This window comes from Ammospiza caudacuta, chromosome 28 (assembly GCF_027887145.1).
Source record: "Ammospiza caudacuta isolate bAmmCau1 chromosome 28, bAmmCau1.pri, whole genome shotgun sequence".
NCBI lineage: Eukaryota > Metazoa > Chordata > Aves > Passeriformes > Passerellidae > Ammospiza > Ammospiza caudacuta.
Window position 1 is genome coordinate 572,335 of NC_080620.1, and position 64,332 is coordinate 636,666.

Below are 64,332 nucleotides of genomic sequence, written 5' to 3' on the forward strand. Positions count from 1 at the left end.
GCACAGCTTATCATTAGCCCTTTTCAATTTCCACAAAAGCAATCACAGATGTTCCTTCAACTGGCTATCAGGAAAAGGGAAAGCACCGTCTGCCCCAACAGCATCAGTCTTCAGTGATGATTAACAACAGAACACAGGGGAAAACTTGTTCTTGACTGCCAGTGAAAAGTGTGTTTCATTAAAATAGAAGCAATATGGACTGTTTTACTATTTGAATACTAAATTTCAAAGTTGATTTTGTGCTATAGCCTGGGTTTCTGTTTTCAATTCATGCTACGTCAAATGCTTCTTCCCCTTTCATTTTCTTTTAGGTGATGCCATTTTAGATTGTTAACCTACAAAAGAGCAAGTATGCAAGTCAGAAATTATCTATCAGCAAACTATTTATAAAGGAAACAGAACAATTTGGGGAATTTAAAGTGAAAGTGACCTGGTGACTACCAAATTCCAACCTTGCTGAACAAGAATATACCATATGTTTCAATAAGAAAATAAAACTCAACTTTCACATAAAAGGCTCAAATGATTAAAAAACATCCAAAGCAAAAAAAAAAAAAAACCAAAAAAAAAACAAACAAAAAAAACCACCCAAAAAAAAAAAAACCCCAAAACAAAAACAAACCACCAAAAAAAAGAGTTATGGTTACAGTAGGAGTACTTCAGAATTGCACACAGAAAACCACATTTTTGCTTTTATTTGTGGTGGAACAGAATACAATAACCTTCAGCCCAAACTACTCAAGGCTGGGAGTATTACCTTTTTCTTCATGCTGCAAGACTTCAGGAAATGGAGCAGGGACAGGAAGGGTTTTGAAGTTAAATTTTCTATTTAAGGCCATTAATTCAGCAAGATTTTTAAAAAATGTCCTCAACTTTAAGCATGAAGAGTTGCATTGACTTCAGTAAGATTATTCACATACAGTTAAGTCACGCAAGTGCTTAAATGGCTTGTTGAATCAAGCCATTAAATGAGAGCTGCTTTATTATACAGATTTATTTTAATGGCTGGCAGAACTCATTACATGAGCCTATTTTATTCTTCCAAGGGCTAACAGCTGTTTTGTCATTAACTTTTCTGAAGGTGTAACCTGTATGCCTCCTGCACTTTACTGTAGCCACAGAAACAAAAATTTTTAAGAAAAATTGTATGCAACATCTATTATATATAGTGGCTTAGCTCTCCCTTAAATAGTAACAGAAAAGAACAGTACAAAACAATAGTTTCACTTTTTTTAACACACAAGAGCATCTTATTGAAAAACTAAAATAAAAAAGTCTCACCACAATATAAATCCCCAAAAAATAATAATGAAATGGGAAGAAAAAAGGAGTTAGCAAAACATCCTGCAGACTTTAAAGTCTCTTATCGCATTAAAAAAGCTTTTCTGGTGAACCACAATGTTTTGTTTCTTTCTGTTTACAAACCCACTAGACAGCAAACAATGGTGTCCACATCCACAACCTATGCTGGGATTAAATGGTAAAAACATAACCTGCCCCATCTAAAGTCCAAAAAGAACAAAGGGCAGCCAGTGAGCACAGGAGCTAGTGAGGACCGGGTTTTCCTGTGTAAAGGGGAGTAGGGGTTATAAAAGCAGAATTCAAGTTGGAACCATGTCAAAAAGTTCTATCTTGGAGACCTGCAAGACATGAACTATTGAAGAAACAGCCAAAAGGTCCCAATGAAAAGCTGTGACAAGCTGTAATGTGCCATTTTAATTACAAGGAAGAGGGGAAATGGTTGGGGGTGGTTGCATTTTGTGTTTATGTTGTTTTGGGGTTGGATTTTTTTTTTTTTTTTGCTCATCAATATGATGAGCTTTCAACGTCCCAAACCACATTCAGGTAGTTTCCAAGTCTGCTATTTTTTGTGTGGAATCTACTGATCCAGACCAAAAACCCAAACAAACAGAACAGAGATGCACAGTTCTTAAGTCCTGGAGCTTTCTAAACCGCCTGAAAGAATTGCTGGCCTGGGGTATCCAGAGATGCCTGCAAGATGGTGTTCATAGCAGCCTTGCAAGCAGATTGGCTCACATCTGCTATGTGCTGCCAACGTTCTGCCCATCACCTTCATCATTAGGACCTGAAACAATAAAAGTAGTTCTTGGTCATAAGAAATATCTTTTGTTTCTTGCCTTGCAGTAAGAGACTCATCCCAAGTAGCCTACGTAAGTCTCAGATTCAGGTGTTCAATGAGAGATGAAAACTGTAGAATTCCTCCTCTCCCACCTTGCATATGGCCTTCTCCAGACTAAGATCTGTCTACTGTAGAATTTTATGTTCTTGACTAATCTAGTTCAGGAATCCCAGCCGCACCCAAAAACCTAAAAGCTCAGTTTCCAAGCTCTTCAATCTTCCCACTGCTTTTGTTCATATTCATTCCTCCCTTTTCCCCCTTCTTTGAATCAGGATGGAGGACTGTCAAAGGCTCTATGTTCTCAGCCACAAGAAAGCAAAGTACAGATGACTTCAAGTTGAGAGTACCAAAGGAAGCCTTCCTCAAACTGAGGACTAGTATTTTTCTTAAATTATGATCTCCTCATGCACAATAAAAAGCATTACACTCCTTCCATGCCCCTTTGTAAACCTTCTGCTTTCCAAACAGCTCCCTACTGAAAGGTCATTCTGGATGCTGTCTACTGATTCTGACTCAACTCAGGTTTCATGTGCAACTCCTGGCCATGAGTAAGGTAAAAATGAAACTCAGAACTACACTTAGAAAATGTAAATGATAAAAAGCACAGAAAACCTCTGCTAAACTGTGGCATATAACTCACAGGCAGCACAGGGGCCTTTTACCAGTTTGGAGAAGAAACAAGGAGTAGTTGTGCTCAAAAAGGAAAGCCATGCAATAGTCCTACTCCATAGACATGCACAAAGAGCACAGACTGCCTTAAGAAATGACACAGAAGAATGCATGGTAAACAGGAAACACCATTGTCTTTTCTACTTACCACTTCCAACTGATCCTGAAGGTGCAATAACATCATCATCATCACTGTCTTCCTCATTTGACTGCGTTACCTCTGGCTCAGGGGCTACATTCTTGACTTCTTGCTCTTGTTCCACTCTACTGCGCAAGGCCAAGATCCGATGGTGCAATGCAGCATACAACTGCCCTGTATCTTTAGAGCTTGCCTGCATTTTTTAATATTCAGAAATAAGAAAAAGGTGCATGGAATTATAACACAATAAAACACTGCTGACATAATACTCAGCAGTCATGCCAAATTTCACAATATACTTTTTAGTTCTCTCATAAAGTATTTTTCAAACCAGTCAGAATGGGCTGTGCTACATGCAGCAGGACATTAGATATACAGAACTCTGGTGGTGAGAGTATATTCCTCAGCTTAGTTCCAACTTTCTTTGGCTAACATACCCAGTATTTGCTGATCTCATATAGCCTTCTTCACACAGAAATCACATAGCTTTCCTGACAGCTCCCAAAAGCTCATATTAAGAAGACCTTCAATTAAAATCTCGCAGATTTTTGCTGGCCTGTCAATAATTCAACTTCACACATTAGTTAATCATAATTAAGCCAACTGTTTCATAAGGAACTGGCATAAAATATCAATATGAGATATAATGAGAAAACTCAATGAACAGACAGGCAATTACTCAAAAATTTTTGAACAGTCTGTTTCAGAGGGAAGCATTTTTGACAACCTGTCAAATTCTTTCATAAGAAATAGTTTCCCCAAATTCTTTAATAAAAAATAGTTTCCATCCACCCCACGTGACACTTGAATGTGTCAACTCTGTATCTGCAAAATTCCCCTGCAATAAACTGAAATGAAAAAGTAATTCCAAACAAGATACTTTCTATCAATACTAAAATCAAGAGTGAGTAACCTGATGACAGAAACTCAAAACTTTCAAAACTAGAAAAATATGGAGAAAAACTTATCCAATAATTTCATTTATTTTTCTTCATCAATGCATATTTGGTATCATTAAGTTCAATTCTGGGATTACAGATCCCAGGCCTACAAACCTAATGTCACAGGGAAAGCTGACCATTTGCTGATGCCCTCAGTTTCTGATCCCTAGGAACACTAATTCTTTTGCAAGACACTTGCTTTCTTACATCTTGTGTAAAATCAGTCTAAATCAAAAGAATGTTCTCAGACCTCCAAATAGGTTAGTGCTTCAGCAGGCATTAGGGAATGACCTTTCTCCCGTGCTGACTGTACGACCAGAGCTCAAGTGTTTTAGTAATTCTGATTGCGACTGCTGTTCCCCATTAAGTAAGCACAGAAACTACTTTCACTGTCCTGCTACTGCTTTAATACACTGCATCAAAGGAAAATCAAAGTTTAAATGTGTAAACCTTAAGTACTAATATATTGTTCTTTAGTGTTTCCTTTTCAGTGGGCACCTATTAATCCTCCCACAATGCAGACAATGACAGTTTTCCTATGCTGAAAGTTCCACTAGATCTAATTTTAGTTAAACTACTGCATAAAATCTATTAAATAATGCCAATTTTTTTTTTTTTAAATCAGAAAAGAATCTGCATGAAACACTAGAGTCTCAGTATGTGCGAAGCAGATCCCCATGACTCCATGGGCAATGCTTTGAACAACATGGCTTCCTAGGGCAGCCTTTGATGTGGCATTTGTTCACAGCCTGCAAGACTTTCTAGACAAGCAAATCTGCCAAGTGTCTTGCCTTTGGGGCAAGGGTGATGTTAAGACAGTGTAGGGTGCAAACAAAAATGGAATGCTACCTCAGCTACAGTTTAAGTGAGCACCAACTTTAGTATGATGGTTAAGACATAAACAGTACTCACTGATATAAGAAAAACTTTAACTCCTTGGTCCTCTGTATCCATGGCGGTGATCCGGATGCTCTTCTCACTGGCTTTATCGATCTGCATCTGAGCCCAGAGCTTGGTATTTAAGATTAACCTGAGACTCCCCTGAGTCCTCATCACTAAAGCCAAGTTAGAAGATCAGTTAGGTGGAAAAAGTCACATCAGGAAGTTCAAAACAGCCAAGACACTTATTACTGTACAAAGGTTTCAGTCTTTTTACAAATAAGCCCTCTTAGGCTTTTGTCACAACTGTAAATGAGAAGAATGTAGGCTTTGTGTGGGTTTTGGATGGGGTAGAGTTAACTTTCTTTCCAGTCACTGGTATGGAGCTTTATTTTGGGTTTGTGCTGAACATACAGTTGATATTATAGAGGTATTTTTGTTATTGCTGAGCAGTGCTTGCACAGAGCTAAGGTCTTTTCTGCTTTTCATACTACTACACTGATGAGGAGGATGGGAGTATGTAACACATTATGCTCACAGGTTGGAGACAGGTACAACAGAAATTACCGATGATCATGTGACAAATAGCTCGGTTTATTGTTCGGCGTCCCCTCTCACAGGGGGCTCCCACGCTTGGACAACGGACTGGTCGGGATCTCTGCACTGCCACTGCCTAGCTCCCTGACCAATTACATGTCTGCACTCAGGATTGAATGGCACTGGCTGGGATTTTTTGTTTGAGTTCAAATCTATCCTATCACTGCTCACCTAGGGATTTCTTTTCTCTAACCAACCAGTCAAGCTGAATTGAATCTCTGTTTATGGCCAGATTTATCAGTCCAGCTACATATCAGCTGTGACAGGTAGGTGGGAGGTTATGAGCAGGCACAGCTGGGACAGGTGACCCAAACTAACTAAAGGGATATTCCAGACCACAAAACACCATGCTCAGGATATAAAGCAGGGGGAAGAGGAGGAAGGGAGGATGTTTGGAGTGATGGTGTTTATCCTCCCAAGTCACCATTACACATGATGGGGTCCTGCTGCCCTGGAGATGGATGAACACCTGCTTGCCCACAGGAAGCAGTGAATTAATTTGTTTTGTTTGCAAATTGCATGCACCGCTTTTGCTTTCTTTTTTGAACTGCCTTTATCTCAACCCAGGAGTTTTCTAACTTCTATACACTTCCAGTTCTCTCCCTGATCCTGTTGGAAAGAGTGAGCAAGCAGCTGCAAGAGGCTTGGCTGCTGGCTGGGCTTAAACTGCAACAAGGCTATTGAAGATTATGAGTCATATCTAAAGCGATTTAGTCTGAAGCCTTATATGTTAATACATTAAAGTTCAGCAGTGGTATCTGAGCAGATAATCTCAGGCTAATGCACATTCCTGCCAGCCTGAACAATTGTGCACTATTCAAACAGACTTCCCTCATCACAAGCAACCCATCCAAAACAGCCAGATCTGAATGATGTTACCATAAATTTCCAGGAAAATATTCTAGTTACTAAATATGGCTTGCTTTTACTGGGGAAAAAGTAACTGGAACATCTGCTGCAATAGAAGGGTATGAAGATACTCTCTTTGGAGGCAGTATTCACTAACTGAAGCAAAAGAAAAGGTCCAAACTGCTTCTGAGTTTCTGGAGCTAATAGAAACTTAAATGAATGTTGCTGTGTGTCAAGGAAGAACCTTATGAAAATAGGATGACTGTCATCCAGTATCTCATTTCCCCTGGTTCCTCTTACCCAGCCGAGACTGTAATGTTCCATCATCTGTTGAGGCCATATCATTGAGTCTCAGGAGTCCTCGACCTCTTTCCACCCAAGACTGAGAGCTTTTATCAAATACAAACAGCTTGCACTGAATCTGTAACAGAAAATATGTCTATGGCATAGTGGTTGATTGAAGTAATAATATATTTCTTAGTCACCTACAGTTGAGTAAAAGATATTCAGATTTCATACTGGAATTTTTAATTGTTTATAGCTGTGGAAATCAAAAAAGTCATCCTCTCTTTTGCAATAAATTTCTCAAAATATGCTGTCTGTTTTCATCAAGTTTTACTAAAAGAAGTTATGTATTCTTAAAGAATAAGAGGGTTCAAGATCAAAACAACAAGTAATTTTCAGGTAATATATAAATTTTCACAGAGGAAACTTAATGTCATAGGAGACTGCCTTATATCAGTTAATTCTTTTAAAAGCCTTAGGTACACACTGCACCACTGAATATGTTATTTGTTGCTGGGAAGACTCAGTAAATATAATGAAAGCAAAGCAAAATTCTTCCTGTAAGGAAGCAAAGGATGGACAAACATGCTAGCTCATTATCGATTCATTATCAAAGCCTGAACAACACAAAGTCATTAATAACTGAGATTATTAACTGAGGGTTCAGACGTTATAAAATTCAAAAGGTCTATGTATTTTTTCCAACAGTAGGAATACTGAAGGATCTTGACATACAAGCTCCCTTTTTCTTCCATGCCAAACATCTCTATATCGCCCTCTCTAATCCAATTTTACTGTTACTGCTGAGGCTTTGTACCTCAAACCATCACTCCTCAAGCTCCCCACAGATGAGCATGCACTAAGTGGAAAAGATACTTCCATTTTCATTCCTTTCATTTCTCATCTTCTTCATGCCAAAACATCTAGCTCTTTATGTTTCTGCAACATTAACATAGTTCTGTCTGTACAAGTCCCATTTGGAATTTTAATGCATTACAATTCACAAGAAAAAAAGAATTAAAGTTAAGCAAGAGATCTGTTAAATTACAACATATTCAGGCAAGTCAGTCCTCTATTAAGTATGCAGCTGCCAGAAGTTGTAGTTTTTCTAAGTGAAACAGGATTCTTATCTCTTCAGTGTCTTGTTCAATTACGTGAAGCACCCAGACATTTCTGAATTAAATAGAAACAGAGATGTACCAGAAGAACATTTAAAGACCATTTTATGTCTGGTAAAAAGAAGTCCAAGAAGGTAAACATTATAGAGTACCATTTTTAAGGTAATACAAGATAGGCATTAGATACTGATAGTGCAACTGTTTGGTCTCAGAAGAATAGGGCATTGTGTCTGTAAGAATAAAAAAGTTATCCTTGAAAATAACACAATTCAAATGCTGAGAAACACACTATCTCAAGGAAAAAACTAAACTATAATTGGAGGACAAAGAGAGATGGGAAAAAATACATACACCACTTCATTTTATATGAAAACCCTGCATGTTTTTCTTAAGGATACACTAGAGTTAGTAAGTATAAAGTTAATTAATAACCACAATGTTAAATATATCTCTATTAAAATCAGCAGTCTAAGTCATGACCAAATATCCTTCTACAACATCACTAATTCAATTAACTATCTCAAATCAAATTCCTGAGTGTTTGTGATACAGTTTCTATTTCGCAAGAAACTAGACTGCTGGCATAAATAGTCCATTCCAAATTTTAGAAAATCTTCAGTAGTACAACAATTAAAGAACTTAAAATATTTAATTAATTTAAATTTTCTTCAAATAATTGTCTCACAGAAAATAGAAGCTTCTATGTGATGGATTCAGGAAAGTATGCTTAAGATACACCTGGATGGCCTATATGCTAAAATTTATTCATAAAGAAGAAATTAAAAAACAATGGATAACAAGTTAATAAATAAGGATCTGATATAAATATCTAAAGTTTGCATTTTAACACAAGAAAATACATTAGAGATATAGAGGAAGGCTGAATTGTAGGGAATCAGATGGTGTGCATTCACTGGACATCTGTTACGTGGGGTCAGAGACAGGGATGACACAAACTCTCAGAGATCCAGGAAACAACAGCAATGGTTTATTATGGAGGCCTGCTGATATAGGGGGTTTGAAACTTTCTGGTTTAAACAGCTGACTGGTTGGTATCTCTCTCTGCCCAGATCTCTGGCCAGCAGTGTGCTTGCATCTAAGCTTGGACAGGGTTGGCTGAGGATCCCCTGTGTAGATTTACATCCAACCTATCTGTGGACTTGTTACTGTGACAGACATCCATATGAATCCCCACAAACTCAAAGCTCCTCTATCCGTTTCTTACCTGTAACACGTTACTTTCAGCTTCCTCCCCAGTAATCACTTCTACCTTCGCTAATAAACACTTCCTTGCTGTTGCTTTAGTATAGGCTGCTGCAGACTCTGCCAGTGATTCTGAAATATTATTAGCTGAACAACATTTTGAGAGTCTGAGAATGATTATCATAAAATTTTGTAAGATATATAAAAGTCTACACAAGTACACGAGAATTGAGACCCTTTGAAACGTACAGAAAACAGACTTTAATAGAACACATTAAAAATTACTGAAATTTAAAGCATAAGTTAAAGCTTGTCTTTTAATACTTGTTTTACAAGCATAAGGAACAAAACAGATACATTCTCAAGAAGTTTTGTCCATACATGCAATAGTTCAAAACCTTTGCATGGACACTTCCTTATCTGTACTGATACTCTTGCTAGCCATACAGCTGGGCCTACACATGGACAGTGCATTTAATTTTCTACTTCCATTTGGGCTTGCAAGCAGTTTACTGAAGAAAATCCATGGTTCCCAGAATTTCTGTAATATCTTGACAATTTGAAGTCATAGAATCCAGCAACCAGTTCTGAGTTCAAGCAACATGTGGGGCACCCACCCAATGCAACATACATTTGAATCTGGAATTCAGTCACTTGAAATGAAATAGAATTGTTTAAAAAAGTTTGCCACATTTCTCCCACGTTCTCTACCAAGTCCTACTACCAGTTCTGTTAATTCCCTCTAATTTTATTCCATTGAAGATACTCCCACAACCACAGACTGAGAATGAAAAAGAAAGTGCAGCCTGCACATGTTTACTATTAGAGGATCTACAGCATCCAGCAACTTCCACACCCAGCCTGTATCTTTGGTAACAGGAGACAGTAAAGGCAACATAAAAATCTTATGTTTTTGAAAAGTAACAGGACATTGAAAAATACAGTAATTTAAAAACGGATTAACTACCATTCCTAATATAGTATTTTGTTTTTCACCTTTTTCTGGCGTGGCCTCCTGAGAAGACGATTCAGACCCAGACTCTGTAGCAGCATTCTCCTTATTACTCTCTGTACTACCTTCATTTGATTTTGGTGGGCTCTATCACAGAAATAAAGAGGAGGTGAACAGAAGGGAGAAAACATACACTAATCCTGCTAAACAGGACTAGTGGTCAAGTACTGAGGGTAGCTCCAGTATTTATAAACCATATGGCAAAAAAAAGAATCTCATGGACAACACGCTTTCACAGTCAAAACTATCCTACTATCTTAGCCAAGGAACTGAATGGAGTGTGACCTAAAAACCAGATTGAATTATTTTCCCTGGAACTGATACCAAATTTCAACCTTTATTCTGAAGCTTTTTGACTTGCTTTGTTCAACATAGCAAATCAATTTCAGCTACAGCTACTCATGTCATAATTGACCGAACTCCTGCTTTGTAGTTAGACAGGTCTGAACATTCAGCACGGAATGTTTCCATTTTGTTGCAGCACAGGAATACAAACAACAGCAAAAAACAATGAGGTACTAGAAGTTATTCCTTAGGTTGGTACATCATGAACAGCATCTCCAGAATCGTACCTCAGTCCTGAGGCAGCTGCTTTACTGCTGAGCTTGAAATCCCATCTGGGGGGAGTCACATTACTGAACTGCTCTGAATTTTGAGGACAAACATAAAATACCCTCTAATACTTATACTCCAATAGCCATTTTAAAGCAACGAGCTGTGTCATAAAATGCTTGGGCACAAGAACCATGTGCACTACAGAGAGGACACTGAATCTCCTTACACTGAGAGCTTGAAAGGGAAACCCTGGAAAGTATTGCTGGGCAGACAATAGCTTATAATGAACTTCCTGTGCTGCACTCAAAGTAAGTTACCTTCAAAGGAAATGACTGAAAACACCCCATCATTAAGTGAGAAGTATAATTAAAGACTCTCAAAATTCCTGAGTGAGAATCCGTAACAAACTGCTGGCAAAATTACAACATATACATGGTGGATACTCACTAGGACTCGCTCACTCATGTTCTGTCCAAAAACAAACTTGTTGCTAGATGCATCTGCACTGTTCGTAGAGTTCTCTACACTGAAAAAAACCCAAGAAACAAGCCAGGTTTTACAAGATAGAAAATAATACCTTTTTTATTTTCTACTAATAAAATTTCTCAGAAAGTGAGTAATTGTCACTGTCTTCAAGAAAGTAAGCACACAAACCTAGGTAAAAATTAATCCAACTTAACATGAGAGCACATTCTAGTTTTACAGAATGAGAATTCTCTCAGAATGACAACAAATTATTTTTTCTCTGTCAAAATCTTCCCCTTCAGATAACTACTAACATACAAAGCAATGCTGAATGCTAAGTGAGGGCTTATTGTCTAAACATGTAACATACTTTTTTTTAAACTGTATTCTACATGTACAGACTTGAACTATCACACATCTTTAGGTCAATTTTTTCAGAAACTGAACAAACAGAAACAAAAGCATTTGCAAGATCATAACTGAAGCAAAGGCAGCAGGGATAAGTAATGCCTTTTATCAGACTAGCTGCAACACCACAGACTCTCCAAGAAGTTTCACAATCAAATATCAGCCTTTACTTCTTCCTTGCAGAATCAACATCTTCCTCCCATTAGTATTTATATTAACAGATTTTAAATCTTATTTAAGAAGGACAGGAGTTTTATTCTTTTACAGACAAAAGACTTTAAAAGTCATTGTTCCTGTTCCTTCCCATCAGGCATACCTTATTAAGACACCAGCTTGCTCACAGAGTGAACATACAGACCATTCCAAATCAAGCCTACGTGCATTTCACCAAGTTTAGAAAATGGGGACTCGCATCTACATGATTCAAGTGAAACCAAACAAACCCTTAAATTGTACATGTAGAGTTGCTACTTCTGATTAAAGAGATTCCTAGAACGAAGGAGATCCTCAGTAGAAGATAATTTTACCTCCTAAGGGAATTAAATACCACAGTTCTGAACTCCAAATGTTGACGGGGAACTCAATGTGGCCTACCAATATCTGCCATGCCACCTAGCATATTTACAGTTTTTAAAGAATTTACAGTGTTACACAAAGGGAGGAGTTTCCTTTTACAAGTTGATTACCATAATGCTTTGCCATCTCATCAGAAAACCAGACCCAACTCCCCTTAGAGACAATATTGTTTTTAAGACAAGTTCAAACCTAGGTTTCTCGCAATTGACTCACCAAGCATAAATCTTCCCAAAGTAAAGACTCAAATAAAATGACAGTAGGTGTCACATGAGTTGAAAAATGCGAGAAAATATTCTGGTATTTGAAGGCCACATATTAGTAGTTATTGTCTGCCAAATCTGATTGAATAACTCTGACTGCGTCTATTGGAAAGACACTGATCTGGCATCAAGAGGGGAAAAGTGTTCTCCACCTCTCCAGTACAACATCTGAAAAGTTCAGCATCAAAAGTTCATTGACTGCAAAACAGCCTACTGCCTCCTTCATGGTGAACAACAGGATCTTAAAAATGCCAAATATAAAGACAAAGAAAGCATGTATTGGTGCTTTTCCTACAATTAATTCCTTGCCTCAATCTGAATTTCAGCTTATGCCAGGAGCAGAGATGTTGCTCTGCTTCATCACTCTTGGTGGGATTTCCCCTCACATTTTTCCATGAATTCACAGCTCTGCATCTTCTGTTTTCTTATTCTTTACACTACTTAAAATTTTTGACCACTACTAAGCCAGCACCTTCACAGAGATATGGATTTCATGTATCACTACCTTAGCCTCAAGTGAAGGCTGTCAGCTCAGAGGTCATTACTACATAAGACAGGATTAGCAGTTTTCTCCTGGCTGCTTCACTTTACCTATACATCACGTTTCTTCTGATGTTACTGATGTTACTGTTATTCTTTAGAAGTTCTCTCAAAAACCTCCCACAGTCAGGCTCCTACTTATTCATACAGGCCACTCTGAAAAGGTTACTATAATGGAAAAATTTTAACTATTCTTCCTTTTATCTGTATCTTATATGAAACCTACTGAACAACACGAATACAGTGCAGATCTCTGTTTCTGATCATTCATGAGAAGAATGTCACGCTTTTTGGTTTCATGCCTCTCATGTCATGCTTTTTGGTTTTCTGAAGAGGTGTTGGTGAGGATGTGGTCAAATAAATAATATCAAATGCATCTCCCTTGAAGAGATGATTGAGGATTCTCCCAGATCTGAAGATTGCCATCTCATTCTTCAGAAGTCTAGATTCTCACTGACCCAGTCTAAGCCCTGCATCCAGTAAAGAGCAGAATCATACCGAATTTTCAATAAGGAAAATAAAGAGGGAGAACTGTTATATTGGTTTCCCTGTAGTCTCACCTGGAACTGATGTACTGTAGAAAATAGTTTGTTGCAGAAGGTATATCTGATGTCAGAAGGCCAGCAATCTGCACATCGGCAGTTTCATTGCTTTCATCTCCTAGCTAGAAAAAGAACAAGTATATATCAATAATTTTAATTACGAAATTTTCAACTCACTCTACCTACAGACAAAGTTCATCCACAAATGCTTTCTACAATAAAACAAGATATGTCTCAATATTACACTTTCTTTCAGCATGCAAGGAAACCTGAGCTAACCCATCTTCAAGAGGAGGTACAATCCAAGTCAGTTATTCTACGCACAAGTTTAAGCCCAGGCTCAGCCTATTTTTCCATCTTTTCTTTGAAGTCTTGGTAGCACGGGAACAGCTTAGGACCACATTTCAACTTCATTCTAACCCAAGAAGTAAGAGAAAACACCACATTCTACTGAGCTTTAGCTGTTACTCATGATTGCAGTAGATGCATTTTTTTCAAAAAAGCTTCTTATGTTACTTAACAGAATTCATTTATTAAATGTCCAAAGACTAGTTTTATTAAACAGACAACTCTGCTGTGTTCATGGTTCTTAATTTTACATATATTCATAAACTCTTAGTCAAGAGAACAAACATGTGTTTACCTTAACTCTATCTCGTAAATTTTGCCCAAAAACGAATGCTTGCTGTGCATTTAGCTCAACCTTCTCAGAGCAGTCATCATCTGAAGTATTGTTGGACTCCTTTTTCTGACATTCTGCTGTCTAAAGAAATGGAGAAAGGTAGCCAAAGAAGTTGAGTTTCTTTAAATAAAAACACCTTATGACAAGTGAGTCACACATTCATTTACAATGACAAGCCAATAACACTTTCAGATCCACAAGGGATGTTTTGCATTTAAATGTCTCTGTTGTTAAGTGTTCTTCTTAGCAAATCACAGAATAGTTAAGCTTCAAAGGAGTTTCTAACGAGCACCTGGTCCAAACTCTGTTCAAAGCAGCACCAACTTCAAAATTCTATTAAGCTACCCAAGATCTCATATCAAGTTTCAAAAACAATCCACGTGACAGTTTTACAGTTTGGTAGTCTGGCTCTGAATCACGATTTTAAAGGTTTAAGATTTTAGCTAAGGGTTAGAGCCAATTCATATTGAAGTTAGATACACCAACAATAGGTTAATAATTACTAGATGCTTAAGCTAAAGCTAATTGTTATATTACAAATAAGCTCACTTGTAGAAGGAAGTGGAGCAAGTGAACGATTATAGGAACATACTGAAACCAGCAGAACAATGCCCAGTGCCTGGACTCTATGTCAATCCATCATGAAGCAGGGGGCCGTGGATCGTGCCAGAGGGTCACAGAGACCTGACAAAGACCTTCCTGACTTCATTCCTGGGACCACTGACCCAGTTCAAGACCACCAACCCAATTCAAGAGAAGAACTGAAGGACTAATAATCTCATTTTAATACAAAGCAGGAATGGGAGGTGCTGGGGTTATGCATATATATTATTTTGGGAAATAAATAGAAGGCAAAAATCCTTGTGTGATGTGGTCGTGCATTTCAGGGACAACCCCCCCACCCCGTGCCACCCGCCGGCGTAATAAACATACTACTTTCAAACTTTAATTAGAGAGCCTTTGTCTGCGATTTTTGGTTTGAACAATTCAGTTCAATGTTCAACTACACTAAGTATGACAATTATGTCCTAAAACCCACCTGGAATCCCCTTCACACCACATCTGCCGCTTCTCACCTGTTTGACAGACACTTCCTTATTTTATTCGCATCTTGCACCACCTATCACTTGAGAGCTGAGAGCTCTCTCCAATTCGCCTGTCATAGTCCAAGCAGAACATACTCAGCTTTTTCATTCTCTCATCACTCCTCTTGTGCTCCAGTCACTAGTCACTTGAGTGATTTTTAAGTGTTTTTCATGTAGTGTCAAGCCCCAAACTACATATGGTATTCCTGATGCCATCTGCCAGTGGCACTAAAAGAGAAAGATCACTTCCTAAGCCTAATGGTCAGTATGTTGGAAGGCAGGGGCTCTTCAGCAGGATCTCAGCAGGTTGGAAAAACAAGCTGAGAAAAACTAGCTGATGGTTAGCAAATGCAAAGTTCTGTATCTGAGGTGAAAGAACCCATGTGTCACAAGGACTGAAGAGAGACTGTCTAGAAAGGAGCTGTGCAGACAAGTCTTGGAGATCCTGATACTGCATGAAAAATGTTGAGACAAGTTCTTACATACAGAATTTATTAGCAGATCTATAGCTGATAGTATTGCTTCTAAGGGTGACAGTCATTTTATTTTGGAAGAAGGGAGATCAAAAAGGGAAGGAAAAAGAAAAACTTCACGTTGGCCAGCCATAAAAACTAGTAATGAGTTCCCTAGACAGGCATCTTCCCCCTGAGTGTCCTCTCCAGTGGAGCAGGTGGTACTCCCTAATAACCAAGTTCCCATAGTAACTATATAGTTTTCTTCGTAATATGCTCAGACTTCCTGTGGTTTTGGGTTTTTTTCTACTTATGGTGCTGTTGATGCTGATGGAAGTGTGCCTTGCTGAGAGGCAACTGCTGTATGCAGGTCACTTCTGAGGCTTTGTGTGTGCATAGCGTTGGGTCTTCCCATCAGTGTTAAAAGCTATGGAGTAGGAAGTTAGGACAGAAGCAGGAAGGAGTGATTCCCATGCAGGTTGCAATTGTTTTCCAACACTACTTTAGAGTTTTGTAAGTGAAAGACTCTGAGTATAGTGGAACAAGAACTATGGTATGGGAATAATCAGGAAATGTGCCACCACGGCGTGTGCAGGGAGAAGTCACAAAGCCACTTGTGGAAAGCAAGTGGCAGAGGTGCAGAATAGAAAGTCCTTAGGAGAACAAAAAGCTCAAGAACCTTCAGGTGCTGTGCAGCAGTGATGAACAATAGATTGAACATGAATAAGTAGTGTATCCTTTTATTGATTAAGAGGACTTACGGGCTGCTTTACTAAAACTGCTTTCTCCTTCCCACAGTACAGTAGTATCCACAAACATAACAAGATTTATTCCACCTTGCCAGGTTGTTTGTGTATATGTTGAACAGTCCTTAGGAATGCCTCTAGTGATGGACACTTGTCAGACTTCCAATCACTGGCTGCTACCCTCAAAGCTCACTGCTTCAGCAAATTTATCACCCACTTTTAAATTCCACTCAAGCAGTAGAGCTCTCTGCATTTTGGCCATGACAATAATACTTCAGACCATACAAAGATTTTGCCTAAAGTCAAAATCAACAAGTAGGGCTCTCTGAAAAGCAAATAATCTCAGAGGATAAAAACTCATCAGGTTGGTCTCTGTTTTATCTATGCTGGCTGTTCTCAATCCCTTTAAGGTGCCTCATATCCTAGGACTCCTTCACTACAAAGGGAGAGGAAGGAGCTGAGCCATTTCTACTTTCTTGGAACTTCTTTCTTGCCATTTGTGGAAAGGTGTGCCATGCTTTCTTCTTTCCAAGTAACTGGGACCCACCACAGTACCACAACTCTCTGAGGACAGCTAGTGGTCTCACACAAGCACCCTTCAGCTCCCTGTCCTGAGCTCATTTTCTTCCCAGTACAACACTGGCACAACACTGTATTTTGGATCCAGGATGAGAATAATCTTCATCACACACTGGTATTTTGGTTGTGGCACAGTTGTGCACACCCCAAGTCAAGGACTTCTCTGTGTCTCATGCTCTGCCAGCAAGGAGTTGCACAAGAAGCTGGGCGGGGGGAGGGGAGCACAGCCAGGACAGTGACCCGAACTGGCCATTCAGATATTCCACACAATAAAACACCCTGCCCAGTGTGTAAACTGGAGGAGCTGCTGGTGAGGGGCTGATGGCTGCTGGGAGACAAGCTGGGCACAGATCAGCGGGTGCTGAGCACCTACACTGGACATCACTTCTTTTCTTTGTGTTTTATCTGTCTCTCTCCCCTTTTCATTACAATTATTATTATTATACTTAACTCTGTTTCAACACTTAAATAACTGTTCTTCTCTCAATCCACTAGCTTTACTTTTTTCCTGATTCTTCTCCCCATCCCAGCTGAGTAGAGGGACTGAAGAAGCGGCTCCATGGTACTTGGCTGCCAGCTGGGGTTAAACCATGACTCCTCCCTCTGCACCCATGGATACATCCTGTCTGGTCCTATGGACCAGTGTATGTCAAATTGTCTAACACAGTCCTTAATCAAATTTAGTGTAATGATTTGCTCTGTCAAGCTTCCCCTAAAAAGAGGATTTGGTAGACCTGACAGCAGACCTCTTCAGTAGAAAACAAGACAAAGGCATTGAGTACCTCAGATTTTTTTTCTTTTTTTTCACCACTAGGTTCCCCTTAACATTTTGCAGAAGGCCTACGATTTTCCTTCATTTTACCTTTGCTGCCCGTACCAGTGGAAGCCTTGCTTGCAGCTTTTCATTCCCCGTAATTCCCAATTCCAGCCAAATTTAGTCTCTCCCAGTTCTCCCACACATCCAGGCAATCCTTCTGTATAGTTCTCAGGCGTCTTGACTGCTTTCATGAGATACATGCACATTCTCTTTCTGGATTTAAGGAGCTCCCAAGCCCATACATGCTGGCCTCCTCCCAAACTTGCACAGTTTCAAGCGCTTTGGGATAAGTTATTCATTCTCATGTTTGTCCATGCAGGTAATGAGCTCTCATGAGCTCTGCTGTCCTTCAGAATCCTACCAACCAGCTCAATACTCAATAAACAACCTGAAGCCTGGTGAAGGTTCACTTTGATCTCCCTCTTGCTGGCTTCCCCTCTGATCTTTATCTATAAAGCCTTGACCAATTCAGTGCCTTCCCAAAACAAAGCCTCTGCATTCACACAGTTTCTTTTAGCATAGTGGAACCTATCCTTGTCTGTCTTTTCTTTCCAGCTTTATTTCCTAAAATATTTATGTCTGTCACCTTGAGTCTCCTTCTCGAACTTACCTTGTCTTCAGAGTCTGAACTTTTCAATGTTGCATCACTTGGTGATTCTGATGTGGCTGCAGAATCTGGAGGGATATTTACACCATTGGTGCCACTGCTGAGAACTGTAACACAGAAACAAAAAACCAAAAAAATATACGTGAACTCTCTAGATATTTAGACTGTCATAAAATTTTTCTTATGCAAATAGAATGTAGTTTTCTTGTTTAAGTCCATTAAACGTTGTCATGTAAACTAAAAATTTCCCATAGTACTTTGCAAGAGACATGAGGACCACAATTCAGCAATTCTTAGCAGAATCAAAATTCCAAATGCAGAAAACCCAGTCAGCAAATTAATCTATACAAATGTTGTAAAGACTTCAATACGTACAACTAATCTAATACTGTTCACAGCCAGCAGGGTTTGTCTTCAGATTGATCTACCTGCTCACATACTGAACTCTCACTGAAAATTTTACCCCAATACTAAGTCCTCTGTAGAGTCCAATCTGTGTCAGGAGGCATGTCAAGAAATCAAGCTAGGAATATTAGGTTCTATGCCAGACTCTGCATTAACTGAAGTTACTCCTGTTTCTGTTCAACTAAACTTCCACACAACAAACGGCATCGGGCTGGGGAAACATGGGGTTTAGGATAGAGGGACTTTAAACAGCTTTTCGCATCAACTTCCACACTTTTACCATGTCTATTTCCATCAGCTACATCAAATTCCATAATACAATAAACATTATATGAATGACCAAACTTAAAAATTAAAATTCTATGTTCAGAATTAAATTTGTACTTCAAAGCCCCAACAGCAAAATGGTCCCCAAGCCCAGAAGCACCTCTCACTGATTTAGGTACTTCATTGTTGATCAGTTACCAGTAACAGCTTATTACACCATGGTCAATGCTGTCATTTGATATTGACTGCTACACCACACTCTTAAAATTCTTTTTATTTCAAAACTTAAGTATGGATTACACCAAAGTTAGAGGCCTGGCGACATCAGACAGTCACCCTACACAAGATCTGAAGGTTCTACTATGCTATCCTTCATGTAATACAGATACACTTACTATTTAAGATATTTCTTTTCTGAAAGGAGGAAACTAGAAAAACCAAGGTGGGTGTTGAGTAAAAGCAAGCCACCACATTAACCAAATTCAATGTTTTTGTTCTCTCTCCACTGTATTTAGAAAGCAAAAGCATTATTTACCCATCTGTGAGAAAGCTTTTGGCTGCGGTGCCTGTAGTACTGCTGGACGGAGCACACTTCGCTGCTGTTCCTTTGGTTTCTGGCTAGGGAGACCTGCAAGTGCAAAGTTTTTTCAAGAAGTATAAAGTTTTAAATTTGGAAAATTCAGCTTCATCTAATCTTCTCTAACTGCTTCCAACGGAACACACAATTAAAAACAGACACTAGAAAAGCTTCTACTCACTTCTTTTCCATCCCTCCTTACTCAGCTTCAAAAGAGAGTTAGACCCAAATAGGGAAGACTATTTCCTAGCCTAAAAAGACACTTTAAAATACATTGTCTACCTTATTCAGGAAAGCACAGAAAGAAAGTAATTCAGAAATAAAAGCCAATATGTAAGAGAATTCCAGTAAACCTATTTATGCACTGACATTTTATTCAACTACACATTACAAATCTTCTTTTCTCCTTCTAATAAAGTAATGTCCAGATAGTAGTAAAATATTTCTTTATCCGTGCAATCAATCAAACATATTGGTACTGTAATAGTTGTGTTGTGTCATTTAATAACCTTTAGGCTTTCTGAATTAACCTGGCCTCTTTGGTTGTTACAGTAAGATGCACAGCCCTACAACTCTAATACTGCTATGATTCAAAAAGCGAATTGACCTTAAACAACCTAATTAAAAAACCCCCGAACATTGTTACATCAACTCTAGAAGGTTATGGCAAGCCCAGAAAATTCAGTTTTCTGGGCTTGCCATAGGTCAAGAAGAACCCTTGATCCAATAAATACTGCAACAGAACTCACTCATAGCAATTAGTTCCATTTCAGGTCACCCATATTAAAAGGGCATGACATCAGATTATAAAGCTATCCAAAGTTCAAGCACTCATAAACTCAAAACAGCTTGTTCCTTTCTTAAATTTACCACTCTTTCTTCAAGTGAAATGAAGTTTCCATAGAGTGATGCAATAATAGCTTTCATTATCTATATAGTTTTGGGTTTGTTTTTTTCCCCCTCAAATTCCTAAGAAGCTGTAATACTATCATCTTTCTGATAGTGGCTGGGTCTACATCAGTAAACGGGAAACTCAGTCATAGCCAGCCTGTAGTGCAGAACAGGCGTGATCATGGACCTGCCACTTACACTGCCACCAAAAGCCACGGAGAGCAGAAGTGGGCACTCTCTTGACACTTCCAGCTGCCCTGGCCTGGTCGCAGACTAAACACTCAGTAATGGCCAGAACTTGCTCAAGGCACTCGCTGAACACCCCTTTTCTTATGGTTTGCTACCAAAGGAATCAAATTCAATGTCTGGAGGATAACTCCAAGCACAAACAGAAGCTTGCTAAGCAGCAACAGCTGGGTGATGCACTTCAAACATGCACAGCTGAGCCAATGCAAAACATGGATGCATCCATATGCATTACACAATGGATATGGGCACAACCACCCCAGAGAAGACAAGATTATTTTTCTGCAGACACATAGGTATTGCCACCTTCTATTTACCACCTTCTATAGTTGATTGATGAAATTACTAACTAAATAAAATGCTTGAGCAGGTTTCTTTGTACTGTCGGAGTAAACAGTGAACTCACCTGCACTAGGTGCCTGACCATGGATAAGTATTGGTGGCTTCAGCCGGAATCCACTGCTCTTTTCCTCTGGAAATGAAATACAAAATTACAAGGACAAAGCTGTAACATATTAGAAACAGCCATTCAGTCATAGAATTGCTCAGGTTTTCCCCACTGTAACAACCCACAAGTTCTATAAATATGCAAAGTTATTAGGAGCTTTCCAAATAACAAATTCTCTTCTTCTGAAAGAAACCTGAATTTCCAGTGATCATCACAGCAAATATACACCTCAAAGAAACACATGGTATCACAAGCAAGAAGTTCAAAATTTTTTTCAGAAGAAACAGGAAAAAGACTGTGTTCACCAGAGAAATGGGGCTCCTTCTGTGAAGGACTTAACAAAGATAATAAAGGTTTTAAGTGAGAATCAAACTAAAGAAATAACAATCAAAATTATGTCTGAACGTGACAGCTGCTAAGAAGTATCTAATTGCTAATGATCATAAACTAAGTTAAACTTAATTGCTTAATGTTAGTTTCTTGTAATAAGAAGTTTTTACTCATGCTTTTGTAGTATGAACATAAAAAACTCCTTTGCTCACACTCACTACAGTTATGGTTTTTAAATTAAATATCAAATCTCAAAAAAAATTATAAATCTACAGCTCTTAAAAACTGAGTTCCTTACAACTTACAAAGAATAATTATACTGTTTTCCTTTTAGGGGCTTAATATCTGTACTCAGAATAAGACAACTCAGCATCTTACAGTCTCACTGTGCTTGGTTATAAACATATGATATTGATGTGCAGAACAGGCATGATACCAACACAACCAAACCAGAACGATGGAGACTAACAAAATTAGCAGTTCTGTCAACACAGGGTTCACAGATCATTGCTGAACACATGACCATGCTTTATGCTTGGTTTGCTTTTCAATATAAAAGAACATTTTTCTGAAGTAGATATATGAAACTTTTCCAAAGGTTTTATTGTGAGGCTAGCAGGAAAGGGTCATACTGCAGTATTCTACCATCACTCCCAAAGCATTCAACAACTTTGATATTATTTTAATTACCTCCAGCAATGGTGATGTTGAACAACAAAGCGAGCAAGAGAACAGGTCTAAGATCAGAACCATCATCACTTCTGTTCTCACAGACAGGGTCTTACTTCTGAAGTACTTTAGATCACAACAAATTAACAACAGAAATATTTTTTCAAGAAAAATGCAGAAAAATGAGGAAGCTCACCTGGTTCTGAGTCAGAATTGCCTGCAGAGGGTTCACAAAAGCTTGATGGCATAAAGACATTGTTCTTTGTTACTGCAGTCAAGGAAAAAGAAAAAAAAAAAAGGGAAGTTGTGGATGTTGTTCTTTATTATAAACCAGTTCCCAGAATTCAAACTGAAGTATTTTTTCTAGTAATTTGTTTTACTTTGGTTTTGTTTCTTCTAAATTAAAACAGCATTACAGCCGAAGTAGCAAACAAGCCATTGCCCATAAAATCCTCCCAAGTGTCTCCTGAAATAGACAAAGAAAAAATTTCATTTTTTCTGAATCCTGTATAAATACAGGATTCCCAATCTGAACTGTATCTGAATTAGGAATTAGAAGTGGCGTTAGTATATATAATAGCATTGCAACATGTATAATACCATTTCCAAAGGCCCCTGAGCAGAGAGCAGAGAGCAGAGAGGTGTGTAATGCCTGCTAGAGAGTAGGCATGAACATCTGCGCTCTGAGGGACCGCGCTGTTTTCACCAAGAAGCAACTTAGGTTTGAACTACCCTGCAAAGACAAAACTCCTACAGAAACAGAGAAGAGCACATCAGATACTATCAGATGTCACCTCAGCAGCATAATAGTCAACCAAAGGAAAAAAATATTTGAAAAAACAGGCAAAAGACAGCACCTCTTTTCCACCCTTTTCTGGGTCATAAAGAAGCAAACAATAGGGAGTTTGGTTGACACCCTGCCCAGCAGTTCTAGTACTTTTGGTATTACACAAAAATCATAATCCAGTTTATAAAATAGGACAATCAGAAGGAGACAGATTCTCTAACAGATAATTTTGCATGAAGTAAAGGATTGTAGTATTTACTGGCTTTTTTAGTTTTTATGCAGCTGTAGAAAAAGTTCAAGTATGTTGAAAAGAGAAAAGAAGCTCATCTCTGAACACCATTGTACTAAAAAATGTGCGACTTGCCTTTTATAATTAAGTCTGAAAATTTTTTTCTTTTTTCCTTAAATTCCACTTTCTCTCTTTTTACTATTGTCTGCCTTAAGCTTAAACATGACACAGTTTTCATGTAAGCAAAATTTCCCTATTCTTGAGAGAAACATAATCCCTCAAAAAAAAAAAAAAAAAGAAAAGAAAAAAAAAAAAAGAAGGTGGGAAAGTAAAAGATTTTCTGGAAACCAAAGCCATTGAATAATGTCAACAATATTCAAAAAGGTCTTCATGAAACTTGCAATTCAAATCAAAGTTGTCACTGCTTGAGAACAACACACAGCAGATGAGAAGAAAGGTGTCAATAAATCACCACATCCTCTCAAAATTCATTAACTAAGCAGAGGCTTGAGAAAGGATACTGGACTCCTGGAATATCCAGTATTTAACCAAGGAAGAGTTGAGTAAATTGTTTTCCTCCACTTCCTAACAGATGTAAGCACAGAGATTCTAATCTTATACGACAAAGACATAGCGGAATGCAAGTGTTAAGAGACTGTGGGGAACCTGGTTATACACATACTATTATTCTCACAGAAAAATCTACAAAACCCTGCCTTCATTATTTTTGTGCATTCCTTTACTAAGAGTGGTTAGCAAACAGATAGCAGCAACACTGATCATCCAATTCACAGGATGACATCTGGAGACCCACTGAGCTGCCCAACAGAAAATTTGGATCTGAAAGAGAAGAGCTTCATCTCCTGACTAGCATTGGTGCATGAATTTAAAATGGTATGTCCATAAAGTATCAGAACTACATCTTGGATTTCACAGTCATTTATTTCTTTCAAATTAAAATCAAAACAACTAGGCTTTCACCTTTTAGTCACATCTCCAGATTGTGCTGCATAGGAGAGGAACTTTTTACTTCTTTCTCTCAAGGTATCTCATCTTCTTTGTTTCAACTTAAGACAGTAGAAATAAAGTAGCAGTCTTAAAATCTGCCTCAAACACTGACATAACTAAAATAACTGTTGACCAAAGCTAAAACCTTCATATGATCTGTGAGGAGAGATGGCACAAATCAAGACTGTTCCTGTGAGTGAACAAATATCAAACGCGACCATTCCCATGCAAGGGAACTGCATGAATTCACCCCAGTGAATTCACTGCCCTGACTGTGCACACACACAGGCTGTGGTCATTCTCTCTTGCATATGTCAGGTGCTTAAGAAGTGCACTGAATCCTCCCCATTTTAAAAGTAATGGGAGAAGAGAAAAGAGGACTAAAACATGAGTTGAGACTTGAAAAACTTCCCTGGCAGCAGAGTAACTAAGAAAAAGGTAGCACTTATATAAATTTGGAATGAAGCGACCTGATCACAACAAATCAAGAAGATTTCTGGTTAATTCTGCAATTTAAGAGCACAATAGTAAAAGGTAAAACTACCAATACACATAAACTTACAGATAGAAAACATTTTTAAAAACTATCTGTAAGCTCCTTTGGGCTTCATCAAATTTGCTAACACGAGTACATGGCTGCTGTGGTCTTAACCCAAAGCACAACAGACAGTAATAAGACTGCTTACGTGACTGGAAAAAGAATTTCTAGGTAGGAAAACTATCCCTTCATTTATAATAGCATAGCAGCATTTACCTGACTGAGAAGGAGGGAACTGATTCAAAGATGAAGTTCTCTCTCGTTTTACAGGTGGACAGTAGCTTCCATCCTCTCGATCAGATTCTGTAGAAAAAACTTTATTAGAGAAAGCGCAAAACATCCCAGCAAGACACACACTCATGGCTTTTAATTTTACAATAAAATCTCTTACCATCTCCATCTTCTGGACTTGATCCATCTGCAGATCTCTGAAATCAGATTACACTGATCAAAGAAAGATCACATACTGAACATTTCAGTCTCTTCTGTTTGATCCAAATGTTTTAAACATCAGTTAGGAGAATTTTTCTTTAATGTCAATGATACACACTCAACGCAATAACCTTCCGTGATTTATATGTCGGCATAGAGTTTCACACAGATACTATCAAAAGCAATTAATTCAAAATATTTCATTTACAAGTAAGATTCCTGAAGATTCCCAAGCACTAATATCTTTAGGGACTGTGTAACAATTAGTTCAGTTACATTTTCTATATACTGAAAATTTGAAAATGACAGTTTTCAAAATTGGTTTCATTTTTAAAATATGAAGTTTCAAGCTCAACATAAACATACCCATTATTTGTGAGTTCATTCCAAAGCACTTTACCTAATTACTAAGTGACATTAATTCCTTCAACAAAATTATAGCATTAGAGGAATGCCTTTCAAAGCATGCTCTGTAAACCAGTATGACAGTATTTTTATTGGAATTAGCAATGGATAGTCCCCCTAACATGTTCCACAGTACCAGAACAAAAAAAGAAGCACCACAGGCTACCAACTATCATAGATATTTTAAAAAGGCTCTGAACAAAGGTTTTATGTATTTTCTGAGGATTACTATGGCTCCTTCCTCCTATCTCTCTGCCAGTTCCTCAACTAATATAATCTCCTTTGCTCCTCCAAAAAAAATAACCCCATGACAGATTCCTTTCACTATCGAAGGTGATCACGGCTGCATCACATCTTCATCTCACTACAAAACATCTTAGAACAACTGAATTGCTTAGGTAGGCAAGTCTAAGTGATCCATCAGAACTGCCATGCCCAATGCTAAAACGTGTCCACAAGTGCCACATCCACACATCTTACAAATCCCTGCAGGGAAGATGGCTCCACCACTGCCATGGGCAGCCTGTTCCATGGCTGCACAAACCTTTTGTGGAACATGCTTTTCCTAATATCTAATCTAAATGTTCAACTTGAGGCCATACCCTTCTGTCCTGTAACTTGTTACCTGGAAGAACAGACCAACCCCCCACCTTGGCTACACCATCCTTTCAGACAGCTCTGACATACTGGACCATCTGCCCAGTCCAACACCACCCTTTCATCCCACTCCTGCCCCAGGACATGCAGATGGCCACCTCCCCTTCACTCAGTCTTACTTCAGAGATTGGCTGATAAATGGAAGAATGGCAGCTCATGGGCAGAGCCCACTGATGCCCCAAAACTCCTTCTCCACCATGATTTGGCCCACTTGGACACTGAGAGCAGGCAGACACACAGAAAGATTGCACAAATCTGCACAGGACTGATATGTGAGGCATACCATGGGTGTAAGAATATCAGAAAGTTAAAAAACTTTCTATTTAGCATTGCATACATTTAGGACCCAGATAATACTGTACTATCAGTACTCTATTAAACGCTAATTAAAAACACACTGCACTGTGTCTATTTAATTACCTTTAAGGGCTTTTCTGTATTATGTTCATAGCTACCTCACTAGCACCCTAACTGAGTACTTTTGAAACCTTTAGCATAAGGAATAAGAAGCTACTGACAGGTGTGTGTGAATGCAGGGAGTTGCATTCCAGAACTATCAGCCCAGCCATGTCAATACTGCACTTGATGATCCATGGCTCTTTCCACATAATTAGTCAAGTAGTCCATGGTACTACCAGAAAGTGGTCTTATTAGTCACTGACCTTGCCAACACACAATACTTTCCCAAAAGATAAGGCTAAAATGGAAAACCATGATATCATGTATTTCAACAATCAGCATCTGAACTCAAAATTGTTCCATTTTGATCATAAAGTGTTGTCACATACAAAAGCAATTTGTTTCCACTTTTATCAAAAATCCTGAAAGTGAAAAGAAAACACTTGGTGGTAAAAAATTTGCATGACTGGAACTGTAATCTCTATATGCAAAAAAATCCTTAAAAATAAACAAATTATTTCCACCTGAATGTCAAAAACTTAACATATGCTTCATTCTCAATGCTCAAGTAAAACATTCAAAAGTCAAACCCATATGATTTGAGGCTTGTGCCTCAAATAATCTTATTGTAATTTTGTAACTGACAAGCACAACTCATGTACCATCACCATGTTTAGTGGGTAACAGGCATCAATATCCAAAACCAACTCTGTACTCTACTGAGGGCAAAGCAGAACAGAAAATCTGCTCCAAGTTATTTCCATGCTTCCTAGCCCAAGAGTTTTGGGAGATTAAAGCTGTGTGCCTGTGGTCAAATAGATGCCAGGTAGATTCCGTGGGGGTACACAGATCTACTGTATTAGCATAAGCTTCACTTTTCTATGAAACCACAGATAAAGTAAGTCACCACTGCAGTCAGAATTACATACCAGTGCTGCTTCAGAGGAAGCTGGGTACACTAGACAAAAAGCAGGGGTTTATATATGCATGACAAACCCGACAGACTGGAAAAGCAGCAAATTACATTTAGTGACAATGAACAGCAGTCCAGTCTCTCCATTTTACACTTCTCAACCTACTCAGTCTGTACTTTACAGCAACAGTAAGCTTTAAAATAATGATTTAAATAAGTACCCCACAAAATGGAAACAAAAGCAAGGACCAGCTCATACTGTAAGAAACCAGTAAGGTAATTAAATTTATCTCCATTCAGTTCTTTGGAATAGATGCTGATGAGACACAAACTTGTAACAGCAAAATCCAACCTAGAATTTTCTCATTGAAGAGCAGAAGCCACTTTTCACTTATTCCCTCTGTCCCCAGCTTTCAGAAATCCAGCTAGAGAAAAGTTACATATATGCCTCTATTTATAGAGGCTCCTACAATTAAGACACGCTTCTAGTTAAGGAAATTAGTTTCATAAAGGCTACCAACTGCTTCTTAAGAGCATACGTCACAGATGTTAACTAAATACAAACATTGATTCGTCACACAATTGTTACATCAAGCTAAGAGAAGAACTTCAAAACTTTAAATTGTCGGTTTTTGCTTATTTACACTAGTGAGGAGAAACAGGGAGAGGAAGGGAGAATTTGGCTAAAGCAGAAAAGGTCAATGCAATTCAGGAAAAGCTCTAGGAGCTTCTAGTGTTTATCTTTGAAACACTTCTAGTGTTTATCTTTGAAAATGCATTTTAAGATGCAAAAATCATATAAAATGGACTTCAAAGCACCGTAGTGCAAGTCTTCAGTCCAGACACTCTGCACATACACAGGCATTATTGAACTGCCATGATTTGCTTAAAAGCTGTTCCAGAACCTCTTAATCAGCAGTCTTGCTGGGACGGTCATGTGCTGTGGGAGGTTGGTGTGGGATAGCAAAGAGTTAGGACATAACCATCAGCTCTGCAAGGGGCTGTACCTACGGCCACACTAAATTCATGCCATTCCAGAAATATCTGTGAATGTGCATACAAACAAGTAAACAAGAAATATGCAGTGTCTCTTCTTCTGTCTTAACTCATCCATCTTCCCAGGCCCTGAGAAGACTGCATGAAAACTGACTCTCCAATGAGCCAGTACAAGCACTCTTAAGATGCATCAATCTCCTCTAGATTTCAAGGTAAAGGATGATTTTGCTGTAAGACACTCGAATAATTTGAAGAGTACTTGCTAATGCATGCCAGTCCCATGCCCATACTGAGCACCATACAATTCAGTACATTTAACTGAATTGAATCAAGAAGAATGCTGTAACAGATGTTTTGTACAGCCACTAATTTCTGCATATGATCCCCAACAGCATTCATGGGTTTTAAATTTCTTTCAGAACACAGTTAACTGGGGTAAGATTTTCTGCTCTCTAAGAACAAGACGAAGATAACCACTTTCTGCGTTCCTGAAAGTCTGGTTAACACCATTCTCTTGGATAGTTCTAGTAACTGCAATTTCAAATGACAGAAAACTGAGATAAAAGTCTGTGATTATGTTTGATAGGAAAGATGTGTGATAACATCGTTACAAAGAATTCCATGGGTGAGGGTATGGGTGTTAATGTCTTTGAAATTGGTCTTAATGTCTCCCCTAACTTCAAGCAGCAGGTTTGTTATGGAGCCCAGACAGCCCAACTCCTGAAACAGACAAGTGGAGGACTCAGCACATGCTTGAACTTAGGAACTTTGGGGTAAAATGACACTTTGAAGGGGGAATATGCAATAGGCAGTTCGGGAAGGCTCTACCTTCCTAGTACTTCAGACAATGGGGAAAGGAAGAGGGCAACATGCAACCGGGAGTTTGGGATTAAAAGAGAAGGCTGCACCCTCCAGAACCTCAAGAAAGAAAACTTGGTGGGAACGTGTGGCCAGGGGACTCTCTCCTTTTTTATTCAAATAAAGTTGCAGGACTCCTTTGTCTCCTTTATGGACATTGGTTTTTCAGAGCGTGATTTTCCGCACATGCTTACCAGCTATATTTTAAAATATTAAGTCTCGAAAATGTCAAGCTTCAAAAAAGAAAGAGTTCTGCAGTTAATCAAGCAACAGTCTGAACATTGAGAGGTGCTTAACCTACAGCTATTAGCACCTTATCATGACAATCCACTCAGTACTAGGTTTATTTGAAATGGCCAATTCTTGGACAAAAACTCAAAACCAACCAGTGCAAGAAAAGGGTCCAGGTATTGGGTGAAGCAGCCTTAACAAAGCTTGAGCAAAGAGCACATGCCTAGGGTGTGATGCCAGAATGAACAGTGACACTCATCTGTACCAAGAAAACATGGTCCACCAACCAGAAAGATTAGGAACACTTAAAGTTGCTCTGAAAGACTGTATGGTAGGAGTCATTTAGTCATCCAGTCTTTCAGAAAAGATTTTGCCACATCACCTGAAGAAAAATCAAATTATGAGCACTGACAGCTTTTCCACAAGATACTGATTTTGCCCCTAATCCAAAACTCTGCTACGATGATTAGTGCTTTTAGTCTGTTAAATACCTTAAGGGTCGGCACGACATATCCAGTGGAAGCTGCATTACCTTCTCACTTGGTCAAGCTGCAGCATATCATGGCCCACAGAGGGAACAAAGAGTCCTCCTCTCACTGCTTGAAGCAAATCCATCAAATATAGACCCACTTTTTAGTTTATTTAGAAGTGCTCTTGCCCTTAGCAAACACACAGTTTACACTTTAAATTTTAAAATACTTTAGGTGTCTTCTACAGTTACGCTACACTACTAGGGAGACTCACAAATTTCATTACTTCTAATTGGAACAAGGGTTTAGAGAAGACTAACATTTGAAATCAAAGAACCAGACAGACTGTGATTTGCACTACCTACACTGAACAGTAACGGATTCCACCTAATGGAAGGGACTTTTTCCTCTAATCCCCTCAGCAGCAGAAGTACTTGGTAGATTGACACTTACCCCTGCCAGTTCTTGTTGAATAGGAGCAAGCTGGGCTTCAGAAGCAGGACTCAGGGTAGCACTGACTGAGGCCACAGCAGGAGCAGGGTGCTCAGAGTCGCACTCACCAGCTGGTTCTATGTGACCCAGACCATGGTAGGGGGGCTCAACCTCTCCCTGGGGGTCCTCGCCTGAATCCGACAAAGCTTTTTGCTCTGCAGGGGACTGTGAGCAGAAAAGACAACGTCCCTTCAATGCAAGGCTGCAACATGAGATTGGTCGTCCTAGCGAGAGGATCCATTTGTTTAATTTTCACTGTTTTCACAGTAGGGCAGAAGAAGCTGCTTATTCCTGAGACACCAATTAAAATACATAGAAACTCTGTAACAGAACGTGCTGACAGAATTAGTTCCCATCCTTGAGAAAAGCCTTAGCTGGAGCAAATGCACTCTTTTGAAAGTTACCAAAATCATCTGTGTCCCCAGCAAAGAGGATTTTGCCAGCCACAGGCTTGTTGGGGTTTAACCCCTCCCCTCTCTCAAGGACTAAAGGACAGTTGATAACTTTCACCTTCAGATTCAGATATAAAAATTAGACAATTACTCTAAATAAGTGTCCTCCACTGCCTCTTCAGCCCACTTTTGAGGGAGGTGAGGTTGGTTATAAAATTCTCACAGAAATTAATTATTTTAACATTCACACAAGACACAGGATCCTTTCATATTTATATGACAGTGAATTATCTGAAAAGCAACACCAATGTTTTTTTCATAAATTAGCAAGTTTCAATCTAATTCAAGGAGGGACGTGACTGGATAACTAGTGCACCCTAATGGGGTTTGGTGTTTGCTGAACTTCTGCCACAGACTTTTCATTCCTTCACATCATTTAATGTTGCACATCCCTGCCTGTACAACAAAAGCTAGCATTATCATATTCTGTACACATCAGAAGAACAAACAAGTTATAAAAAGGCTTTGAGCACAAACAACTGTATCGTGATTAAGGACTGAATTCTAGTCCATGGATAACATGCAGGCCAAGGATGTGCACTTGCAATCTGTGGCCTGTGCTTCCCAGCATCTTATGGTGAAGTACCTGAAGAATTATGCAGTAAGGAAAAATGGCACTCAAAAGGACACAACCTCAGTTTGCTCCCAGAAAACACTTGGTAGAATGAAGAAACTAAAAATGCTCATCGTTGCCTCGGTCTGTGCAAGAAAGTAAGCAAAAGTCTGAAAAATAAACAGCAGTACTTAAGAGTCAAGTTCTTCAAGTAACACTTGCCCTGTCATGGTAACTTAAGCCAGTGATACATGAAATTTTATTACGCAAGAAATAACTATAATTAAGGTTCAAAATAGTAAAAATATATTTATGGGGATATTACTATGGATATCAGGTAAAAGTTCAGGGTGCTGGGTTTTTGTACTGTCAAAGTTATCTAACATTTTAATATTTAGCTGTAAATAACAGACCCAAACACTAGCTTAAAACCCCACAGAATGAGAAGAGTTAAAGAAACATTTTTTCACCAAATATTTAATAAAATCTAGCAGTCTAGCCACCCATCCTTACCTTTTTGTCTGGGGAGAACAGGAGGAAAGGCTACCTGGAACTGGGCAAAGGACTTAAAATATATGTAAAAAAAGAGCCTTACCAGAAATTTATACTGACTTCTAGGTACAGTTTAGAAAATTGCACGTAATGAAGAAGAGGCAAGAACATGCAATGCACACTTGTGCTAAGCACTTAAAATTGGAAATGACAAAATATTTTGCAAATAATTGATATCACCACAGTCTAGAATATCCTAAAGTAGTCTAAGTAAACATCCAACAGATTTTAATAACTCCTGTAATACTTGAACTGCTTGCTGTCAAGCATTTTTAAAAGTGGAAATAAGTATAAATCTGACTTCTATCCTAAGCAAGACTGGAATATCTGCTTCAAGACCCACAAAACAAAGAAAAACAACTATTGCAAATCACCACTTCTATGAAGAAAAATCTGAATCCAATATAAGAATTTCATGGCCAATATATAATTATATTTTTAAAAATTAAATTATATTAGAAAAAGTATATTAATCAAAAACTACTGTAAATTTCAGAATTATGTGAATAGTATATGGTTTAAATCAGGGAAGACAAGACCAACAAAGACTCAAGGATCAAACCAGAACTGCTCCAGGCAGATTTTGTACAGCCTGATTTTTGCTCTCAAAAAAGCATATCCAAAGGAAACTGTGAACTCTTTAAATTAATTTTAATCCTTGGTCATGCATACTATTCAAAGTGTTTCCTAGTCTGTTAGCTTCATGAATTCTGATCTAAGCTCTTTCTGGAAGTTCTTTGGAGCTTGTGAACAGCTCACCCTCTTCATTTTTGCTGGAATATTTTGCCTGAGAAATGTGTCACTCCTTGAGCCTCCTCTCTCTAGAGAAAGCATTCATTATAAAATACAGTTCTAGGGAGAACTTGACAGAAGCCAGTTCCTGCCTCTTAAACACTATGGCAAAGATCAAAGGAGAGTTGAATAATATTAGGAAGCCACCTACACAAATTCACCTTGCTCAACCAGATCAAACAACTTCTATTTTTTTTAAACTAAAAATAACACACCCAGACTAAATACATCTATTTGGAGATTTGGCTTCCTCTGTATTGCAGAAAATAAAGAGAGACATGAAGGAATAATTAAAAGCTAAGACTCACATGATACCACAGTCACCACATATAGGCAAGGAAATCATATTATTTTTCAATAAAGACTGGAACAAGCACTCTTGGGCCAGCTCTTCCTCCCATTTCTGAGTTGAGTTATTTGCAACCCCCTTCCTCATTTTCCTCACCCTAGCACCTCTATCCAATGGCCTAAAAAGACTACTCTCAGTATATCTTTTCACATTTTTTACCTCCTTAGAGCCAAGGACAACTCTTGCCTATATGCCTAACAGCCTTTATCAGCCTCTCTATATTCCTCCAAGCTTTTTCTACACAACTGTCTCTCCAAATACCTTCTCATGACTGTTCTTTTAAGTACAGCAACATATTCAAAATTATGACCTCTTAAGCACAAATTTTAACTCCTTAAGTATAGTATGGACTTATAATACAGTTGCACTGGATATCCATGCTAACAATGCTGAGACAGACTGGGAAAGGGAATGGTCAGCCTCTCTGTACACAAATTACTTCACAGTGCTCTCTCTGTCACTATCCTAAACCTGTAAGTCATGGCCACAGCATGAAGAATCTTTTCTGGTCATTTGCCTCCCCAAATCACCAAAACCCAAGCATTTCCAAATAACACTGCATCAAAGCAAGACTTCAACTAACCCCTACTTTACATATCTTAAAAAAAAAAAAATTAACTCATGATTTTGCTCTCCAGGCTACCTGGGAATGCCATCTTCCAATCACATCCATCAGTTTTACAACTCTACACCTAGTTTTAAGACTCCATAGTTAAGACCATGATGACAGCTTGAACAATTTAACAACATAAGCCCTTATTTACTCCAGAAGCTTTGCATTTAGGACCCCCAGTTACCTGTACCACTTTGGTATGGAACATGACCCAAGTTTCACATAACTTACCTTCTTTCAGAGTCAATCTTAAAAGGCCATCATTATCAACTCACATATGGAAAGCAGTACACTGATCAAAACTAGTTATACAACAAACTAAAGTGCTCTTTTCTATATTCTACCAATATTCCAGCACAGGCTGGTGGAGGGAGGAGGACAAGGTGCAAGCTACATCATAAACAATGGTGTTTTCAAGTGCACAAGTTTTTTAAATCTGAGCGGCGAATCTACCTTTTCCTATACATGTGACTAGGGAGGTCATATGTGATGACAATGGTGATGGTGATGGTCCTGTGAGATGACTATGAGTAACGACCAGTTTACCAACAGTTCATACTAGCAGAACAAACGACACTATTTTAAAAACGCTTTTGGACAAAGTGTTTCTTTATGCTACTACTGATTTAATTTGTTTGAGCTAATATAATTGCTTAAAAATGTGTCAATCCAAAAATGACAGAATGCTTTCACCTCAGAAATGCATGTTAAAAGTTAACTTCAGAAAATCACCTAAAGTAATCTATGGCCAGAAACACCATTGTCATGAAATGGTTTTACGGCAGAAGCTAAAATCAGTTTCAGATCAGAAATACCAAAGTGTCTAATATTAAACACAGATATAAGTTGTATCCATCAATTTAAATATTTAATTCAAAAAGGGCTATGAAAAACACAGCTTAGCTCATAAAGAAGTTATTTGGAGTAACAGAAATACTCCATGCCTAACATAGTGAGGTTCAGACTTTGTACTGCTTTCAGATCTCAGCAGTTTGAGCCTTAAGCTGATGCAATTTTCCAACTCGTATCAGCCTTAGGAACTCTGCTTGTCAGAAACACGAATAGCAGTGCTACTATTCAGATATTTGCAAGATTATATTTCACACTTTGTAAAAATAGTTCTCAAATAGTTAAGGAGATATAAAAATCATGATAATGCAGACCCACTCATATTTAGTAACTACAAATTTGACGTCCACCATTGACATCTAAATTGAAAACCAGGACAGACTAATCCTATCTTTTCACAGAAATCACAGAATTATGAGGTTGGAAGAGACCCTTCAAGATCATCAAGTCCAACTCATGCCCTAACACCTCAACTAAACCATTGCACTGAGTGCCACATCCAGTCTTTTTTTAAACACATCCAGGGATGGCCACTCCACCACCTCCCCAGGCAGATCATTTCAGAACTTTATCACCCTTTCTGTAGAAAGCTTTTTCCTAATATCCAACCTAAATTTCCCTTGGCGCAGCTTCAGACTGTGTCCTCTGGTCCTGTTAGTTGCTGCCTGGTGAAAGAGACCAACCCCCACCTGACTATAACCACCTTGCAGGAAGCTGTAGAGAGTGATAAGGTCACCTCTGAGTCCCTTTTTCTCCAGGCTAAACACCCCCAGCTCCCTCAGTCATTCCTCATAGGACTTGTGTTCCAAGCCCCTCACCAGCCTTGTTGCCCTTCTCTGGACATGCTCAAGTGTCTTTAATTGCAAAAAAAAATTCAAACCTCCTTCTATAAAATAACATTAAGGGGCAGCATTATGAACACTATGCATTTTTTGTCCCCTCTAAATAAACATGTCAAATTGCAAGGTCTGATGTTTTATTCAAGTGTATATATCCCTAGCTGGAAGATGCAGTTAAAGAATTAGTTTCCAGACTGGTATGAATTTTGTCCTAGAACATCCTGAATATTTTCCAATTTCTAGTGGAGAAAAAGATCATAAAACCATATAATTGTTCAGGTTGAAAAACTTCTCCAAGATCAGAGTCAAGCCATTCCCTCAACACTACCAAGTCTACCAGCAGCCCACATCCCCAAGTGCCACATCCACACAGCTTTTAATTCCCTGTAGGGATGGGGACTCCACCACTGTCCTGGGTAACTGTGACAGGGCTGAACAGCCCTTTCAGTGAAGAAATTCCCAATATCCAACCTAAAACACCCCAGCACAGCTTGAGGTCATTTCCTCTCATCCTGTGCCTTGCTCCCTGCTAGCAGAGCCTGACGCCCACCTGGCTCCACCCTCCTGTCCGGGAGTTGTAGAGAGCGAGGTCTCCTCTGAGCCTCCCTCTCTCCAGGCTGAGCCCCTACAGCTGCTCCTTATCAGCCTTGTATTCCAGACCTTTCCCCAGCTCTGTTCCCTTCTCTGAACATGCTCCAGCCCTTCAGTGACTTTCTTGTCATGAGGGGCCTAAAACTGAAGCCAGGATTTGAAATGCCTCAGCAGTGCCCAGTCCTGCTGGCCACACTGCGGCTGGCACAGGCCAGGTGCCACTGGCCCTCTTGGTTACCTGGGCACACCTGGGCTCACGTTCAGCCACTGCTGACCAGGACCAACAGGTGCTTCTCTACCAGGCAGCTTTCCACAGCCACTCTGCTCCAAGCCTCAAATGTTCCGTGGTGTTGCTATGACCCAAATGTCAGACACCTACCAAGCACAAACTTAAGTCAGGATTTCTAGAAAAAGAACATTGTTTAACTTAATAGTTGACACTACTGTTAGTTCCAGAAAAACCAGTAAGAGCACTGAATTATATCAACCCAGCTGTACTACTGAGAGGATCTGCAGACGCTGCAATTAAATAATTCTGCTTAGGACATCCAGGTTTATGTGGAAAAATAGTAGACAAACATATATAACTATCACAGACAGTTAACTGAATACACAATGCAGTGCTTTTTCTTCCCCTCAGCTTATTGTCAGACTGCTGTGTCAGCACTAAAAAGCCTCCACTAACACTTCTGCTTACAGAAAAAAGTGACGTGACTAGATAGACATTTTGCTAAATTAAAATTATAATTTACATTGAGAAATTACATATTCAAGTAGTGTGTTGTTTGACAACTATTTTGAAGTTACTTTTGCATTTTCTTCAAAACATTGCTGAAGGAAAAACTCCTCTGTTTACAGGATTTCCCTGATAACTTTAAGGAGGATAGTCTTTAGCGGTAGGCAATGCATTTAACCAAGCATCTTTTACAGAAACAGTAATGGAGTTTACCCTTCTTGGGAACACCTAGCTATTAAGTCTTTCTGAAAATACAGTGATAGATCTCAACCAGTATGTAACTTGATGCATTTTTCCTTAATTAAGTTGATTGAAACTGGCCTGAATGCTAGGTTCTGATATATACATCACAGTATATATGCTGTTACTTTGGGCTCACAGCATCATGTTCTGACTATACTACAAAAAACAACTACTGGCACAAGCAACAAGCTCTTCATCCAATCAAACTGCAAGAAACACAGCACTGATACTTCTACAAGTCCTTCTGTGCAGTGCCAACTACACCACAATAAAAGCTACTAAAATTATTACCCACTTCAAAAATCCTACATCTCCATACAACACACAGTTTAGCATAAGCATTTATGTCTGTTACTACTCTGAAAATTGGCAACTAACTGACAGATGCTGCCACTAGACTCTCGGATCTGTTTCAAGGACCAGGCCCTATTCCCCACCCAAGCCAGACTTACTCCATGCCCAAAGCAACAGTGGCTAGCCCCAATAACAGCACCACCACCACTTGGCATTTAAATAAATGTATAACTTATTTCTAACTCATGTGCCTTCAAGATGCTGAGAAACCCACAGACTCTCTACCAAACAAAGCCAGACTTTCTGTCTGTGCCGAGGCAGAGGTGGTCCTGAATACAGCTATCTGTTCAGCATCACCTCAGCATCCTCAGAGGCAGCTGGGCAGATTAAAATCAGAGATGTCTCTCTCTGGATCATCTCTGCTAGTCCCAAAACACATTATCCCTTTAATTAATATATTTTTACAAATATTTTATTGACACCCATCAGAGCGCAACAGAACTGTCTCACAGCCTAGTGCAGGACTTTGCACAGCTTAATGCTGAAGGCATGCAGTATGGAGGCTGCTGAAGGGGTGCAGAAGCAAAGTGCATCATGAAGGAACTTCTGAGTACAAGAGCTGCTATCTTGGCATGTAAAGAGCAGGCCAGGTAAAAAGGACACAGGACCATGTCACTCTGCCTGGACTGCACACTGCTATGATCACCACCATGGTAAAGGACACCTGCAGAGAACACTCACCATGATGCAGCTCGTAAGGGACTTCAGAACAGCCTAAGCAACAGTGGGTGACTGGGAGCTGTTTCCTAAAAGGAAACATGATCAAAATTGGTAGTGCAAACACTACCACTCCTTCATTCCACAGTATATGTAAACAGTCACTGTAAAATATGTAATTAAAAGAATGTCTTGAAAGTACTTACTCTCTAGCAGATTTAATTTGATTAGCTAATACTAGGAGGACAGCAGACTTAAATCCTTTCCAAGCTGAAAAACTATTTCAAGCTCCTGCTGAGGAATATGCCTATTGAACCTGTGAGAAAGCTTCAGTCTGGTACTTGTTCTAAACTAAAGAAAAGCTATCATCTGAAAAATGATTCAGTATTTCAATTCAAACATTTCTGACTCCACAAACAACAAAGCAATCCAGTGATCCGACAGAAAGCGTATCACATACTTCTCTTGGTTCCCACCATCTTCAACAGAAACCTGAATAACCTTGATTTTTTTCCCACATAAATCTTACTAGCTTTTACTATTAACCAGACAGAATTAAATACCATATTGAGATGCAGGAACAGAACTACCATTTCCCAAGGTAACTAGACACTTCACAGCATACAAACCAAAGATATGAGAGACATTTAAGTACCCTGAGGTAAAAAGCAATAATCTGGAGCAGTTGTCTTTGCTTTATCTTAACCCTATTATCAGAAAAACAAATTTTGTAGCTTTGTCATGCTAAGTGCATCAGCACTCCTCTGACTCATGTTCAAGATACACCTTCACCATACTTTTTCTTCCACATTGGTCCATCTTCTGTCTGAAGAGCGACCCACAACTGTGAAACCACCATACATCTTCCCACTTTTAGCCCCTCAGTACCTGCCTGCCCTATGCCCATTAATGATATTAATGCTCTATTAGCCACCTTCAGCTTCACAACAATACAAAGGCTAATCACCATGGAAGGAAGGAGTCGGGGCTAAGAACAAAACCAAAAAAAGGTACCAATATCTCCTTACCTTCTGTGCTTTATCCTTTTGAAATACAAAGACAGGTGGGGCAATGGCAGGTTTTTCTGTAAAAAAAGAAATCATTGGAGTTTTTTCCAAGCACATTCATATTGACAATTATGAAAATGTTATGTTCTATGATGCTTTTAGCAACAATGAATCCCTAGCCATTACACATATTGTTTCTACCAGCTCCTGGTAACAGATGTTTATAAGGACTTGATCTTCAAAAGTAAAAAGGGGGAGCGTGTGTGATAAAGCAGAGGTGAGAATTCCTGAGCATTCAACAAACTGATGCATCTTATCTGTGAGTTATATTTTAAGAGAAGCTGCACACACACTAGGCAGTCAGCAGCCCTCCTGTATGTTTGTATATAAAGATGAGTACAATATTTCAGCTGTCTTTCAGTCTGGAAATGGGATTTACAGAGAGCTAGATTTGCAAAGAAATCAAATAAATAAGTTCCACCTTTGCAATTTTCCAGTCTTATAAACAAGTTTAGACACCTAAGAAAACTAGAGCTTTTAAAGCTTTCAGAGCTTGAAAGGCTAGCATAAAAGAAAAAGGAAATATAAAGCTATCAAGAGCTACCTTGCACCAAAAAAAGAACAATATCACAAAATCTTGCAGTCTCAGTAAAGTACTTGGATCACCATATAAGGAAAAAGGGATGAAACTGTCAATTTGGGAACTGCTATATTAGATCAGTTTGGCTGAAAAAGTAAAACTTTAGTCGACGTACACAAAATTATGAAAATTATTACCAGAACTGTGCATTTAATTGCGAGGGTAGAAGAGCCTCTATTTTTTAGATGGATCTTTCTATATTTTAGATGGATCACTACAAGACTGATCTAGCAAGACTGGCATAATTTGTTCTACAAAAAGTAAAATTAATCAAGAAACTAAGTTACTTATGACATCATTTTGCCTGATATCTTTTCCCTTTATTTTTTAAGTTCATCTATCCAGCAAATAATGCTGAATCTTAAAAATGCTTATTAATAAGAGCACTGTGCAGACAATTCATTTCAGAAGTGAAAACAATAGAGACCCTTACATGTAATACCTGTCCCAAAACCCAGAGTGTGTTGAAACAAGACAGGGATCCATTTTCATTTTCTGCGCCTCAGTATAAACTGCCTGTAGGGGGCTTCACTGAGACAACAGCCAAGCTTTTAAACCCTGACTTCAACGTGAGTTATTTTTAATACCATGTGGTATACTTGTCTTAGGTTGGAAATGCTGGTGTGTATTCTATTCCTATTTGCTAGAAGTGGTACAGTTATCTTTTGTTAATTGGGTAGCTTTCTTTATCTTTTCCACAACCAATCCTCCCTCGGGGAGATATCTTCTGTTAATGGGCCATTGAGTCTCACTGCATGACTGATAAAAATTACATCATCCCATTGTGAGGTGTGCCACCCAGAGGGACGAGCAAAGCATTCCTCTCTGGAAATAATCAGAAATTTGGAAGACCATAGTCAGCCTTTTCCACCGGATTCCCAGAGGAAAACCAGGCCCATCTACACCACCACTGGATCTTCAGAGGAAAACACAGGATCACAGCTCCAACAGAACCACACCAGTCACTGCAGGACAACTGCATCCACCATTTAATGGGACTGCTACCAGCACCCTGACCCACAGGGTTTTGGGTTGTATCCTGACTCAGTGTTGTTTTGTATTACTGTACTGTTTCTTTTCTTCTATTTTTTAAAATTTTCTTTCTTAATAAAGAACTGTTATTCCTGTATCTTTGCCTGAGAGCTCCTTAATTTCAAAATTATAACAATGTGGAGGGAGGGGGTTTACAGTTTCCATTTCAGGGGAAGCTCATGCCTTCTTTAGCAGACACCTGTCTTTTCAGACCAAGACAATACTTCAGTGCTCATTAGTGCTACTGCCACAGCAGCATGCCCTCTGCCAAACCAATGAGTAGGGACATCCCCCAGAATGTGGGACTTGATTGTCATGCACACCTTACAAGAGACTCCTACACCAAATTCCACAAATACCAAGAAGAACTGAACAAAATCTACTTGTCTCTCTAGTGCATAACATGGGACTGAAGTAATGAGAGAGAGCAAAGATAAACAGATTCAACAACAATGCAGAGTGCAGAGAAGAGCACTCTGGGACAGCTGGCAAAAGATGGAATGAGTAGCCAGAGAAATTGATGCAAAGTAACACAAAATACAAAATGGAGTCCAGTGATTGAAAACTAAGCACTCAGGAAAAAAGAAGACAGATGTCAGAAACAGCAGAAAGCTCACAGGAAAAAAATAACTTGATGAAAGAACAAAAGCGAGTGAAAAACCTCCAAATATTTGAGATTGTGTCCAGCTATGATAAATGAGAATAGCAAAAGGATCTAATAAAGCAAACTATGGCCAGGTCTGTCAGTCAACCTGAAAAAGGGAACACTGGTGCAACATCTGATAGTCTTTGTCCACTGAAGGAACACAGTCATCCAGTATTCAAGGTCCAAGAATCTCACTACTGCTCTTGCTGACTGTGAGACCAACTGACAGCATCAGGAGCAACGATGAGACAACAGGCACTCACAGCTAACAACTGTACCAGCGCTTACTCAGGAACAGACACAGGGAACACCTGCCCATTTGTGTCCTTTCTGAAGTCTGCAACAATACCACAGTGCTGAACACATCTCCCTGATTCTAGCCCAAGGCAAGAAGGGATCACTAATTTGCCTCATCTGACCACCTTCATTAAATAGAGCCTATTTTGTTAAGCCTTATTTAAATTTTGGGTAAACATTTTCATTGAAGGGAACAAAAGCAAAGTAATACTGCCCTCAATCATCCCTTTCTGCATCAATTTTTTTCTGTAAAAAAATTCTAGTATCAAATTTCCCATTCAAATGCCCAGCTCCAGATTTTGGTTCCTATTTCTAGTTATGTTTTCAAATGCATTTACATAGAGCTCTCTAGCATTTAATGTTTTTCATACAAAAGCACTTACACATACCATCAGTTGTTTCCATCAACTGAAGAACCCCCATATCAGCTTTTATTTTTGCAGATCAGAAATGCAGATGTTAGGTAGTTCTTTGGTTTTTCCAGTCAAGTGCTGATTCAAAACAAGAATTCCACTGTTATCTGTACTAGTCAACATTTGGCCAGACGGTCACGTTCTCAAGATTTTGTTACACCAGGATGTCTGAAGGATGACCTATGATAAAACAGATCTGCCAGGTCCACTAAACTGTCAGCAACTTAAAAAGAAAATAAAGGAAAGGAAGGAAATATATACGAAGGAAAAAACCTCTACCTTTAAACTTCAGGTAGAATGCATGTAAGAGAACATGAGATCTCCTTCACCAACAGATGAGCAGTCAGAACACACAGTTCTTAAAAACTGAGGATTAGGCTTGGGGTTTTTTTCTTCAGAAAAGCAGACAGAAACACGGCAAAACAAAGATCTGGAGAAATGTCAATTTTCTAACCAAGCCAGTCTTGATAAAGGTATTCAGATGAAGTCCAAGCATGTAAGAAGGAAAGCAAAACTTCAGTAATTAGTATCAGAGATAGTACCTCTCCAATCTCAAGATCTGGAACTATACAAACCTGAATAGTTATAGGCTGTCAAATCAAATTGAATCCACAACTAAAAACCAACTGAATCCACAGAACTCCTTCCTGCAGTTTATTCACTCTGCAGATATTTTAACCTGCATGAACAATTATAAAAACCTCAAGAGCTGGATTTCACAGGCTAAATTAAATTTCTTTAACATATTTTACCATCAAGTCATTAACTATTGATAAATGCCCTATGCGCTGTGAGAAAAGCATGTACTATTAAATCTGCTGAGCTTCCTTCACAAGCTGTGGAAATCAAAATGCAGAAACAGAAAATACTCCATAGCTCATGCAGAGATATCCTCTTCAAGTCATATATACTATTTGAGATTTTTAACCTAGATACGTGACCACTAGTAGCTGTAGCAAACTCTCCCTTGTCAACCATATTTCCCACAGCTAAACAAAACATTCACTCACATGATGCACCTCTAGCAGCCACAGTGTCAGACCTTTATTGCAGCATGAAATGACTCATAGAAAAAAAATCCAAGGGGTCAGGGGCAGCAAGAAGCTTCTGTAGGCACATTGGTGATAAGAGAAAGGCTGGGGAAAACGTGGGCCCTCTCCAGCAAGAAACAGGAGACCTGGTTTCCATGGATATTGAGGTACTCAATGGTGTTTCTGACTCCATCTTCACCAAGAAGTGCTCCAAACCAAGTTATAAAAGGGGAAAGCAGCAGGGACGGGCAGAATGAAGGACCACGTGCGATAGGAAAACAGGCTTGAGACCATCTAAGGAAGGTGAAGGTGCACAAGTCCATGGGAACTGATGAAATGCATCCAATGAGTCCTAAGGGAGCTGTCAGAGGAAGCGGCCAAGCCAGTCTCCATTCATCGAGAAGTTGTGGCCATCTGAGGAAGTTCCCAGTGACTGGAAAAGGGGAAACATAACCCCCATTTACAAAAAGGAAGAAAAGGCAGGCTTGGGGCACTACAGCTGGGAAGCCTCACTTCTGCACCTGGCAAGATCATAGAGCAGACTCCATGACCCTCCACCCGGGAACTCTGCTAAGGCACATGGAAAATAAGGCAGTGATTGCAGAGTCAACACAGCATCACGTAAAGCAAACCACACCAGACAAATTTGGTTCTATGATTGTCTTACAGTGTTGGTGGACAAGGGAAGAACAACTGACAGTCTGCCTAGACTTGTGCAAAATGTTTGACACTGTCCTGAAGGAGATCCCTTGTCTCTAAATTGGACAGATGGACCTCTCCCTGGATAAGGAATTTGCTGGTGGCTGCACTCAGACTTGCAGTCAACAGCTCGATGTCCAAGTGGATACCAAGTCTGGGACCAGCACTGCTTAATATCTATTTTGGTGACATGAACAGTGGGATTGAGGGCACTCAGGAAGTCTGCCAATGACACCAAGTTGCGTGGTGCAGCTGATATGCTGGAGGGAAGGAATGCCATCTGGACAGGCTGGAGAGGTGACACTATGTAAACCATATGAACTTCTACAAGGCCAAGTGCAACTCCTGCACGTGTCAGGGCAATCCCAAGAACAAACACAGGCTGAGGGGAGAAAGGATTGAGAAAAGGCCTGGGGAGAAGGACTTGTGGGTGCAGGTGGATAAGAAGCTCAACGTGCCCCAGCCACAGGCATTGGCACACAGAAACCCACCCTGTGCTGGCCTCATTGCCCAGCATGGGCAGGAGGGGATTCTGCCCTCTACCCCGCTCAGGTGAGATCCCACCTGCAGAGCTGCTTCCAGCCCTGGGGAACAACAACAGGAGGATGTGGAGCTGCTGAAGCAAGTCCAGAGGAGGCCACAGAGATGCTCCAAGGGCTGGAGCCCCTCTGCTCTGGGAACAGGCAGGGAGAGCTGGAGGTGTTTAGCCTGCTCTGGAGAGACCTTAGAGCCTGGTCCAGAACCTAAAGGCGCTCCACAGCAGAGGGACTTTGGATAAGGAGGAATGGCTTAAAACTGACAGAAGGTAAATTTAGATGAGATATAAGGAAAAATTTTTTTACGGCAATGGTGGTGAGGCCCTGGCACAGGCTGCTTCATGGACCTGTGGATGGCAACCCTGGCAACATTCAAGGCCAGACTGGATGAGGTCTGGAGCAATCTGGTGTAGTGGAAGGTGTCCGTGAACAATGGGGATGGGGGGAGGGGGAGATGTCTTCAAAGGTCTCTTCCAACCCAAACTATGGATTTTTATGAAAATAGAAATAAACACCTGCAGGAGTGTGTATCTCTGTAGAGTTCTCAGGCTCACAGAGTATATCTCATGGCACAGCAGTGACAAGGGCCAAAAAAGCAGTCATTTTCTTCACTGCTGAGCCTATTTTGCCTCTACCATAAGGATACAGCATAAATCAGGTTGGAGGTCTCTAGTCCAATCTCCTGCTTCAATTAGGTCAATTATGATGTCAGGCCAGGTTAATCAGGTTATTCAGTCTGGTCTTAACATCCAAGGACAGAGACTGAGCAGCCTCCCAGGGTAATCTCTTCTCTACTGCTTGACTGTACCTATGGTGAAAAAAACCTACCATCACCACAGAACCCAACCTTTCCCCTATTTCCAGTCTGAACATCTTATTCCACCTCTCACGTTTTGTCTTTGTTCTCTCAACATACACCACTCTGATGGGCCTGGGTCTGTCTCTCTAACAACTTCTTCACAGACCTGGACAAGCTCCAGATGTGCCTCTCTGAAGACTTCTTTCCTCTAGGCTGAACACGCCCAGTCTCCTCACAGGATATGCAACCCAGATCACCAAATGTCTTGACAATTCAGGTTAATCTTTAAATTTCAGAGGGAACCATGGCATGAAAATAACTTTCCAGACCTCACCAGATCTGCTGTAGCCACGTTATTAAGACAAGAATTTATTTTTAAAGCTAAGAATTACAATGTTTCAAATGCTTTTTCTTTTTAAATTTACTCCAAATTACATTTAGAAATGGAATAGTGCCTGATGACACGGAAAACTACATAAGGCAGGGAAAAAAAAAATCTACAGAGCAAATTCTTGGCAAGCAAGCCCATGCTTCAATTTCAAGAAGCACTCTTCGACACCAGAAGCATACAAGTTGGGAATAGCTACTCCAACTGTAACTCTTTGTAATATATCACCTGAGAGAAAAAGTGTACCGGTGAATCATGAACAAGAGTTAAAAAGAACAGCAATTAGACTGTTACCTGACTTAAAATAGTCATAGTGGTAATTTGTCACTTGTGAAACACTTATCTAAAAGTCAAGAAAATAAAAATTCAAACTTAGGTTTAATTATGCTTATTGGAACATTGCAGGCCACGAAAAAATGTTCTTGGGAATTTTTTTCACCATTTACATTACAAAGAGCAGAATAATCGTGCTAAATGTAACATATGAAGAGATATAGATGACTTGCAGCATTAAAAAATTCAAAAGGTGTTGATAACACAAGATTCTCTTCCAATAGCCAACAACAGACTCAAAACAAAGAGCAAGCTGCCACTAAGAGCTTATCTGCAGAAAGACCTCCACAAGCAAAATCCAGCCATGACAGAAACAAGAAACACAACTGGATAATTTATGGCAAATCTTCACAAGAGATGTCATGTGAATAGAACTGACATGGTGAAAAGAGATACTTTTGCAAACGTTACAAGTCAGAAAAGAAAAAAAGTAGCTTATTTTCATATCAGAGGGAAAAGCCATGAGGGAGGGCAACTATTTGGTAATGTAGATAAAATATATACAAAGAATTCAAAAAAGTGTTCACAAGAAGTATTAAAGCATTCAGATAGCCCTGTCTTGTCAATTAAATAGCTCTTTATGGTGTCTGGATGTGAATTATTTGGGCATGTCACTCAGCCTAACTTTGTACCCACTAATCCATCTGAAGTCACCATAGGGAAAAAAATCTTGTTTCTAGAGTCTGCAGACAGTCAGTGGTGAATGACACATTTTCTCTCAAAGTAACAGCAGATCTTCCTCTGTCCAAAAGCTACCATAAGACAAGTAGCATAAACAATCAGGGTAACCCCAACCTGTCACCCCCAACACCAAAACAGCACAGAAGCAATGTCAGCATCCTACAAGTCCGGTAAAGAAATTATACTGAAGAGTCTAAAAGGAACTACTTCAGTTTGCTCACCTTCTGTGCTTTCATAAAATCATAAAATATGCTGAGTTGCAAGGGACTCATTAGGAACACTGAGTCCAACTCCTGGCCCTGCAAAGGTGTCCTGGGGCGACTGAACACTGGAAAAAGAGTGAGGCTCCAGAACTGCTGCAGTACATCAATGATATCATTGTGTGGGTGAACACAGCAGCAGAAATGCTTGAGAAAGGAGAGAAAATCATCCAGATTCTCCTGAAAGCTGGTTTTGCCATCAAGAAGAGCAAAGTCAAGGAACCTGCTCAAGTGATCCAGTTCCTGGGGGTAAAGTGGCAAGATGGACGGTGTCAGATTCCCACTGAGATCATCAACAAGATCACTGCGATGTCTCCAACAAGCAGCAAGAGGGAAACATAAGCTTTCCCAGGCGCCATAGGTTTTTGGAGAATGCACATTTCTGAGTACAGCCAGATTGTGACCCTCTCTACCTGGTCAACCACAAGGAGAACAAATTCCAGTGGGGCCCTGAGCAGCAACAAGCCTTTGCCAAGATCAAACAGGAGATTGCTCATGAGGTAGCCCTCGGCCCAGTCACGACAGGACCAGAAAGGTGAAGAACGTGCACTACTCTGCAGCCAGGGGCTATGGTCTGTCCTGAAGCCTTTGGCAGAAGATGCCTGGTGAGACTCGAGGTCAATCACTAGGATTTTGGAGTCGAAGCTACAGAGGGTCTGAAGCCAACAGAGAAAGAAATTTTAGCAGCCTATGAAGGAGTCCAGGCTGCCTCAGAGGTGACTGGCACTGAAGCACAACTCCTCCTGGCATCCTGACTAGCGGTGTTGGGTTGGGTGTTCACAGCAAAGGTTCCCTCTACCCACCACGTCACACGGAGCATCACACAGCACACCCATACTGGAAAACTGAATAGCCCTGTGATTTTGGAGATAATTACAAATTGGCCTGAAGGTGAAAACTTTGGTGTCACTGACAAAGAAGAACAAGAGCAAGTCTCACGTGCTGAAGAAGCTCCACCATACAACCAATTGCCAGTAGAAGCAACACGTTACATTCTTTTTACTGATGGTTCTTGTTGCATTGTAGGGATGAAACAAAAGCAGAAAGCAGCGGATAGAGCCCAACACAACAGCCTGCAGAAGCTACTGAAGGAGAAGTGGATCAAGTCAACTTGCTGAACTCAAAGCTGTTCAACTGGCCCTGGAAATTGCTGAAAGCTGAGAAGTGGCCAAAGCTCTACCTCTACACTGGATGGCAACCAATGCTCTGTGGGTTTGGCTGGAAAAGTGGAAAAAGGCTAATTGGCAGCGTAAGTGAAAACCAATTTGGGTGGGTGAAGAGTGGAAAGACATTGCTACCAGGAGAGAGAAACTAACTGTGAAAATCAGTCATATCCCATATCCCCAAGAGTCGAGCTAATGAGGAGCACCAAAACAATCAGCACATAGACCAGGCTGCAAAGATAGAGGTGTCAAAGATAGACTTAGATTGGCCGCACAAGGGGGAGTTGTTCCTAGCTCAATGGGCTCATGATGCTTCAAGTCATCAGGGCAGAGATGCCACCTATAAGTGGGCATGAGACCGAGGGGTGGATCTAACCGTGGACAGTATTTCTCAGGTTATCCACAACTGTGAGATGTGTGCTGCCATCAAACAGGCCAAGCGAGTGAAGCCCCTGGTATGGTGGGTGATGGTCCAAGTAAAGTATGGGGAGGCCTGGCAGATTGACTACACCCCACTGCCCCAGACACGCCAGGGCAAGCACTAGGTGCTCACAATGGTAGGAGCCACCACTGGATGGTTGGAAACCCACCCTGTGTCTCATGCTACAGCCCAGAACACCATCCTGGGCCTGGAAAAGCAAGTCCTGTAGAGGCATGGCACCCCTGAGAGGACTGAGTCAGACAACGGGACTCATTTCAAGAACAGCCTTATCAACACCTGGGCTAGGGAACATGGCATTGAGTGGGTGTACCATATCCCCTACCATGCACCAGCTGCAGGAAAAGTGGAAAAGTACAATGGACTTTTAAAAATCACCTTGAAAGCACTGGGTGTGGGATCTTTCAAAAACTGGGAGCAGCATCTAGCAAAAGCCACCTGGTTAGTTAACACCTGAGGCTTCATTAACCAAGCAGGCCCTATCCAACCTGAACCTCTGCCCTTGCATACAGTAGACAAAGTCCCAGTGGCACACGTCAGAGGTTTATTAGGAAAGACAGTTTGGATGAATTCTGCCTTGAGTACAGAGAAACCCATTTGTGGGATTGTCTTTGCTCAGGGACCAGGTTACACACGGTAGATAATGCAAAAAGATGGAACAACACGACACGTACCTCAAGGAGATCTGACTGTTGGGTGAGAACTAGGAGTAAATATCACTGTCATTGTATATAGCTGTATACTGTGTATATAAATGTACGTGTTGAGTTAGAATACAGATTAGCTTTGGTAGTAAGCTGACGATATGGGGATAAGGGGTGAAATGTCCAGAGGTGACTTTATGATGCTTGTATCCCTATTAGTCTGTTTAGCCCAGAAATAAATTCTGCACCATTAAGACTGGTTCCAAGAGCAAAGCAGGGGAGAGAAGAAACACAGAGTTTGTTATCAGAAATCGCACTTGCTCCCCTACATCCTTCTCCTGGACTGTGTTGTCTGCAGCACGGACAGAGCTCTCCTTTGCTTTTAGTCAGTTTTTAGCTCACTGAGGCAAATTCACTGGACCGTGGTTTTTCTTTTTCCTGGAACTGTTTAAACCTGCTCTGGACTGAACACCCAGAAGAGCACCAGCAGCTCACACCTGTGGCCCACCAGGGCCTGGGCCGCAGCATTTCCACCACCAGAGGAATGATAAGAGACTGAGTGAGCCAAGCTACAGCCCATGAAGGGGACTTTCTGAGTTTGTCATCGCTTCAGAGTGGCAAGAGGTTTTACTGTTTAATATTGCTCAGTTTTTGTGCTGGTGAATGCTTTGCCTGTTAAATAAGCAGGGTTTTTTCTACTTTCCTCCAAGGAAATACTTTCATAAACCAGTTGGGGGAGGGGCCTCTTGAATCTGCTTTCTAGAGGAACCCTTTGGTGGTTTTCTCCCAAATTTGCCCTAAACCGGAACAACAGGGCACCCCAAAAAGGCCACCATATGATAGAGCATTGTCCAAACACTTCTTGAACTCAGGCTTGGTGCTGTGACCAGTGCCCTGAGATGCCTTATATGCTCAACATCCCTCTGGGTGGAAAACATTTTCCTGGTATCCAAGCTAAACCTCCCCTGACTCAGCTCCATGCTGCTTCCTCAGGCTCTCTCATTGGCCATGAGAGTGTACAGACCGGTACCTGCCTCTCATGAGGAGGCTGAAGACTGCATTGAGGTCTCCCCTCAGTCTCCTCCAGGCTGAACAAACAGAGTGCCCTCAGCAGCTCCTCATACACCTTCCCCTCTAGACCCTTCCCCATCCTTGTGGCCCTTCTTTGGACACTCCTCTACTAGCTCAATGTCTTTTTTATACTGTGGTGCCCAAAACTGCCCCCAGAACTCGAGGTGAGGCTGCTCCAGAGCAGAGCAGAGAGACACAATCCCCTCCCTCACTCAGCTGGCCTGATGCCCCTAAGGACACGGTTGGCCCTCCTGGCTCCAGGGCACTGCTGACTCAGATCCAACCTGCCATCAGCCAGAACCCCCAGGTCCCTTCCTGCACCACCGCTCTCGAGCCTCTAATTAATTAAAGGCAGTTACATACAGTAAACATGTTATGATTTTGAACTGTATACTCAGCAATTTCATAAAGCCAAGTAAGTTGCAGACACCTCCTGAAAGGAAAATGTTAACACATCCATCAAATTTTAGCCCTGAGAAAAATCTGTATCACCTTTCAGCCACTGAGAAGATTAAGTAATTCATTCCCCACACAAGGGAAGTCTGTTGTCTTAAAAATGCAGCTTCAGCAGTAAGTTATAGACAAGCAAATTACTAGTTATGTTTTAGCCACAAGTTAATGAGAAAAGCATTCCAGTTCCCATAAATATATAGGACCAACACGAAGGTGCTAGTTCTCTTTGGTATTCTAGCTGGATTGTCTGAAAACTGACACTTCACACATGTGGCAGTGAAGTACCAAAGACTCCAAAGAAAGTTTCTAAGAACATTCAGTAACTACTTAATACAATAGTACCAATAACAATTGTGCTTACCAGACTAAACCCCTGCTTTTCAATTATCACCCTCACAATGACAGTCCCCAAAACCTTTATTACCATGTCAGTAAATCTTTGCAGCAAAGTCGATCAAACTTCACAGAGCTACAGAGAAGCTACTCTCTCCTCCTCTTCATTAGCTCCACATTTATCAACTCATCTCCCACCATGACAGGCAATGCCAAGACCAGGATCTGCTCCTAGGAAACTTCACAGTATAAACTTCTTCAGAAAGTGTCACTAGGACTATGTCATCTTTCAGCCCCCTTCTGTGCAGTAGAGGACCCCCTTAAACCAATAACCTTCTCTTGTCAAGATACAGTTGGTCATCACTCCAATATAAAGAGGCAGGGGAGCAGTTTCACCAACTCACTAGAAACAAAGCAAAGACAAGTGGATGAAAACTATTTGAGGAACAATAAGAATGACAAAAAATGAAGTCATTATTAGAGAGAATGCTTGTAGCTCTGAAAAAAACGCATCAGAAAGATCATCCATTAAAATAGTTCAAAGTTACAAAGGACATTGGTAGAATGGTTACTTGGAGGCAGTACTGACAGCTCAGCAGTGATTTAAGAAATTCAATGGTTTAAGAGAGATATCAGAACCTAGAAGGTAAAGGTACCTAATATACTGTTGGAATCAGAAACATCAATCAATGAATTTAAAGATGGGTGTCATGGTAAAAGTTACAGGTTAGAAGAGCTTTATATTAGTAAGATGAGAGGACACAAGCCACACAAATCTCAGCACTTTTCAAGGCCAGGAAAAGGTTTGCTGCAGTAATCAAACAGGTAAAAATCTTGAGTTTCACTTGCATGAACAGACAGTAAAAGCTGTCTGTCCACTGGGCTATTTAAACACACCAAACAAAAAACGTCTGCAAGAATGACTGAAACCTCATTCTAGGTACTTGTGTCAACTATGTGTCAAAGAATAATTAGTTCACACCTAAGAACAAAGTATGACTGAGACAGCACTGTTGTACAGATCAATCCAGATTCAGGAACATTAAGAACTTCGCTGTAATCACACTTTTTTGTGAACATGAACATTATCGGTACCAAAATACTTACTTCACATATTTAGATTAAAATACCTGAGCACAAGAAAGTAAAGCATTCACCTAAACAATGGAAAAATAAAACTTGTTGAAGAATGTGTTGAAGAATGAGGATAAAACAGTCACCTGAGAAGATCCTTGCCATGGCAGAGACTGCAAATAAGCCAAGTAGAAAGACTACAGAATTCTCCGAGTTTCAGCAGAAAGATGCTAATTCCAGGAAGTGCATGTACTTCCACTGTTATGCAAAGAACACACACCTCAAAAATGGCACTGAAAGGAACAAAACTAGCAACAGACAATGATATTAGAATGAGGAGACAACAGTTCCAAAGTAAGCTTATCTTACTTCATCTGAAGAAAGACTGTATCACATTCTTATTGCAAGAAGAAATTGAATGACAATTGAATGACAGCAACAGATGACAACGCTGGAAAGACAGGCGAGTATAAACTAAAGAGGTTTACAGGTGAGGCAAGTCTCTGGAGGCAGGAAAGGAGCACAAAGATGGGATCAAACTCCCCCTTGCCATCCTAGACAGTCTACAAGACCCTGCAGAAAAAGTAGAGATAGAAACATATGACAAGTCATCATCAAAAGATGTAATAAATATTGGTAAACTGTTGAGCTTAATGCTCCCCAGCAGAAAGGGGCGGTAAAGTGAGGGAATTGCATGACTTAAGATAGCTACTGCCAAGCTTCTCATTTTAAGAGAACAAAAGAACCCATTAAAATTTATTATAACGTCATTATAATGGCAGTATACAAATTAAGTACTGATGTTAAGTTTCTCACAAATAGTCATTACAGATTTGGCTACTACTATTCTTGAGACCACTTATGCCTCCTCAGGCACTGACAACTCACCTTGAGTCTGGAAACCAACAGCCCAAGCCATGCCACATCACAGGATTTGTTAACTTAAGTGTAATTGTATTTTTAGCTGTTTGTAGGCTTCATCTTCAAAGGCTGCACCTACAACATTTATTTGCTTCCTGTTGTTTAACGCTAATATGAGAACAACAATTAACACTAGTTCCAAAGTAAGAAACAGTCCTGAAAGAAGGGGCCTCACATACATTTTCATTCACCTCCTGCTGGGCATTTCTTTTCCTGTTCCATTAGCTGAGAGGAATGATGAGATACAACAGAGACAGCTAGGCAAACTGGCTTTTGCCAAAACAGAGAGACATATGTCATTCCTAAAGGCAAAATACAGATACCCACTGCCACTTAAAACACCACCGTACGCACCTTGGGGCAGAATACCCAAATACTGCAGTATTGCAGCCCAGGTTCTTCTAATGCTCTTCAGAAAAAATGGAAGCCACTTTACTAGCCCACCTCTGATGTTTTCAGCTCCAAAAAATACAATGCATCTACTAGGATACCCTGCCTTGTTTTATATAGGCCTTCAATCAATCCTTGAACTAAACAAAGTATTAACATGATTGTAAGCAAAGGAAAGATTTACAGTAATACGAAAGCAGTGGACAATAACTTCAAAAGGCAAGCGGACAAGGCGGGGCACAAAGCGGCTCAGAGCCGGGGCCAAGACACAGCGCTCGCTACCGCGCTCCAGGGGCCATGCCCAACGCCGGGCCCACTGTCCGCCTCCAGAGAGCACCGGCCCCAGGACACCGGCCTCGGGAATCGCCGCATCGCGAACCCAGAGCCACCAACCCGCGGGAGGCACCTAAGGACGAAGGCCCCAGCCTGGCTTCGTCCGCCCGCGCCTCGCGGACAGCGCGGTGGCCCAACCAAGGCGCTCCCTTTGTCCGGCCGCTCGCCCCACTAGGGCCGGGACGGCCGCGGGGAGGTGGCGCTCCCGAACTGGCCCCTGAACGTGGATCGCAGGGCCAGGCCGAGCTGGGCTAGACGAAGCTCACGGCGGCGCAGAGCCGCCGTGGGCCAGAGCAACGACACCTGCAACTCCCGCCTACCTTCGTTCGCCAGGTCCGCCATTTTACTTCCTCAGCCGCGCCCACAATGCATCGCGCGGCCGGACGACACCGCTCACCGCGGGCCGCGCGCGGCGCGCACGCTCCGATTTACGGCCGCTACGGGAGGGCGCTGCGCGTGCGCGGAGCCGTCCCTAGCGGAGCCGTCCCTAGCGGAGCCGTCCCTAGCGGAGCCGTCCCTAGCGGAGCCGTCCCTAGCGGAGCCGTCCCTAGCGGAGCCGGGGGCTCTGCGCGGTGCCCTGTCGGTTCTGCAGCTCCGGGCAGCCGGTCTGGGCAGCGTCCCCGCGGGCCGACTCGTTATGGGGCCCCCGTTGGCCCGATCGCTCCCTGCTGCCCGCGCACCGTATGTACCGCGGCGGTCGGAGCGGGGCCAGTTGCTCGCGCGTCTCCGTCCCGTGCGCGGCCTTGCCGTCTGCACTTCCCGCGGCTGCGGAGCCCAGGCGGGCAGGCCATGAGCTGCTCCTGGTGCCACGTCCTGCGCTCAACAGCAGCTGGCATAGGGCGTAGGAATTAGCAATTAGTGATTTTCATCTTACCCCTAGTGATTGCTTCAAGGTTCATTTAACAGCAGCATGCACAGTGCCCTTCATTTGACTACGTCCCTCACAAGCTATCACACTAGCGTAAGGCAGAATCCAAAGGCCAGGCTCCTGATTGCTTTTGCAAGTATCATGAAATGAAACCATCTGGTTTACCTGCTAGGAGAATTGCCCATCAGGAATATAACAGCAAAATGGACAAAACTTCTTAAAATAAATGAATGACACTAATTAAAAACAAAACAAAAAAAAAAAACCCAACCCCACCAGAGTAATCACAGAAGGATTTGACTTCCAAGGAACCTTAAAGTCCATCTCATTCCCCTCATTTCCATAGACAGGGACACCTTTCTCTAGACCAGGCAGCTCCACACTACATCCAACCTGACCTTGAACACCCAGGGATGGGTCAACCACATCTCTGGGCAGGCTGTGCCAGGGCTTCACTGGTCTACCAGCCAAGAATTTCTTGGCAATATCCCACCTAACCCTGCCCTCTTGCAGTGGGAAGCCATTCCCCGTTGTCCTGTCATTCTAGATTCCTGTCCAAAGTCTCTCCAGCTTTCTTGAAGCCACTTAAGTTACTGGACCAGGCTCTAAGGTCTCTCCTCAGCCTTGTCTTTTTCAGGCTAAACACCCCCAGCTCTCCCTGCCTGTTCCCAGAGCAGAGGGGCTCCAGCCCTTGGAGCATCTCTGTGGCCTCCTCTGGACTTGCTTCAGCAGCTCCACATCCTCCTGTTGTTGTTCCCCAGGGCTGGAAGCAGCTCTGCAGGTGGGATCTCACCTGAGCGGGGTAGAGGGCAGAATCCCCTCCTGCCCATGCTGGGCAATGAGGCCAGCACAGGGTGGGTTTCTGTGTGACAATGCCTGTGGTTGGGGCATGTTGAGCTTCTTATCCACCTGCACCCACAAGTCCTCCTCCCCAGGCCTTTTCTCAATCCTTTCTCCCCTCAGCCTGTGTTTGTTCTTGGGATTGCCCTGACACGTGCAGGAGTTGCACTTGGCCTTGTAGAAGTTCATATGGTTTACATAGTGTCACCTCTCCAGCCTGTCCAAGTCTTTCTGCATGCTATCCCTTCCCTCCAGCATGTTGATCACAGCACACAGGATACCTATTTTTAAATACAAAATACCTGTCTGTAAGTAAATGTCCATCTTCAGCATATTATGGAATATTTCCATCAATCAGGCAATACTCCTTCGAGTTTTATGATTGTGTTATGTTTGCCCAATTATCCCATCATAAAAAGGCCAAACAATATTAAAAGTAGTAACAATTTTAACTAAATAGTTTAGAAAATATATAAACAAGGGATAATTTAGTTCAAATAATAGCACATAAGCAAAAACAACCGCGGGGTACGGAGGGCAGGGTTCAATGACCCTTGCCACTTCACGTACGAGCTTGCCAAGTGAAAGTCACCCCTTATATGCCATGTGTCAATGCCATCTCCTCCTATTTTCGGTTCATCCCTTTTCTGTCTCCACCCTCATTACCACCCTTATCACGCATGCGCCACCACTGGGTTTGGTGGTCACACAAGTGTTTGGGGGTCGTCACTGATGAAGGCTCTGTAGTCTTCTTCGTTGTCCTTTCATTCACCTTTGGGTTACACATGCACACCAAGCCAGCACAATGTAAGCCAAGACTAACGTATCACTGCATCTACATATCAAGGCAATAAGTTCCTTATAATTAGCATTTTCTGGGACCGAACCAGGTTCTTTGGTCATTTTTAGCAACTGTATCTTCAGCTTCTTTCCTGTGGTCCTTGAAAACATCTGCTGGGAAGGGGGGGTGGGTGGAGCCCCTCCTTTCCCTCTCTTCTTTGGCATTACCACTTTTAGCTATTAACTATTTTATTATTCTCAAATATTAATTACTGTATCAATATTGATTACTGTTTCAATTTTTATCAGCACGAATCATACCTATTTATCACAATTGCTAGTGCAAGCTGCATTACCAGTTGAATTTGCAAGACAGTGGGCACAAGAAATCCACATGTTTTCTAAGGTGTGTTAGGGACAAATTCTTGCCACACTTGCTAGACAGGCCATCTATTTCAACTGGACACCCAGCTGTATCTGGTATTCATGACCAAGAGAGGAACATTTGGGGACATGTCATGTTCATTGTAACAGTCATGAAATTGTGGCATTCAGGGTTCTGAGAGGAGTAACAAAGATAAATGGCAGACTGCAGCCCCTTCAAGAGAATGACTTTGGGTTATTCAAGTGAAGTGAGATTCTGTGAGAGTTAGCTCTGAAGGGCAAAGGAGCTCAAAAGAGCTGGCAGTTTGTTAAGGACTTCCTCCAAGCACGAGAACAGTCTGCCCCAGCAATCAGAGGAGTAAGTAAATGTGTTGGGAGACAAACTTGGTAAACATAGAACTTGTGAATGAATACAAAAAAACTATACATGGAATGGAAACAAGGACAGACTACTGAAGCGGAATATAGGAATACTTCCTCAGCATGCAGAGATGGTGTGAGGAAATCCAAAGGTCAACTAGAGTTGACACTGCCAAGGGACTTCAAAAACTTTCCTAGTCTTACTTTCCACCAAGGAAATCCTTTCTTTCCACCAAGTCAGTTTCACCAAGCTCAGGTCTCTGAGCTTCGAGACAGGATTCAGAGAGAAGATCGAGTAAAAGATCTCTTGAGAACTCTCAGCCCAGCTGAGTTCATGGGATCCAGTGGGCTGTGTGGGAGGGAGCTGAAAGCTGGCTGATGTTACTGAACAGACACTCCATCAGCTTTAAAAGGTCCTGGAGATCAGTGAAGACCACGTCTGTATTCCAGGGGCACTTAAGCAGCAGGAGGCTCTGTTTAAACTCTCACTCTCCAGATACCAAGGCAGAAGGAAAATACCATTAAGAGTCTTGCTTTTCACCTGAGATGGGTCCTGTCATGCTTCCCTGGCTTAAATAAACTTACCACTAGTCAATAAGCTACATGGTCCTGAAGAAGTCATCCCTGTTTTCCCTGAGCGTAGAGCTCCAGCCATGGAATCCACAGATATCTGGGGCTGCAGCATTTTTCATTTGATCCCAGATGACTTAAAGCTGATTTTAGCATATGCTCTGATCATGACCTGAGACTTTCAATAGCTTTGCAAGATTTTTTTATTTTATGCATATCCACTGGGAGCTTACAGGGCTGGACATTAGTGCTGGCAGCTGCATGATGTCTGCATGCAGCCTGTGTGTGGTTCTAGACCTTGTCTGTGCCTTTTCCCTGGAACCTTTGGTGCAGACAATTTGCAAAGAATTTAACCAAAAGAATTAGCATGCTTTTATTCACACAAGAACTGTAATTTTCAGGGATATGCAGCATGGCTCCATGTCTTTATGGAATTAAGTTCCTTTCTCAAAGCAGACATGTCCTACAAACTGAGCCAAACACTGGTCTTGAAAAGTGAGAGTCAGAGTAAGTACTTATTATGTGTCTAAAAAACCCACAATTACTTAAGTACTTATTCTGATACAGATATCCATTACAGAAAATTTCATTTTAGAACATTAAAACCTATAAGAAACTGTGAACATGCTATTATAATGAAAATGTTGGGCAACTAGGAATTGCTGTCCTGTGCTTCTCTAATGAATGTGTGGTACCAGCATAGTGAATGATGTGACCTATTTAAGGGGAGTGTTTTAGAAATAATGTACCTCAGAAAGTTGCATACACTGAAGAATCAGCAGGTCACAGTGTGTTCTCTATACATGTTCTAATTAGAGCCCATACTTCTCAGAATCATTAACATAAGAGAGGAAAATTAACAGTTTTATCCTAACAGTGTTGGGAGGTTTCTGATTGTGATTTAATTTACCTTCAAGTAAATCTGTAGTAATACCAGGATAGATGCGATTCTAGCAATTTATTATTTCAATAAAAAGTAAACTCCACCTATACCAACTTCACAGTTCTTGTGACTTTTAGAAATTAATTACAAGAGTTATCTGTACCCTATGAGCTTGTCAACTTGCTGATATAACTAGAATCTATTTTGGGTGCATGCCATTAAGATACTATAAATGCCATACTTTCTGATTAGTACTATTGTTAGGTCAGTATTTCTAAGGGGACATGGCCTAAAAGTCACTATGACTTTGACAAATTAAATATTTTTCCATAGCTGAGCTCTCAAAAAAAAAAAAAAAAAAAACAAAACAAAAAAAAAACCAAAAAAAAAAAAAATCCACCAAAAAAACCCACACAAAAAACCAAACAAACACAACAAAAGAAAAACAAATGAACAAACAAACAAACAAAAAAAACCACAAAAGCAAAAAGCCACCATCTCACAAAGAAAACTCCAGCCAAAACCAACCCACTTTGTTTGAAGACTTTCTGCTTCTGAGAGCATCATTTGGATGGACTCAGACTCTGGAGCATTCACAGTTGTTCCATAGCGTGACAGTGGCATTTCGATCCATTGTCATAAGCATTCATCAGCAAAAAAAGAAACAGATGCTCTAGAGTGAAGACAGCACCACAGGTAATCGCTGTCTCATTTCTAGCTTTATTGCTCTATCAGTGTCCTGGACAAGAAGGCAGATTCTAGATGCTCACACCATGTAGGTCAGTTAATATACTGTCTTGTCTGCTTCTGGTAGCAGACCTGGATCAAGCAGAAAGTTGTACCTGAGGACTCCAGAGGTCCATTCTACCAACATCTCTATGATTTTCAGCAGTACAGTTATGCTCATTAATTGGGAAATATATCCAGGACTCTGTAAGTTAGGTTCTGCTGGAGTTGATTCAGTTGAAACCTATTTTTTAACTTGTTTCTGAACTGATGAAGTTATTTCTCAGATAACTCATTCTTTCCAGCATGGGGGAGCTGGCAAGGACAAGCAACCTTAAGAGGAATAGGGCTTCCTTTTTGAGCAGCAGCATGGATTTATGTCACACTCAACTAACCAATGTCACATGCTTTCCCAGTTGCCAGACCATTTCTGTAGGTCTTACAGATCCACTTCTGCCTATTTTATTAAGGTCCTACTCTCTCTTGTGGCACCTCACACCTCCTGAGACATCATGACCCTGAGCCAGAAACTTCTATATTAATGTCACTGGGTGACTGAGCTGTGGCCAAACCATGTATTTTCAAGCACTTGTTTGCTGGAAATTGCAAGAATAAAGAAAATACATCTGTTAACCTGTTTTCAGGCAACATGCAATGTGAAGCCAGTGGTTCATCCCTGAAAACTAATAGTTGCATGTAATCCTAACCCAAAATTAATCGGGGTGGGGTCGCCACGCATCCCATGTCTGAGGGTCTTTAACAACATGACAGTGATGTTGATTACTACCATTAATGTTTTCAGAGGTTCTAACTCAGCAGGGGATTTCTTATGGAGCATTTGTTTCCTTCTTTGTAAAGACTGAATCATAATTTTTTCCCTGAGGAAAGAGAGCCATCAATCTTCCTCCAACTGTAAGGAAAGACATCATCTTGTGACAGTTTTGAGGAACCAACCAGCTACACAGTCTAGATCTTGTTTTTACTCTGGCATCTAGTACAGTTTCAGAAGGTTTTCAGGTTGTTATTAAATTCAGTTCCTTCTAGTATCCTCATCTTCAAGGATTTACAATAATTTCAGTGTGAAAACTCACAGGTAAAATACTTGCTAAAATGGAATGATCAATATGTCCTGTGAGTGAATTGATTCATGAGTGAAGCTACTTACATGCTCAACACACTCTAGAACTCAATCTGGCTTTATAAAAATAGGGGAATATTTGCAGGCTTACTCAGCTTTTCCAGGAATTGTATGCAATTTCAACTGCAGATCTTATAACAGCATGGGCCAAGGCACCACTGACAAAAGGGAAGGTTTTTTTCTGTTAAACCCTTTGTACGTAACCAAGAGCCCAGCTGAGTGAAACTTCAAAATTCCAATGATGTCCCGCTGGCACACAACTCTGCTCATTCAGACATCACTTAAAGGCTGCTCAAAAAATCAGCCTGGTGTCCTTAGGCCATGGCACAGCCCTCCTCCCTGGCTGTGGTGGGATCTCCAGCACCCACTAGATGGTGATCTGGGATAACAAGAAGGAAGCTTATGAGGCCCTGAGAGCAAAGGATTGTTCGACGTGAGGGACTGAAGGAATTTGTCAAAACACAAGACCTAGGGCCAAAGGGCTAAAAACACTACAATAGAGTCATTAAAGTGACCTTCCTGATGTTTTTTCTCAGAGGAAGCAAGCTGGGTTCTTACAAGTTGTGGCTTGCTTCTCGCAAAATGCATCTGTACAAGGGCAACTAAGTCCACTTACAAATACAAAGAAATACCTTAGAAGCATTCATAGTCTAAGGTTCACTTCTCTAATTCTTGCAATGTCAGTGCCGCTCCTGAGCTGTGACTCTCCAGGCACACTGGCCCAGGACTCTAGAACCTGAAAGCATGAGCAAGGCTGTCAGTAATTAGAGCTATTCATGGCCTGAACTAAAAAGCTGAGAAATCTCTCTCACCACCCTGCATTGCTGGGAAACCCTGGCAGTCTGACCCTGTTCTTGGTACAACCTAAGAGCTGAAATACAAACAGCATCTTCTTCTGCAGACATCAGAGTATGCAAGAAAATGGAGAGCTGCACTCCCATTCCCTGCCATGTTGGAGAATTTTGCTCAGAAATGGCTTATAGAGTTTTGTTCAGACATGCCATAATCATATACAGCTGATGGAAAAGTAAAAGGCAGCTGTGAGGAGCAAATTCTCACAGCCTGTTTCTGTAAACAGCTAAGTTCTCAGGCAGTCTTCTCATAACAGGTAAACATTCTGTCCTTGGCTGTTTTGGGAACAGACATGGAGGTTTTGAGAACCATTCATATCAGGGTGAAAACACAAATCTTGGTTTCAATAACAAACCACAGGTATTGAAAACAAAAGGAGGGGTTAATGTGTGGTCTGTAGCCTATGATGAGCTCGGGTTTTGCAATATGTATGAACTTAATTAACACGGTTATAAAAAGTGCCTGATAGATCAATAAATTGGAGTTCGATGCTGATCAAAGGATGGGTCGTCTCCCTTCGCTTTCTACACTGCCAGGACTTGGAAGCATTTTTTTTGCTAGGACTTTGTTTTCTTCAAGTGAGTTTCCACTGGTGGAACAGTACTGGTATATGGACTGAGTTGGTATATTCACTGAGGTGACGAATCTCCATCCTTGGAGAGTTTAAAATTGGACTGGATCAAGTTCAACTGAATAACCTGATCTAACTTTGCAGACAGCTTTGTTTCAAGCAGGAACTTAAAGTATAAAGTGTCTTGCCCTATCTATACCTTTATATGATTTTGTGATATATTTGATTTCTTTCACTCTTAAAATATTCTTTGAAAAGAACTGTGCAAGTAGAAGGGGAAGAGGAGATGGACACTTATAACTGCAACTCTTTTTCCATTTAAATAGGATAAATGTGCAAAAACACGTGAGAGCACATTTGTGGTGTCTGATCTTACTGCATGCACATAGCCCCAGCCTCCAGAGACTGGTGGCTTATATTTACTGGAACATTCTTCCTTCTGAATATAACCACTAGATGGGGAAGCAAGCACTGGATTTTTCACAATTTCTTACTGAAAAATTGTACTTCCATGGTTTTACCTATGCTTGTACAATTCACTGTGTTCTCGCCTCTCTGTTTAGCATCTCTGACTGGGTACCTGCTTGAGTACCTTGTGTTGTAGCACCCAACCTCAGGATTTCGGCCTATCAGCATTTAAAGAAGGCTCTACACAAGACCACAGAAGAAAGACCCTTAATCTGGAGGTGTATAGTTGTAGAATCACAGACAGGTTAGAGTTAGTAGGGACCTTAAAGCCCATTTCATTCCATCCTGTGCCAGGCAGAGACTTTCCATTAGAGCAGGTTTCTCCAAGCCCCATCCCACCTGGACTTGAACACTTCCAGAGATGGGGCAGTCACAGATTCTCTGGGCAACCTGTGCCAGGGCCTCTTCACTCTCACATGAAAGAATTTCCTCCTAATGACTCTGCATTATCTAAATCTCTCCTCTTTTAGTTTAAAACTATTCTCCCTGTCCTATCACTATCTGCCTGTGTAAAAAATCACTCTCCCTCTTCTTACAAGCTCCCTTTAAGCACTGAAAGGCTGCAGTTGAGGTCACCCCAGGGCCTTCTCATCTGAGAAGGTTATGAGGCAGCCAGTATATTTCAGCTTGAGCTTGTGCCTCCAAAGAGGGACCCTGAACAGCACAATTCCTAGGCTTTTATCCGCTCACAGTCTGTGCACCTGACCTTCACATGCTTTTCACATGCTCTGTACATGCCCCTTGGTCCAATGGCAATTTATGATCTGGGGTCTTCTAACACCTCGTTGGATTCTTTCCTCATGTCCATGTGACCAGACCATTAACTGCTCTTCCCTTCCAGCTTGGGGTAACCTTGGGGCGCTCCAGAGTCTCAGCTCTTATCTGAAGATCTCCAGATCTTTACCTCCTCCCCTGCTCAGCTGTTTATGTTTATGGAGTTCATTTACAGCTCACCTCAAAGTCAAGCTTTGAGCAGGGCCCACTCATGCTAAACTGTAAGCAAGTTACAATTAAACTTCAAGCTACACAATTAATTTCTAATATTCTATAAATAAACTTTACTTCTCAACAGACCACATACCTCTGGCTGTGGACTCCAGTCAATTTCTTAGCCACCTATCCTGGTTTCAGATAGTGCAGGGTTAATTTTTTGCAGTAGCCAAGAGGGAGTGTGGCTAAGGTCCGGATGTTACTCGACACAAAAGAGACACAGTCTCTGTCTTGTCCAGGGAGAAGGGGTTTCTCCCAGCCAAGAAAACATGGTGGACAAAATGGTCTGATAGGGGTTTTTCTGGGGGGCTTGCCATGTAAATAATTTATTTTTCTTGTACCTTTTGTTAGTAATATTGTTGCTGTTAATTTTCTTATCTCACTGCTGTTTCCAGTAAATTGTTCTTATGTCAACCCATGATCTTTGTCTTTTGAGCCTCCAGTTGGAGGGCAGTGGAGGGGAAGCAGCACATAGTGTCAGCAGGAGTACTAAACTGGAGAATACTATTCTTAAACCACAACACCACCAAACAGTCCACTCTTCAAATCCATGTCTTCCCAGTTTAGAGATAAGAATACCATGTGGGACCATGTCACAAGCTTTACAGAAGTCTAGGTGGACAAAATTGGTCATCTTCCCTTGACAATTGTTGCAGTAGCATCATAGAAGGCCACCACAGTGGTCAGGCACAACTTGCCCTTGGTGAAGCTGTTCTGGCTGTCTCGGGTCAACTCCTTGTCCTGTATGTGTCTTAATATTGCTTCCATGAAGATCTGCTCCAGTCCCTTCTGTATCAGGGACCGAAGATGTGTCTAAGCCTGCCATATTTGGTCCGCTGTTATGTACATTAACAAGCTAATGTAGAAGAAGACCTTATTTTTAGTTAGTAAGACTTTAACCTTCAGAAATGAAACTATGTATTGGTCACCTGGCAGGGGAATTCAACTTGTGAAAGGGGAATAGTATAGAATAAAGCCATTGCTGGCCTGGAGGTGTTATCATGGCCTGTTGTGACCTCATCTCACAAACACTGGCCCCACATGAGATGATGTTGAAACTGGCCACTCCTGGGGTGGAGGGGAGAGGAAGACATGATGCATTCTGATTTCATCCAGGGGATGCCCTGAAGGTGCGCTGCCTCCCTACCCCTCCCACTCAGGAGCCATACTCCATCTCCTTCTCCTGTTCAGCAGCTTCTCTAGAATCCAGGGGCCAGCATGTATTAATTGCTAGTGCAACTAATAAAATTAATTTGCTTTGCAATTCTGAGTGCATCTTGAGTTTTTTGTGCACGCGCATCCTCCCTAACTTGTAACTCCTTCCCAGGCACAGAGGGACAGTCAC

General features: G+C 40.8%; 1 protein-coding gene across 4 annotated transcripts; it reads right to left on the minus strand.

Annotated features, from left to right (window-relative positions):
• Nucleotides 1–1,756: 1,756 nt before the first annotated feature.
• RANBP3 (RAN binding protein 3) lies at nt 1,757–53,942 on the minus strand. Of its 4 annotated transcripts, XM_058820874.1 has the most exons (18): nt 53,878–53,902; nt 39,003–39,058; nt 37,999–38,063; nt 24,933–24,969; nt 24,758–24,844; nt 22,176–22,247; nt 20,939–21,004; nt 19,354–19,446; nt 18,150–18,253; nt 13,822–13,941; nt 13,197–13,300; nt 10,835–10,913; nt 9,817–9,919; nt 8,843–8,967; nt 6,515–6,635; nt 4,802–4,944; nt 2,958–3,141; nt 1,757–2,086 (listed from the first exon to the last, which is right to left on the minus strand). In XM_058820874.1, the coding sequence occupies exons 3-18, from the start codon at nt 37,999–38,001 to the stop codon at nt 2,043–2,045; spliced, it is 1,485 nt and encodes a 494-aa protein (XP_058676857.1). In that variant the 5' UTR covers nt 38,002–38,063; nt 39,003–39,058; nt 53,878–53,902; the 3' UTR covers nt 1,757–2,042. The 4 variants fall into 4 exon arrangements, with proteins under 4 accessions (XP_058676857.1, XP_058676855.1, XP_058676854.1 ...); XM_058820872.1 differs by lacking the exon at nt 37,999–38,063 and having other exon boundaries at nt 8,843–8,940; nt 53,878–53,942; XM_058820871.1 differs by lacking the exon at nt 37,999–38,063 and having other exon boundaries at nt 53,878–53,941.
• Nucleotides 53,943–64,332: the final 10,390 nt, after the last annotated feature.

Coding starts and splice junctions, on each gene's coding strand:
- RANBP3 (XM_058820871.1), bottom strand. CDS start 53,899: ATGGCGGACCTGGCGAACGAAG. Junction 39,059..53,877: donor GGCGGACCTGGCGAACGAAG/GTAGGCGGGAGT, acceptor CTTTTTTTACAG/AAAAACCTGCCATTGCCCCA. Junction 13,942..18,149: donor GTTCAGACTCTGAAGACAAG/GTAAGTTCGAGA, acceptor CCATTTCTTTAG/ACAGCAGAATGTCAGAAAAA.